Raw genomic sequence first — 59,448 nt, 5'->3', positions numbered from 1 at the left:
TTAATTTTTTAAGGTTGAAATTAACCACTTATATATTTATGGAGGTGGAGGACAATCTTACTCAAATAGGGTATAATTTGTTGGATGTGGAAGTCCCAAATCAGTGGGTTCTTCCCTTTGGCTTCCAAGCTTAGGTTATATAAGGAAGCCTCGGTGAACATTTATCATCATCCCAAATTAAAGTGTTTCTCTTGTATACTCTTGTACACTAAGAGATAAACTAAGGAGTGGTTTGGTTGAGTAGAAGAAATGGAATTGAGAAGAAATATTTAAATTAAAGTAGTAAGGGACTCATACAAATTATTATTTTTTTACATAATTCCACTCTACAATAAAACAACCAAAGGACACTAAGAGAGAATAATTAGTTTCTTCTCAAAGATTCGCTGAGTAATAGTATTCTCCTTCTATAGAAGAGTGTTAGTAGTAGTATTCTCCTTTGATAAAGAGATCTAGATGGAGTGGTAGTAGTATTTTGTAGAAGAGAGAGAGTATTCTACAAAAGAGAGAGAAAGGTGTTGTAATTTCTTCCACCTAATGATATTGTTCCATTGTGATACATGCTAGTACATTGGTATGGTGCCGAAGAATGTTCTTAGTATGCTTTGTGGCTATGATATATATATATAGTTTGATCTACCACATCATAAAATAATTATTCTTGTTACTGGATGTCGAAACTTGGAGCTAAATTCTCACCATTAGCTAGAATCAACGAATAAAGTGCAAAACAAAAGGACAATGAGCCACTCGTCATCACGACAATATATTTTTTTTAACTTAAACACACACTAACAACACCCATCATGACATTATTGAACCCTGAATATTGAGAGTTTTTATTTGACAAAAATCAAGGGATAATAGTGAAGAGTCAAAGTTAAGCCAAGTCAATTAGCCTAGGTCTTTTATCAAACAAGTAGTTGGCACTGGCAAGAACTGAGAAGTCACATAGCAACAGACAAGTTATATTATCTAAGTCAATAGAAATTCAAAGTTCAAAACAAGGACAATTCTGTGAACATGAAAGGAATATCCAATAGAAGACATGCTCTTTACACAAATAATCCCCCAATTAAAAATTGTTAGAGGAAATCAAGATACATTACTAAATTGAAGTTTTTCTTCTACTAACAATTTAATACCAAAATACAAGCTAATAACAGAAAATTACAATAAATTCTTCTTCTCATAATTCTCATTCCCTTTTCACAAATTCCTTCCAGAAAACCCCCAATTGTCAAAGTTAGACCATCCTCCTTCCTCAGTTTTGGTGGCTTTCTTTTATTGTTCATGTCTCATCTCTTCTCCTTGAATCAATTACGAGAGTGGACCTCGAAATCCCAAAATTTCATGTGTTGTAGCATCTATCTGACTCTTAAGTATTTCCTTTTTTCCATTTTTGAGCTCTGATTTGCTTGTCCTCGCATTCGTGCATGGTAGAGATTGCTTGAAAAATGGTTGCATGTTGGAGAGTTATGGGGTGATACGAATGCCTGTTGGATAAAAGTGGGTGAGCATTAACACATTAGAGAAAAGTTGTAGCTTCTAGGGTTTCATTAGAAGGAACTGGGTTGAAGAGGATTTGGGTCATGGGTTGTAGGTCCCTTTTTTTTTTATCTTCTCATATTTCTTTTCTCTTTTTTTTCTCTTTCTCTTATAAAATAGCAAGTGATCCAAACAAAATTGGGTGTTGAAAATTGCCCTTCTTTACTTAGATTTAACTAAATAATACGAATAACCTTAGTTTGCATATTATTGTAGTTAAAGATAAGAAAAGAAACCCCAATTTTCTTCAAGGACTTAGATGGTATAAGGACTCACAAAAAGCAACAAAAATGGAAACTCTAGATGTAGTGAGTGTAATTACCTGAGATGTTAAGGATGTGAATACCCTGTATGCAATGAGTGTGAATACCTAAGATGCTAAGGACGTGAATACCCTATATGCAATAGGTGTGAATACACAAGATGTTGAGGGTGTGAATACCTTATATGCATTGGGTATGACTACCCTATATGCAGTGAGTGTGAATACCTTATATGCAATGGGTGTTAATACCTAACATGCCACGATGTAGGTGTGAATACTCGAAATGTTGTGGGTGTGAATAACCAAAATGTAGTTGGTGTGATTACCCAAGATATTGAGGATATGAATACCATATATGTTGTGGATGTGAATACCCAATATGTTATGTTGTGGGTGTTAATACCTGATATGTTGGTGCAAAAAGGTACTTGACTTTAATGTTGGTTCCAGATAGGTACTAGACAAAAATGCAAGTGCCAGGCAGGTATTGGACTTAAATGTTGGTGCTAGGCAGTCATTGGACTTAAATGACAGTGTTGTGCAACTACTCTATTTTGACAAAAAAAAAACATGTAGGAGATTGATGTGATGTTTGATATATAGAAATGTGAATGAAACATGTGTGGTGCAAGCAAAAGGCTCAAAGGCCCAACAAAATGTAATGACAAGAACAAAATATTTTTCTTGAGAATGAAATGGTGGGACATGATGGCCAAACAAGTGTAAGATGTAGTTTAGATGTGATATTGATGCATTGATGAATGTGAAATATAGTTGAAAAAAGTTCCCTTTTTTGTTCAAAGAGAAAAGCTTTGAATTTTTATTATTTTTCTTGGAGAAAACAAATTTATGCAAACTAACTTTTATTATCATTCCTTCAAGGTCTATCACCAAGGATTCACCATGTTTCCCATGATTTTGAAATTTTCATTATGTCATGTCAGTATCTATTATCATAAAACAACACATTGAACAAGTTACAAGCGAAGGGAGAAATGTGGTAGATGGAAAGTCAAGAAGATAATTGCCTTGGTCAGTGAGTTTGGTTTGCCCCACTCTATAATGAGGAGCATGAATGTAATGGAGAATTGGATAATAACCATGGTTTGAAATAAAAAGGTGACAAAGTCAGAAAAATCAAATCACTACCCCCAATTTGTTTTTAAATGGCTAGGATATGAAAGTGAAATAAGGAATTATGGAATGACTTCCCCAATCTTGTGTTGATGAGTGTGGGGGGGGGGGGGGGGGGATAAAAGACGGGACAAAGATGGAAGGGATTGTCCTATGAATAGAATGAGCTAGATGAGGATGAAAGTGAGGTAATTTTCCAAGGAAATAAACAACAAGGGAATGAATTTAAACTTGAAGGAGCATGATCAAAGGATGAATTAAGAGTGGAATGACATATGAATTAAAAAGGGTGACATCAAGGGATGAAAAAGGAATGAAGGGGTTGCCCTAGTTAGGGAGGATAAATGAATAGTCCCATTTTAGATTTATTTGTGCCCTTTGAATGATTCTTATGAGTGGAGCATGACAGACACTGCTTATTGAAGTGCATAAGATTTTTTCAACATTTGGATGGACAACCCTTGTGAGCATTGATTTTTTTTCTTTTTTCCTTCTTTTGTTTTTGAGCAAGGTTCTTTGGCGTGTCACATGTAATCTTTATTTTTCCTTCTCTCTTGCATTGCTTTTCTTGATCCTTTTTTTTTTATAAGAAAATATCAATTTTCAATTGGGTAATAGGGGAGTTTTTATATATTTTTTTTGGAGAAAGAGAAAAAGGACCATACATCCTTTCAAATCATGATTGCTCATTTTTAGAAATTTAATCTCAAGACACAACCTTGTGAAATGCATGTTGCTATTTCTTTATTTCTTTTGTCCTAACTTTTGCTTAGATTGCCCATATGGGTTTTTAACCTAATAAACTCTTTTTTTTTTTTGCTCAAAAAGTTTATCTTAAACAAACTTTAGACAAATGAATGGATAAAGGTGTTGAAACTTCTCTCATTAGAATTCATTCAAGCTAGTCTAACTTAAGAGTAGAAGATGAAGAAGGAGAAAGAAAACTAAAGAATGATTAGAAAATTCAATAAATATTTTATTAATAATAGATACTTAAAAAAGAAAGCAAGCCCATTTAACAAATGGAGTACCTTAAGGCCTTGGGTAGAGCAATAGGATTTACATAAAGTTTATCAAAACCAAAGGAAACTTGGTGATCGCTCAACTCATAGGTACTAGAGACATTGGCCACTTTTGACAACATCAATAGTTGGACCCCTTCCCAATCTTGGAACTTATTATCTTCATATTTCAATACATTTAAGTTTGTTTGGTCTTGTTTATAATTAAGTTTTGAATAAATTAGAATAGCTTTAAAATAGTTTAAATGTTTGACTTTTCATGTAATTTTAGTTTACTTTGGTGTAAAAATAAATGAAGAAAGAAGATAATTGGTGTGGGACCTAATTCAAGACTAAAGGGGCTAGAACTAAAACTTGGTGTGCGCTAAGCATGAACTGTGAGCTAAGCGAATTGTGTTTGGTCCAATAGTCAATTTTGTATATACTTTTATTTCTTTTATTTGGGTTCAATTAAACTTTAGATTAACAAATTCAATTAAGGTATCATAAAATTATTTAATTTATTAAATATAAAAAATATAAAAGAAATAAATGTTTGTAAAATTGATGATTAAATCAAAGTTGTGAATTTTCTAAAATGTATGAACTAAATAATTGGATCAAAATCACAAATTAATAATTAAATGAGGATCAAAATTGTAATTTATCTATTAAAAAGGTATGTTTTTCGTGCTTCAGAAATAAAACACAACAGAAAAAAATAAAAAAAGACTATCTCAGTCTTGTGAACTGAATTCCAGAACCAAATGAACTCCGGAAGTTTAATTTGATACATTATAAAAACTATGAGTTAAAATAACACTGTGGTGTATTACTTTAAAAAAATTGATACATGTATCATTACTCATTAGTAGTATTCTTTGATTGATATGCAACATCATGCTCATCATTAGGGACCAAATGACCTACAGTACACACATTGTCCACTGAATGAAAGGAATGACCTATACATTAGGTTTTTGTTCCCACATTGTGTCATTGAAGGTAGTTAATGCAAAAATCAGCTAATAGCTATGAGCTATAATAGAGCTTTGATTCAGTTCACACATAAATAATTAATTCCATGGTCTTTTGGGGTGTCAATTAAGGGTCAAAAATACTGTTGCAACTTGTGCATGTTGCGGGTCCATCCAGTCAGTTGAAGGAAATATATCATTCATAGTAGATGCCAGTGGCTGATGATAATGATATATATAGTGAGGGGATCATAGCTAGATTGTGTTATTTTTTCTTTACATTGTTGCAACAGCCAAAAGCCATAATTGATGTTCATCACACGGGATGTGCAAACAAACACATTATGCAGAATAGTATCCAAAGTCGACGCACCCGATAGTCTTGCCTTTTGCTTATTGAGTTTGTTCTCAATCTACCTTGCTTTGTGTCCTAAAACTTGATATGTATATTATAATACTTCGTGGTCACAGACAGATCAGTATAAAATCCAATCATCATACCTTGTTTAGTGGTTAAAATATCATGTATACGAGGGAACCATTTTGATTCACTTGAATGAAATAATGATTGTAATCATTATAACGTATTTGGTACATATACGAAGTATTAGATTTAGGTTACACTTGGTATCCTGTTAAAGAAAAAAATGTTACACTTGATAAAAAATAACTCATAAGTTGTATCTAAGTTAAAAAGTTAAATTTTAGTTAAAAGCTATTAAGTTGGTTTATTGAATTATGATTATTTGATAAAAATTGATTATTAACCCAATAAATAAATATAAATAACAAAAAATGATTTATTTATATTAGTTTTTATGCTAAATGATCATTTTGATCTTGTATCTTACTTTTTTTAGCTTTTTTCTTTATCTTTTGTCATTGTAAAGCTAATGCTAAAATAAATTTGTTTCATCATTCAAAAACCCTAATATAATCTCATTTGTTCTAAATTGAAAATCACAAAGTAAAAAATTGGTTGTTTCCATAGGTTTTGATGGCAGAGGCAACGACAAAGGGGCTAAGGGATAAGCGATGGTAGAGGGTGACATGGTGGAAGTTGAGGGTGTGCTCTAGGTAGAAGTCACGCCGCACCATGTTGGAGATGTAGTGGAACACACAAGGAAGGTGCAATGGTTGCGGTAGGCAGTGATGATGCAACCCTTTTTTGTGATTAATTCCATCCTCCTTGTCGATGGTGACAACCTCTTAATCGTCGTAGAGGTGGTAGAAGTCCAATATGAGCTTAGCGTTGTAGGAGTCTGTGGTGATCTCCATGTGCCACATCACGACCATGTTGCGAAAGAAAGAGAAGAGATTTGAGTAGGAGTTCGTGATAGTGCATGACAAAGGTTCATAGTTGTGCACAATGAAAGGGATGAAAATCTCAATAGTGAATGGGGTGTAAGAGGAGGAGATCGGACAAGAGGAGATGATGGAGAAGGGTTTTATAAGAGTGGGATAAACGTGACAAAATGAATTTTCATTTTGTGGCAACTTTTAGCCGCCGGTATTTGAAAACTATTAACGATGTTAACTTTAAACTAATGGAATGACAATTTTGAATCAATGAAAAAAGACTAAATTGTAATTTTGATTCCCTTTTAATTTTGTATCCATGATTTTGGTCCTTTATTTTTTTTTTCAATTTAGTCCCATCTTTTAAGAAAATATGTAATTTTGGTACAATAGTTAATTTTGTATATATTTTTATTTCCTTTTCTAGGTTCAATTAAACTTTAGATTTAATATATTCATTTAAGGTATCTTCAAAAAATAATTTAATTGATTAAATGTAAAAGAATATAAATGAAATAAATATATACAAAAATGAGGATTGAACCAAAGTTGTGGATTTTCTAAACTGAGTGAACTAAGATAAAAACAAGTGAACCAAAATCACGAATCAGGAATTAAATGAGGACCAAAATTGTAATTTATTATCTATTACAAAAAAATATGTTTTCTATGCTTAGAAATAAAACACAAACAAAAAGAAAACAAAAAAGACTATCCTAGCCTTATGAACTGAGTTCCAGCTGCATCAATAATCAAATGAACTCTAGAAGTTTGATACATTAAAAAAAGTATATGGGTTAAAATAATACTCCTTACTTTCCATTACAATTATTGTCCTCTGTTGTTTTACACATACCCCACAAAATTAATAAATAAATGAAAGAGAATAATGATTTTATAAAATTACCCTTATCATCTTTATTTCATTTTTTTTTATTTTGTAGCTCATATCATTAATATTATAAGGGATATAAGTGAAAAAAGTAATTAATATTACATTAAAATTAAAGTTAAAATGAAAATTATTTTGGGACAAATTTTGTTTTCTTACAAGACTATTACTATGGGATTGAGGGAATATTACTTTGAAAATTTTGATACATGTATCATCAGTATGCATTACTTTATCATCTAGTATTTAATTGTTGTACATTTATCTTAGTTATTTTAATTTTGCTGTATAACATTATCATTTTCAAAATCCAAACAATTTACCACCGTTTTCAAAAATAAATAAATGGAATCAATATTTAAAGTTAAATATTTTGTGATTTATGTTGGTTGGTTTCATGTAGTGCCAATAGATGTTAGATCAGAGACTAGTTAATGAAGATGCAACTATCATCATAGGAGGCATAGTCCTTTTAATATTCCTGGAAAAATAGTACTTGATCTGCAAAAAAAAAAGTTTTGTTAAGGTTCCCCTCCCCAAAGATTCCTCTACCCCATGATAGACCCCCTCTGTCGTCGTTTACCCTTGGACATTACTCGGCCTTCCATCTTTGTCCACTTGCCCGTTAAATCTGAAACCAAACGAGGCGACATCCTTGAAAGATCGATCCTTTGTGAAAGTTTTCTTAAGTTCATACAACTTCCTTGTAAGCCAACTCTTAAAGCCCTGCTACAATGGCAATTTTATCTCCATCAAAATCTCAAAATCAGAATACAAAGTAGGCCTCCTCAACTAAAAGAACAACCTCCACATTAGGATAATATTGTCAAAAGGGATCCCTTCTCTCAAGGTCACCAAAATCATAGACAAGCTCTCTAAGCTATGGAAACCAATCAAACCATGGAAAGTCACTATGTTAGGGTGAGGTTTTTTTGAATTCAATTTTGCATTTGTTGAAGACATGCAAAGCTTTTGGAAAAAAAAGGGTCTGGAACCTCTAACCAAGCCTTCTCAAGCTCCTTCAATGGAGCAAATATTTCAACCCCAATAAGATGAAGATGACACACGCATAGACCTAGATTTGCATCCACTATCTCCCTTAGCAGTATTGGCGGCCCCAAATCTTGTTTGAAGTCGTGGATGGAATGGAGATGCCTACTATGATTGACGACTCAACAAGGAACATATTTTTCGGTCATTCTGCAAGAGTCTTGGTCAATGTTGATCTAGCTAGCATTCTATCAGGTGAAATCCTAGTTGAAAGGGACAAATTCACTTTTTTTCATTTTTGTTGAATAGGAAATGCTCCCTTTGTTGAATAAGGACAATTTTACAGTAATTGTCAAACAATTAGGCATGACAAGGCTCAATGCAAAAAGAAAGAGTCTCCCTCCTTATTTGGGGAAAACAAATAGCAATTGCCCATAGTAAAAAAGAACTCGTCTTCTTCCAATGCGGAAACATCAACCACACATGAGCCCCTGAGCATTAACAACACTAAGCTCACTATCCTACCTTTTTCATCGAATATAGAGGTTGTTGTAACAATAGAGAATAATGGACAAGTGTGTGCAGAGCTAGATGTTTTTCTGGTAGCTCTCCATTATATCTCTTTTTTAGAGTGACTTGGTATTAAAAGTGTTTTATCTGAAGTTCAACTCAAGACTTTTTGGTTGTTGGGTGATGGTTCCTCCATCACCTTTTGGCGGGATAAATGGCTCTCACAACCCATTGTTGAAGTTATAAATTTCTCCCCTTTTTTTTACTCACGTAGGAGCCACGATTGATCTTTTTATTCATAAAAATTCTTGGTTGGTTCCTAATTTAATTAAAGGCATGTTTCCGAAGATAGGCTTGTTTGGAACAACTCCAACAATGGCCATCTATCTCTTGAAGATGCCTACTATCATATTCAGAAGTCTTCTGCCCCTCAATCTAGTTTTAAGGACCTTTGACACTCTCAAATCCCACCATTAACTTCTTTCTTACTCTGGTAGATCATGCATGGATGAAAACCTTTGGTAGAGAGGTTGTTACATTGGCTCTATGTGCAACCTCTATGAGGGCAGTTATGAGTCTTCCAAGCATTTCATTTTTCAATGTCCTTTTACTATTAGAATTTGGAATTGAATCAAGTATTTATTTAATTGTGTCATCAACCTTATCTCCATTAATGAGCTTTTCTCCTTCATTACTACTAGTTGGTCCAAACATATGCAGGACATCACTTTGGCAGTAGCTACTTTTGTGTCTGGGCCTATATGGCACTACAAAAACAACAAGCGCTTCAATAACAAAGTCGTCTCCTTCCACTTAGTTATTGCATTGATAATTGGGAAAACTAGAATTATATGTAATGCTTCTTCAGCTTGTATGAACTCTTCTATACAACAATTTGTCATCAGGAAGCAACTTGGTATTTTGGATCATCATAGACGAGCAAATCACAATTCTTCAATCACTTGAACCCCCTTTGCAAGGATGGGTTAAGTGCAACACTGATGGCTTTGCTAAAGGCTCTCTTGGCTTCGCGAGTTATGGCGGCATCTTTAGGGATCACTCAACTAACTCTCTTGGTTGCTTTTCTCAAAATTTAAATGTAAATAATTCCTTTTTTGTAGAGCTTATGGGTTCCATCTTAGCTATTGTGATAGGTTTTTACAGAGGCTAGTTGAACCTTTGGCTGGAATGTAATTCAACTCTGATAGTTGAGTCCTGCAACAATCCTGACTTAGTTCCATGGTTTCTCAAAAAATAGATGATGTAATTGTATAGATTTAACTAGACAAATGCATTTTGTGATAGGACATATTTATAGGGAGGGAAACACTTTACAGACTTGATTGCATCCAAAGCTCATTTGTATGACAACTTTCATTGGTGGGATTCTATCCCTTATTTTCTGGTCTTAGATTTTAACATGAATAAATATGGTATTACAATCTATAGGTTTAGATAGTTTGCCTTGCCATGGGTTTGGTCTTGCCCTTCCCCCCCCCCCCCTCCCCTCATGTGTTTTATTATCATCTATTTTTTGTTTATTAAATTTTCCTGATTGCCTATTTGCTGTTTTACACCAAAGGTGCCAACATGGTTGGGATGCTCAACATTTTCTTGCCTTAAGTGTTCGTTTTTAAAAAAAACTATCATTGCAATCCTTTAAGCAGAAATAAGGGAAATGCGTGTTATTAAGCTAGCAACGAAGGCATGCAGGTGACGTTAGAATCACGATTTCTATCAACAAGAGTGTTAACATAAAATAATATAGAGGAAAAGATTTCTCATCTTTACTCATATGACAAATCTTGAGCAACAATTTGAAGATGTTCAAAGCTCCACATAAAATTTGTTGATATCTTTCTTGAGCAATTTTTAACATTCAATCAGTGAAGCACCCCTTGAGAAATAACAAGGAACCCAACTACACAAGGAAAATACTTTAGGTTATCAAAGTTCTAATTCATTTAAGATGAGAAAATGTTTTATAAATGCAATGAAGGATAATGTAGAACGCAAAGCAAATGGCCACAATAAAGAAAATGAAGGATACTTGTGTCAACTAGATAAGCCCCAAGTTTGATAGAAAGTAAAATTTAAAGAGTGGTGACAACAGATCCTTGAACTATGGGATCTATGTTGTGTCTCGATTATTCAAAGGACTCAGTTTTATTTGTCATTCAAGGAATTAAACATGACCTCTCGCTACATTTATGTTTCTAGATTATCTTTTAACATATCAAATCTTTATTATAGATACTGATATTACTTGAGCTTAATCATTAAAACCTTCATAAGTCAAAGTTTTCCAAAAAACAAATTAATTAGATAGTGATATTAATTTTGGTGACTTGGTTCTCTCTTGAACCACACTTTGTTAAGGTTATGAGTCAATTAATGCATCTTGTGTATCCACACTTTAAGAGTTGTTGTCATCCTTTAACTTGATTTTTTTACAAACAAGGAAAGGTTTCCTTGGTTGTTATAGGAAGAGGGTTTCCTAGGTTTTGATAATTAGTGTGCTCCCAAGTTTGTAGGGTGAGTGATCCTAGTGGTAGCCTCGGGTGTGTGATCCTTAGTGGGTGATTATAATGAATAGTAAAAAGTGTGTTCAGGATTCGGTTATCAAGATTGGACTCCTTAGTGTAAAAGGGTTGTTGCATTGTTTATTTTTATCTGATAGTGGAGAAATCTCAAGCTCGACTTGAGGATAGGATGTAGGTCATAGTTGATGGTTGAACTTGTATATAGAGGCAACCTTGAGGGTGAGCAAGGTAGGTGACTGCCCATGGCCTCATTTTTAGAGGGGCACCAAATATTTTTTAGGTAGTTTCATAAATATTTATATAATTAAAATTAAATAAATTTTTTATCATATGAAATAAAGCAATCATTGGTCATTAGTCAACTCATTACTAATGAGTGATGTTTCCACACTCTCTCTTTAATTGGTCAAAATTTATTGAAAATTACAAAATTTGATGGGTCCAATATCACATTTAATGATTCTCACTCCTCATTTTGTAGTTTTCAATAAATTTTAACTAGTTAGAGAGAATGTGTGTGTGTGTTTGAAAGAGTATGTTAAAAAGTATTTTCCTGACACTCCTCATTGATAAAATATACATGGATATAACACTAAGACATTTGGCATGGTTGCAACAACACCCAATAAACGAAACTTGGAAATATGCTAACACTCCTCTTTATTTTTGTGTGTATCGAACTTGAATCCAATCTCTTATGGTTATTGTAATAAGACAATTACCATAGAGACTAAATTATCAATTATACTTCTCTTTAATAATAGTGAAAGAAGATCGCCAATAATAATAAAACCAAATTAATAAAATAATGACAAATAAAAATTATAGAATGAAAGATATATGTGTGTTAATCTATTCATACATAATTCCTTCCAGTTGCTTGTGTGGATACTTTGTTTCACTTCTTAGGAATCATGTATTATGTGTCTACTATAGGAACCTATTGCGGCATAAAAATTTAAAGTCAGCCAAAATATGTTTCCATTAGCCTTATCTCGACAAGATCCTAAAATAATGATGAAAATTTATGTCAAGAAAAGGAATCTACTCCTTGGCTATGGATTCCCAAGCTACTTCGGAAAACGCTAGGTGTAGGCGAACGAAGAAGAGAAAGAGAAGATAGGATTTTGCATGAAATGTAATGGTTGAAATGCTATAAAGGTAAGTAGTAAAGGAAAACAATAAAGGAATTGTTGTAAAGGAAAACTTTAAATGAAAGCAATAAATGGTAGAGATTGTAAAGAAAATTGATAAAATAAGTGCATGATAAAATAGGCTTGTGTTTTCGATTGATTGTGTGTTGCTAAAACATTAAATACAAGGCCTATTTATAGGCTACAAACTCAAATCCCCTATTGGACCATATTTTTCTACTTAATAACTTCCTAGAAAGTGGTTTGGGAGTTACACAACTAGGTTTGTGGGTCATTCGGCTAGTTTTACAATGATTCAACTAATTCTGCCAGTTGATTTCGACAACCAACAGTTGATTTCGACTAACATTTCAGCCAACTAATTATGAGGCAAGTCTATCTTCTGGTAACTAATCCTAAAATCTAGGCACATTCTCCTCTTTGCACAAGCCAACTAATAAGTTATTTCAAACGTTGAAGAAGATGGCAACTGCTTCTTATTTTTTACGGAGAACTATCATTGATTATTTTTGACCGCTAGTAGTCATTTGAATATAAAAAAATATGGAAATATCATATCTTTATTAAATTATATCTGATTTAATTCAGTTAATTTTCTTATGCTTTAAGTTAGCCGAAATCTATCATTTAGCTAACATTGTAAGTAGTCGAATTAACCTTATTCATGTTCAACTAACACTAAAGGTAGTTGAATTTCCCACTTGGGACGTAGCTGACTTGATCTTCTACTCATTCAGCTAACCTTAAAATTATCCAAAATTTTTCAATTCGATTAACATTGTAGGTAGTCGTATTAACCTTGTCCTTATTCTGCTAACCTTCTTGTTTGGCTAATATTGGTAGGTCGTCAATTTTGTATTCAACTAAACTAGCCTTCACGTCATCCAGTTAACATAAAAGATAGTTGAATTCCACCTTAGCCAGCAACCATTTTGTTGAATCCTTAATAGTTGAATTTTTCAACACAATTTGAGTGTAACAGGACCTTAGATGAATCTTGTAAAAATTGTAAGTTTGTGTTTGCAAGTATTTAAGTGACTAACAATTCTTGATTTTAATCATATTGTCTTGAAAGGTAACTTATAACATGAAAACATAAACTTCATGTGTCATCTTTTATCCTTGAGATGTCATTTGTTTTATTTCATTGAGAAGCTTTGTAATGACCTTTTTTTGTGTTTATTACATCCACCTTGTTCACCATGTTGTAACAAATTAGCCTTGGACCGTTTAAGCCCACATTTTTTATTCTTGCATAAGAAAATTACCAAGCATTCCCTCCTTACTTATGTATCAAGTGTGTTGCCTAACTCATTTTTCATTTTCTACAAATCATTCATTTTCCTTTGTGGTTCTTTGATTTTCTTTGGCAACTAACCAAAACAATTACTTCCTACTCTTCTAGTATGATGCCAACACACAAAATTTAGTTTCAACACTTCGCTTAAATGCCCATTCATTTTTTACAATACCACTTTTCCTCATTATCCGGCCACACTTGTTCAAAATGATTAAGCTTGTCTCCTTTTTTCTTTTGTCCTTTTTTTATCCCTAAACTCAAACAAGTATAGGAATAGTTGTAATACGATCTATGTCTAGTCAAGTTTCAGACCCATGTTTCATTCCATCTCACCATCCAGGAAGAATTGGCAAGGGCACAACCCAACCTTTCTTACGCTAAATTTGTAGGCTTCCATTTAATTTGATAAATCAATAGATTACAAATCTTAGATCAACCAACAATCTTCCAAAGCTTGTAACCAATAGTCTTAAGATCCCCCACTTTTATCATCCTAGCTTAAAATCTCCTTTAAGTCTCTTATGCATGCATAACCAGTGAAAATTTGTATATGGTCACATCTGATCTTTAGTAACATTTTTTTGCTTAATATTTAGTAAAAATATTGCTAAAAGCTTTTGTCCACATTTAAAAAAATGTCACAAAATATCAATAAATGTCAAGAAAACACATTAATAACATTTATTCATATTTGATGACATTTTTTAAATGTTGCCAAAAGTTTTTAGCAACATTTGTACTAAGTGTTACATAAAAAAATGTTGCTAAAGGTCATATATGTACTAGTGAGTATATGTACTCTTTGGTCATCCTTAGGTTGAGCCTAAAGGCATGAAGTGATTATTTTCATCTTGATTTGTCTTTAGCCTTTTATGTTTATGCGTTTGAGCTTAAAGGGTTGTATATCTCCAATCGTCATTGGGTCAAGTCCAATAACTAATGTAAGCGGGTAAAATCTGATGAACCTAGCATGTGGGACTGACAGCCATTACAGCCAATGCTTCACTTAGATTAATATTCTACAATTATTATATTTTACCATATCTTATCAATTTAATCATATCTTATATTATGGATATGAGTGACTCGGGTGGATTGAGTTTTGTCTATTTTTTCATTCAATCCGATTAAACTTAATTGAGTTGGATTGGATTGAGTTTACGTTTTTTTTTGTCTATTCAGTCTAGTGGTTGGTTATCAGATTGAGCGATTAAAAAATTTGTCACCTCTTTGAAGTCTTTGAAAAGAAATTAAAAAAATCCTCAAACTGAAAAATAGTTAGGACATATTTTTTTTACAGAATAGTAAGGATATTTTAAAAAATCAATATTCATAAATATTGTACTATTTATATGATAAACAAAAAAAACCATAAATATATACGCATAGTATCATTCATTAGACAATGTATTACCTTAAAATAAATAAATAAATAAATAAAATTCCAAAACAATGTGTTACCTTAAAATAAACAATATATTACCTTGAGAATGAGATGTGTTTAGTTTAGAGTTTATATTTGTATTTTAATTGTATATGGTTGGATTAAGTTTTGTTCGGATCTAAAATTTCAAACTCGTCACCCAACCTAATTTTAATGGAATTTATTAAACTAAAAACAATTCAATCCAATAACGTAATCCTACTCACAAAAATCTAATTGAATTAGACGGATTCAGAGGTTGAGTTCAATCCACTTTTATACCTATCTTAATATCTTATATTATCTCTGAGAATCATGGAAGTAAAAATACAATCAGATTTTATTATATAATATTGAATAATAACTATATAAGATTTTATTATATAATATTGAATAATAACTATATAATAAAAGCTAGTATAGAAGAAAGAGAGATTATACACTTACATGCTTTGGATAGACAACCTTGTAGAGAAAACCTATACCTAAAGAATTTCAAACTACCCAATAGTGACCATATTAGACGCCTATTTTGACTTTAAAGACAACCATAAATAAATGATAAAAAAACAAGTGAGGTGAATTATTGCTTGTGACTTTTCCCTGGATATAATTATGTAAGCTTAATGTAATATCAATCTTCATATTTGATCTTCAAATAAGTACCAATGCCCCAATTGTAGACCTCTCATTTCCTTTACAGTCAACGCCAAATATACAACGTTACTCAATCCATTTGTTTGCTTCAGGTTGTTCAACTCTTTATATATATATATATATATATATATATATATATATATATATATATATATATATATATATTCCAAATTGAGATCCTTCGCGTCTAACTTGTTATACAATGCCCTTACTGCATGTGTGGTGTCCAAGCCCACGACAATTCCATAAACCTCTAATTTAACTATACATAATACAGGTGACACAGAATAATCTCCGATATAAGAAAAAAGGAAATTGTTAAGAATTTTTATCTCTTAATACAACTTTACTTTTAAATGATAGAACTTTATGACTACTCCCTTCAATCTCAAATGTAAATTAGTGATTTTATTTTTTTAAAATATAAGCAAATATTAATATCTATGTTTTATTTAATGAAATTTTCTGTAAAATACCCTTCATTTAAGAGTTAACAAGTTTTTAGTCTCTAATACTTTTTGAAATTTAATTTTTAATTCTTAAACTTTGTTTGACTGATTAAGATCTTCAATTTTTTTATTAAGATTTTTAGTTCATAAACATTTATTTAATTGGTTAAGGTTCAAAAAATTTTAGAAATTGTAGCTTTTAGTCTATGAATAAAAGTTTGAACCTATTATTTTTATTTATTTAATGAGATTTTAAGGACTAAACATTGATTTTTTTTTAAAGTTTAGGGATTAAAAATTTTAATGAAAAAAAGTTGAAAAATATTAATTGATCAAACAAAAGTTTAAAAAATAAAAATCTTAATAAAAAAAGTTGAAAAATCTTGAATACTCAAATAAAAGTTGAAGGACTAAAAACTTAATTAATCCTAATAATAAAGTTTAAGACCTTTTTTTAGTTGACATCAAGTTTGAATGAATGATAGTTTAAGAAAAATATTTATTTTTTAATTAAAAATAATATAATTTAATAAGGTTAACTAATTTTTTTAATAAATATGAAGTATATTTTTTTCTCTTATAATCGAGGCGGGAGGGAGAATTATTTATTATATTAGAAAACAAGTTAAATTTCAGTAAAAAAAAAACCAGAAAAGAAGTTAAATAATGATAGGTAATAATAAAGAAGTTTTATCCTAAGCCATGGTTTTAATTAACTATATTATTAATTTTATTTACCAAAATTCTAAAGTTAATCCAAGCCACAATAGCAACCTCAATAGAAAAAAAGGGGGAAAAGTCAAAAATCAAATCTTTCAGGATTATATCACAACATTCAATTTTGTACAACATCAGATTTTAATCAGGTTTTGTGAGGGAAGACAGAGACTATTATGAAGTGGAACGTGCTTATGTGTCGGACAGAGACATTTTTGTCTCATCACATTTCATGATCTGACGAAGAGAATTCACAAATATGACAATGACAATGACATTTTTTTCTGGGACTGAATATGATGGTGACTTAAACCCATAAATAATTAAACTAGTATGCTACTATTTTTAAATCCTCGTACACTAAAATATTACAAATAATAACTTCCAGATCTATTGACTTTTTTAACTGCACCATCTGGACCGCTTTATGTATAATTCATGTTAAAAATAAGTTTAAAAAATGCAGGTTATATACTGAGTTTCTATTATTGTGAAAACAACACAAGTAGAGGTCAAAGCTTATATTTGGCAATGATTAATAATTTTAGAAGAAGAAAAAAAGGGTTTCTATTTTGAAAAGTTTTATTTGAAATTAGGAAAAAAATAAATGGTTATTTTTCTAAAATAAATTCCCTGGGTCAGCTACTAATTACCCAACCTTGACCATGATGGTACATCAGCCTAATAAAGTTCATTAATTAATGCTAGTAAAATCTTCTAAATGACTTCAAATTCAATAATGAAAACCATAGTATTGCATAGTCGCACTCATGTTTTTGAATCTAATGAGAGAAGAAAGACTAGTGGTGTAGATGTTGCTGGTGACGGTCACACTCTTCTTTAGCTTGACACCTTCGTCAACACATAAAAAAGTTTGCTTTGCTTCTTCAATTATTGCTGCTTCCCCCTCCAAAAGTTGCACAACTACTTTTCTCATCTCAACACGATTCCAATCTGAACAGTGCTACATTTTGACAACAACAAATCAACAGCACCAAGTACAACTGTTTTTGAAAAGAAGGAAAAACAAGCAATTTAATTTTGTGTTCATAAGTTTTTTTTTTGTTTTTTTTACAGAAACAAACTCAAGGGATTTCGTTCATAATGAGATCAACTATACATGGAGGAAATTTATGTAAATATTGGAAATTAGGATAGGATGGAGCTACCCTTGCAAGAGCATAAGCAACCCCATTACTTGTCTTCAAACAAAACCTAATTTAAATGTTGAATTGACTGCAAGAAGCTTTTTATATTCAGCAATCATAACGATGAATTGGAATGTCAATTTAACCTTTTTTTTCATAATGAGTTAAGTCATTTTTAGTAAGCTAATGTACTTAAAAAAGATAAGTTATAAAGTTAATGATTCAATTAGTGTAAAATATGACATCGAAATATAAGAATTAATTATTTAATTTTAAAATTATTAACCTGTTATATTTTTATATATATAATAACAATAATCTTTCAACTTAAAAAATCAAGTAAACTACTAAAATTATGCAATTTATGTTGACCTTAAAACTCTTTAAAAAAAAAAGTTGACCCTAAAATATATGTACATCATGTACGTATACCACAGTTTTATAGTTAAGAAAATGTTTTGACACTGTACATGGGGTTATTTAGGATGTGATTATTCTAGTTTAACACGTGATCTCAAGTTTAAACTCTTATTATGTAATTATGTTAAATATTTAAAAGAAATTATCACCTATAATAAATCTATTCAACGAGGGATGCATCCAGAAATCTATAACAGTGAGTATTTTTTTATGTTTTGATATTATTAAAATATTTTGAGTCATTATATTACTGGTGTAAAATATTTTTTCATAATATTAGCTATTAACTTGAGAATCTAACTAATTATCTTTAATGGATTTTTTCTTTCAAATATATTTTTTTTATCCATAAAACTCGAATAGAGATTTAAGATATTCAAACTTAGTTCTACTTAAAAAAAAAATGTTGGTTAGTTATTTATACATATAATTTCTAATAAATAATTATTTAATAATGACTTTTTCAAAAAATATTGACTAATTTTGTACATAAAACTTAAATGATTTTCATTTCAAACAATAAAAAAGAAAACGTGAATCTTAATTTGTTTTAAAAGATTGTTGCTAAAGATTCTACCTATATATTATAACTCATTATTTCTGTTTCAAAGAAAAATCTTTTGGACAAAACAATTAAACAAAAAAAAAACACATAACAATAATCTTATAATCAAAGAAGATAAACAATCTAATCACATATAAAAATAATTAGAAGTTAATTATTAGTTTCATAATAATAATAATAATAATAATAATAATAATAATATCTGATGTTAATAATATATACAAGTCTTTTGATTTGTTATAGTATGATATATTCAGAGAAGAATTTAAGGGAACATATAAGAAGGAGAACATGAAATATGTAATAAAGTTATTAAAATTGAGAGTATACTAGATTTGTGGGAATTTTAAAGACTCAGACTCACAACTTCATATAATAATAAAAAAAATATTTATAAATAATATATCAATTAAACATTTTAAAAACATAATAGAGTAAAATAATAAATTATAAATTTCACAACACTTAAATATTTAGGTTTAGTAATGCATTACTATTATATAATAACTTATAAAGATGATAATAATGATAGAATATTCCCATCAAGGATTTGATGTTGTTGAGGAAGAATGATTTTATGTTGTTAGAGGTGGAGGTTCTTATATTCATGAACAACACACCAAATTAATGGAGATATGTTAATTCCTAAATGCACAAACAACAATCCAAAACCATCCATATTTTAATCTAATTTTTTAAACTTGCTGATTCACTTGTTTTGTAGTAAACTTAAGAATCTATCAAATTTGTATTGAGTTTATAAGAAATAAATGAACTTATAAACTTGTAAGAATTAACAAATAAATTAAGAGTTTGATAGCATGCATTCAACACAATTTTTCACTAACACAATTCTTAAACATGAGCAACAAGAAACCAACCTATGACTCACAATTCTATTAAATTTTATAATTTCACAAAAAGTCAGGAGGGGCCAAGGCCTCCTACACCGACACATACGTCTGGCCCAATATAACTAAAGTAGGAATACTTATTCTCGTAGAAGATACAAGTAGCCCATAAAAAAAATAAAAAAAATAACATGTTAACCCACTATGTATCACCACACAATTACTTGAATGATCAAAAGTAAATTAGTTTCTCAGATCTAAAAAATATAGTGATGGTTATATTAATTTATGGATATGAAATATATATTTAATTATCAAAATTATAGTTATATGTGTATTTCATCAATGAAATCGCTCTTCTTTATTCGTGACATGAATGTAGAGGAACTAATAAACAAAATGTATGAAACTCAGGAATTTCAAAAGAAGTATATACAAGTTTGATATTTTAAGAAATTAAAGAAAGTATAGGATGCTGCCGACAATTACTATTAAGAAGGGAAAGAATAAACGAAAAGTAATATTGGGGACCAAAACGCCACCGCAGCTGCAAGTTCATATGTTCAAACTCTATGAAATCCACACACAATTTCAAATGGAATTATTGTAAAAAAAAGTTATAAAAGAAGAAAGTACTTTCAACATAAAAACGAAGCAGTTAGCTAGGTTAAACTCGACAAATGATGAGGTCGGGAGGAAAACCTAGTCATGTTCAATTAATTAGGTTTAAGTATTTTTTTTTCTTTATGTAATTTAATGTTTTTTTATTTTCATTCTTATAATTTTTTTGTTTTAATTCTTATCAAATGTATTTATTTTATATATTTTTCGTTCTTAAGACATTTTAGATAATATTTTTTTTATTATTGAAAATAATTTTCGTCTTAAAACGTTTTATATAATATTTTAAGGATAAAAAAACATGTTAAAAAAATTATATATATTTCAAATAATTAGTGCATGTTAAAAATGTTTTTAAAGTAATTATTTTATCATTTTCTCAAAATTTTAAAATAATTATACACAGTTAAAACAATTAGTTAAATATGCTATTAACTTATCATTCAATAGATAAATTATAAATTTGTTTTTTAAGAGATACTTAAACTACATGCCTTTTTGAAAAAAAAATTGAGCTCCTCTTTCTTTAAATATTAAAGTGTATTTTAAATGTGATTAAATCACATATTGTCAATTTGTCTCTTTCCAAGGCTCATTATCAAATAGTTCAATTCAAAAAGAGATATAAAGTTGAATCAGGTGATTAAGAAAGAAAGAAAAAAAGTCCTAGAATTTCTTTTGTTAAAAATAACTAACCATAGAACTATATACCGTTCGTATTAAGCTTACAGAAAGGAGTAGTTGGAGCACACCATTTCACTTCCTTGGTGTTCTTCAAAATACTACTGCCAGGGAAAGAGATTTTCATAGTATATATGCAGAAGAGACATAATCTGGTTGAGAGAAAACTAAAGAGACCAATCTTCATCTTGAAAAACATTTGCATTGCGACCCTTCCAAAATTGTCTAGCAGGTAATACCGAACATTTGACCTCTAGAATTCGTGAGGTTTGAAACGCAGCCACTCAGCTTCGTTGATTGTGAAGAAATTGCAGTTGACATCAAAATGGAGCTTCCCCCAGATGACAAAAGCATTAGAGTGTGAATCCAAGTTTTGTCTACTACTCCACCACACCTGCAACACGAAGTAAAGAAGGAAAATGACGCTTAAAGCGAAAAAGTTGGTGTGTAAACATCCTCTATAAGTGAACCAAAGGAAGTGTTTGAGATTTTATAGTAATGGCAGCTTCCAAACCCAAGCCCAGCTTTCCTTCTTGCAGGAATATCACAGTCTAACCACCTATGAAACACCGACATTGACACGGACATAGACACGTGGATACCTGTCAAACACATCAAACTTAACCCAGACACAAGTGTCGGTGTCAGTGTCAGACACCAAACACGACAAAGGACTGAAGTTGTGGTGTTCGTGCTTTATAGCTAACCACTTGAAGGAAGACTTAGCGGAATAAACTTTTGTATAAGATGGTGCCCAAATAAAGGCATTTGAAAAAACCACACGAAGAAGCCATCCCTTAAAGAATCAAAGGCTTTCAGTATAGTAGAGCTTCAAGTGTATGAGCTCCCTGGGAAAAGATTAGAGTTCCTTAAGTATTTATTAGATAATATTCAAACCCACAATTTATCCAGGTTATTTATGAGATCCCATGCATGCTTCCCTAACCCTAACAAAGAAATGTTCTGTTGTCTAGCATTCACCTGCCTTTTTTTTCGGGCTTATATAGTAATGGTTCCCTAACCCAATGAGAGGTATTATAATCCCACACAAAAACACTAACCGTCGTATCAATAGCATCACAAGTACCTTTTGGAAAAAGAAAATTTTGCATGGTATAGTTAAAATGACCCTGCCAACTCTACTAAGCAACTTACTTTTCCAACCCGCAAGCTTAGAAGTAATATGATCCAATTAAATGAAATTAAAATCCCTTTTCTTCACCATGCCAATTAAGATTGGGAAACCAAGATACTTTCCAAGATTAGAAAGTGTGAGGGAAACCCATAATAGAATTGAAATGGTCATTCTCAATATTGGAATCATTCTTGGAGGCATCGGAATGGGATTTTTCCATATTCACTTTCAACCCCGAAGCAACACAAAATTTTCCATCACCATGCGACTCCTTAGGTTGTCATGAGGATAAACAAATATCACTTTTTTTTCTTTTTTTTTTTTTGTTAATCTTGGGTTCTAGAAATGGTTTCACCATATTGTTCCATGAAAAGCAGGCTTGTAAGTTGTAAAACAGACAAAGCAAATATAACAACAATGAATTTAAGAATGTCCACGAAGAAATATCAATAGAAAAGGAAAGGAACAAATGAAATTTTGGCTTATTTTCGACTTACAAGTCATAAGACTCATTTCATTTGTCCTATCGCAGCTTTGAAACTAGTGTCTCGATCACGACTAAAATTATGAGAAATTTTTTGGCTCGACTTTAAAATGTGGTTACTGTTCAAAAGATCATTATTTCTATTTAGTAAAAAAAAATAGCAATAGTTGTTTCTTTCTCAATTATAAGCCAATTCCCTCCCGTTGCTTTATCAAGGAACTTTTTAATTGAAGTTTATTCTAATACGCTTAGTTCAATTTACTATTATTTTATCATTCAAATCAGTTCAATGCTATAATAAGCAGGTAGAAATGACATACCAAAAAAATGGAAGAGAACATTTAATCTCTTTTTCTACACTTACATGAATTACCAAAAAAAAAAAACACAAATGATTATAAAATAACATGGAACGAGAAATCACCAAGAAAATAATAAGTAAAATGTGTATATTAATTTTAGAAAATAATACTCTTTTTCTATGACTTTTTTTGTGAATATAAAGAGTACAAGAAAAAATATTAGAGAAAATGTCGTTAACATTCCTCTTAATTTTAATGAAACTAAAAATGCCAAGTGAAAAAATAATGACTGAAGGGCAGGTAAATGTGGAACATCTGAGAAATTATTACATGATTTCAGAACATTATGTGTTCAGAACCATGTAAAACTTCACGTAAATAATTGAGATTTTTAATTTACAAAAAAGAATTAATAACACCAAATTGAGAGTCACGTGGAGATTGATTGGGACCATGATGATCATAGGCCATGTAATAATATAACTATAATTTGATAGCATATTTTGTTTTACACCAAGAAACAGAAAATGTGGTGTAACAGATACTTTGTAGTATACATAATAGTAACCTTCTGTCAACATGATAATTCCCTTTTCATGAAGGACCATCATGTAAACCATCTCCTCCTAGACTCATTTGAAACTGATCTTAAAACATCAATTCTACTCAAAGATGAAGAGTAAGATGAAATAATCTGCACACTATTATCGGTTGTCTGGATATTGGAGTCTGTAACAGTATAAATGCTATCATTCCTACTTGAAGAAGATACAGAAGATGAGGCTGCAAAAGTGGTAGCAGCAACATCTGGAGTATGACTCTGATTGGTTTGTGGCAGCAATGCTAAATTGTGAGTCTTTATTGACATAGTGAAGATTGAGATGCCAGATGCTTCACCAGGGACTATGACCTCAAATAAATTTTCTGTAAAATCTTAGAATTAAATACCAACGGAAGGGATGGAAAAAAAGTGGCTCCTTGCACTAACAACCTAGAAAATAATGGGAAGGACTATGCTGATTACATTCTGTCTTCCAGTGAGAATGAGTGGCCAAAATATTAATTCTATCAATTTTACTGTAGGAGATTTCTAACTAAACTCAGTCACCTAATCCAACAAAGAAGTTACCAAACCACAGCAAGTCCTAGATTGTAGAAGAAGCTCCTCAGTATCTGAACCGCTGCCTAATACTCTCAATTCTATGTGGACGAGGTCGAGCAGGAACTGTCAAACCAATTTCATTCGATTCAAACTTGCCATTGTTATCAACACTTGCATTGCCATAAATTGGGATAATTCCTTCTTCAGTGACATCTCCTTTACAAACCGGACATTCCCTCACATTTGAATAAGCATATGACAACTTATGAAAGCATGGCCAGCAAAACAAGTGACCACAAGAAGTCAAAACTGGATCTCTTGCCTTGTCCAAGCATATATTACAATGAAACAAATTTGTTGCAAAACCCTCACCCTGATTGGTTTCCACACCCAATGCTTTAGCAACCAAATAGCTAGCTTTCCTTTTACCCATTCTCCCACTTCCCATCATCTCGCCTCCAACATCAACACCACCAAACTCTTGATGCACCCTGTCTTCTTCAGCTTGAAGGTCAGCTACTGTTACCGATTCTCCTGCATAGTTAGTTATCCGAATTGGAGCCTGACTCGGTCGCCACCTCTGACGCTGCCTAGCCCTGAAAACTACTGCTTCTAGGCATCTAATACGCTCTTCTATTTGGCCCAAATGCTCCATCACAAACTTCAATTCTATGCACAGGTTTGTCCCATCAACAACTCATTTCAAATGTATCCATGCCTTAACACAAATAAAACCAGATCAACGTTTCATACATCATACACAGCAAATGAATGATTACCAATACATAAACAAGATCACCACCAGACACATTGCATAGGGCACAATGGAATTGAGGGTCACCATTCACCCACATTTACTCAAGCGAATCAAACATTTCATACCCAAAATCTGTATTGCAACAAACATTATTGATGTTCTTTTAGTTTACAATGGTAATTTTAGAAAGCGTGATGATCAATGTAGATTCATTTTCTCCTTTATCTCATCTTCTTTGTATCTCTATTTTTATTTTTCATCACATCACATTACATCATTTATCACATCTATCACTTTTCTATTTCTCTCTTCCTTCCACTCATATACCCTAAAACGGGAGTCCGTTCTTCTTTTCCCTTCTAGGACTTTCATTTTTATTTTTGTGTTCATTTTATTTTCTTTGTTGGATTTCCATTTGAACCTGAACAAATTTGAATGCGCACAAAAAGTATTTCTAACAGCAAATCAAAGTATCAAATATACACTAAAAAAAAGATTGGTGTATTTAGGAAAGATTCAGATTAAGATTTACTCATCCCAATCTGATTTAATGTCATATGTTATGTTAAAAAGTATAACTTTTTAAATGATACTTATCATCCTTACTTTTTAAGATTAATCTTCATAAGAAAATGTTACCGATAAAATAACATATTTTGCTTAAAAGTATTTATTATTTTTCTTTGTAATTGATTTGTATTTAAAAATTTTCTCACTTTTTTACTATGCAATATTTCTCAATTTTTTCAACTTGAGTTTCTCTCATTTTCAACACTCATTTTACAAATCACATTAATATATTCTTGTAACAATTTCTTGTGCTTTCTCTCTCCAAAAGTTGATTTTTTATCTTATCTTTCAATAACTTCCTTAGCACATATCCTCAACAAAACCATACATTTTTCCATAATTGTTAACCTTACAAATATATCTATAATCAATAAAATGATACAAAAGAGAGTTAACGATGAAATTTTTTATAGATTATCATTTGGTTATTAATTTCTCCAATACTCTTTTAAGATTCTTTCTATTTTTAGAAATTTTTTGAATTTCAAAAGTATTAATTAGTTTTTTTCACCATAATATTGGTGTAGAATATTTACCACATTTAGTAAAATTTCTCCTTTTGACTCTAATTTTCATCCACAAGATTAGAACTCAAGATCTTGGCTCTCATCATTCAGGTTTTTGATTTTTTTTGGAAGACAAAAGCTAAGTATTATATATATATATATATATATATATATATATATATATATAAAAGCTAAGGAAATTATTAATGTTAATGTACACATCCTTGTTTTTTAAAGTATGGGTGTATTAGCAAACATTGATGTATTTTAAAATATTCTTTAGATATAACTTGTTAATGCATTCATTAAAAAAATGAGTGTGTACATTAGCAAATCCTATAAGCATTTGCTAACATACATCCTTGATTTTTAGTATAAGTGCATTAGTAAGTTAAACCATTGTATATTTTAAGATACTTTCTAGTTAAAAGTTGTTAACGCATGCATGCTAAAAAAATAAGAGTATCTATATTAGCAAAGCCCTATATATAAAATGGCAATGCAACACAAGATGTGCAAGCGACTACCTGGTGTCAATACAAACGTATAAAGTCACCAACCAAAGTGGTTATTGGCTATATCCACGACCCTGAGAGTATCATGTGGTTAAGATATATTAATAAGTGAATTCCATTATAAATTTATCCTAACGAACCTATGCATAACAAAATAAATGTGATTCCACTGACCACATCCCCACAAAATTACAATTTATGACCCCCCCTCCGGTCCACACCACTCAAACCAAAATAAATGTGCTTCCACTCAAAAACCTTCAACCAACAAATGCCTACCCCAAAATACGTTCTAGATGGCTGGATACATTGTTGATATTTGTAGTACAACCCCACGTAGCTTCAAAGTTCGAATCCAATTCTAAATCAAACGAGATGTCTCACTATAGTTCAGCCCCCACTAATTCATTGTCTTTCTAACAAGCAAGCTTCAAGTTGGCTACTCCACTATACAAAAGAATATTTAAAGTGTTTCCCATAATTTTTTTTTGCCAAGCCCAAGAATAGAATAGAACTTCCTGTAGAATGGAGTCAAGATCAAACATTTTTGGCCTAAAAATAACACTACAAGAAAATAGGTAAATAGTGACTGAAAAATCAGTCGCTATTATAGACAAATCCGTCGCTATATGAATCAGCAACTAACATTCCTTCTATTCCAAAGTGTCAATGTTGTAGCGCACCAGATCATGACCCATAAATCTTTCTGCCAAACATTATAAGCCCCCCGATGGTGCTGTCGGAAGTGATCAAAAGGCCTCTTAGGTAGTACAGTATAAACACCAATTCATTTGTAACACTGATGCCAAATAGGTATAACTCTCGAACACCAACAAAGAACGTGAGCCAAAGTTTCCTCATGCACATGGTACCACGGACACAAAGAATCCAAAATAGCATGTTGAATCAACCTCTTCTTCAAATCATACTTTGATGGTAGCCTATCCAATAAAATCCTCCACACGAAACGTTGTACTTTTGCTAGTACTGTGAGGTTCCTAATACTGTGAAATGACTCGTCACTTTTCCCACCATAATACAAGTCAAACAGAGCAACCTAAGCAGTATTTACTGTGAAGTTCCCTTCTTATCCTTTCCTTTTTTTCCCTTGATTTTAGGATTTTGTTCATGTTTAGTTAGATCTCTTTTTACTTATGGTATAATTGGTTAATAATAATGTTTAAACCTTGATTGGTTTATCTATTCTATAAACGTTTTCTCTTATTTTTGAGTATCAATTACGATGCATAATGTTTTTAGATGCTTGATCACCTTTCAAATGTTGTGTTGACTGATTTTTATGCTAATAATAATGAGATATAAGTAGTAGGCTTCTTGCGTTTGATAATATAAGGAAGTTAATGGACATCTTTGGGCAATTGCTTCCTGCACCCATTTTTTGCTTATTGCACCCCAAATGTTTTTAATTCCAATATTTCCCTCCTTTATTATGGAATAACCATTGTGGAAGTGTATAGGTATTCTAGAATAGTTATTCTAGAATATGATTTTCATATCTTGGAATAGGTTTTCCAAATTACTAACACTTTTGAAATAACTATTATGTAATATGATTTTTATATTCCAAAATAAATATTCTGGAAGTGTATAGGTAATCGTATTTTGGAATAGGGTGGAAAATTTTCCTACACCCCTCTGCTTCAAACTCAGGCCTCTTTTCTCTCACCCACCAACATCTTATACCACAACGATCACCTCATCATAGTCAACAAGCACCATTGAATCTACTACGAGACCCTCATCTCTTCCCTCACCTCCCAATTACACGAGCTTCATCAAATGCACTGATGACCCAAAATGGTGTCGTCCTAGTAACCCTTCCATCTTTGTCATTGCAGAAAACCTTTGTCCTCCAAGCTATGCTCTTCCAGCGACAATTGCGGGTGGTGCAACCCTTTGAGACTGCACTTCGACCTCACCATGCCCATGCATAGCATCGCATTGACATTGTCCCCATATTTTAGCGTATACACCACCCTCTTTGGTCTCAACGTTGTCGACGTCACACCGCCACTTATGTAAGAGAAAACAACCTTGTTAAAGAAATCCTCAAAGATCTCGGCCGTGCAAGAGGAGTAAAGGAAGAGGAGGTGCTAGGGTGCAAATGCCACAAACAATTTTGTCCGTTCAAATTATTATGGGGTGCAGGAAGCAAAATTAAGAGGTTGTAGGAAGCAAATGCCACAACTTTGTTTATGTGATCTTTGCTTAAATTTCATTAACCTTATGGCCTTACTTAACTATCTATAATATATATATATATATATATATATATATATATATATATATATATATATATATATATATATATATATATATAACTGAATTTAATATTTCTAATTGCATTAGTGAAGAATTAAGTTGTTGACATCAATGTTGTGTGTGTGCGCCCATGTGTTTTAGCATGTTTTAAAATATTTATATTAAGTTGATTTTAATTCATATGAACAAGATAACAAATGATTTTGGATTAATATACAATTTTATATATGTGATCTATGTGAAAAGAACTTTAAATCCAACGGTGAGTTTTAAAAAATATTATTTAGTTAAACATTATAAAATGGTGTAATAGTTGTCAAAGTTACACCAATATAATTTGATATCTCTCTCTCTCTCTCTCTCTCTCTATATATATATATATATATATATATATTAATTTTGATAATTTTAATATTAAGTAGTAATGTTCTAGTTATGATATAATTTTTTTAAAATTAATAATTAAGGATAAAATAAAATAATAAGTTATTATATATGTATATTAGTATACACAATTTTTTAATTTAATTTTATTCAAATTATTGTTATAATAATAATAATAATAATAATTTTATTCTTATAAATTCAGGCCATAATGTACTAAATATTCATTACGAATAATAAATATAAAATATCTATAAAATATGGAATAATAATATAATTATTATTATTAATATTAATAACATTATCTTTTAAAATTTAATAAAAATAATAGATATAGTAACATATGAAAAATAACATGTAATAATATTAAAAATAAAGAGTAATGAATATACTAAATAATTTATTTTTATAAATTCTGGCCATAATATACTAAATACTCATTATTTATAATAAATATAAAATAGCTATAAAGTATGGATATTATTATTATTATTATTATTACTAATGTGGGTTAAACTTAAGTTTATTTACTGTGTTTACAAAAGCATCCCAAGTCTTACTTTTACGTGCAATGCATACATATTTTTGAGAATAATCAAACATGTCACCAATAAGTTTACTATCCAAACTGAATTTGGAAGAACTCAATCAGAAAATCAAACATAGTCTCATTTATACATAAGTTAATTTTAATTTATAGAAAAAATCATTTTTTCTCCTGTAAATTTTTATGGAAAAATTTATCTAAAAAGATTTGTATCCTTAATATATATATATAAAATAAAAATAAGTGTTACTATAATATATTTTAAACAAGTAAGAAGAATTACTGTAATGAAAGAAGAAAAAAAAACAAGAAAATCTTGTGAATTTCAAAGATAACAAATGGTTGAATGTAATTTATTGTTTTTTTTTTAATTGAGAGATGTTAGTAGTGAGTGAGAGAAATTCAAATTTATGATCTCTTCCTCCTTTCTTCAATCTTATAACTTTTTATTGTTTCTTCTTTTAAATGCATGTAAGTTATGGTACTGGTAAATGGTAATTAACTCCTTTTCTTTATACTGTGATAGATGCTAGATTAATGCTCTGGTGGTACTGAAATTGTAGTTTTACACGGCTCTCATTCCTCCACAGGGACTGAATCCATTCACTTTGTACAAAAGAAAATGTCTGATATATAGCTGTCTCGAACTTGCATAAGATATGTTTCTGCAAATAGATAATGCAATTTTGATTAAATATCATTTAAAATGAAAAATCAGAATAATGTTATATATCGCTTTGGATTCATGCATGGTACTCACGTAAGTTCATTTGGCATTGAGCATCAAGTGACACAAGACTGGTTGTGGCTACTTGCAGCCTCCAAGGAAACTTCCTAGTTACCTTTAAAGCATCTTACCCAAACATTCACTTTAGTATTTAGAAGTACATAAAAAGAAAAAAGTGACTCTTAGTGATATATTTATGTTTAAATGTTATTTTTATAATATTTTTATGTTAAAATATCATTTTGACTCGTTATCTTTTCCCATGTTTCTATTTTCATCATTTATATTTTTAAAATCTCATAATGTTAATTGCGAATGGATCCAAAAATATTCATTTCTTTCATTAAATGATGATGTAATATTAATCTTATTATTAATTTTAGTACTTTTCTGATGGTTCATTTTTTTGGAAATTGTTTGTCTAAAACATTTAATAAGTATCAAACAATATAGTCAGATATGGGTATAAATTTTCAATACATATTAAATGTTTTAAATAAGAGAGATATAGAAAGAGAAAAAGTGAAAAAATAACTAATTCAATTCTTCTCTAATATTAACAAACTAATAATTAATATTTATTGATAAAAAAATATCTTAAACAACTAATTTTTGATAGTTTTGAATCCATTACAAAGATACAAATCAAAATAAAACTTTTAAAATACAAAAGAACAAAATAAAAAAAATGTAAAAACTTACAAAATGATATTCAAATCTATTATTTATAACACTTTCCATATATTTTTTTAAAAGAGGGGCATCTTTCTATATCCATCACAATTCATTGATGTTATCTTATATTTCTCTCTTTATCTTTTCGCAACCTTCTCTCTTCTTATTAGAGATTATTATAAAAAGAATACTATCACTTTTAATTCTTTTTTCTTGAATATCTTTTCATGATGTGAACAGATAGATATTTTTCCTTACACTACATTTTGATATTAAAATTAAAGTAGCTACATGAATAAGCGTGTCGGTCACAAAATGTTAATTAAATTAAATAATCCCTATCAGTGTTAATCATTTACTTTTATATAAATTAATATTCATTCAAATAATCTGCCCTATTTGTTATCTCATTGATTTAATAATTTCATCCTCAGAAGTCAGAACAAACGTACCCCACACCGCGATTGTAAATGTAACCTACGGAAAGCGAACCTTATGATTGTAATTGCAGCTGTCTCTTCAGCCACAAAATCATAACCCTTGATTTTTAATTTTGAAATATTTTTGTAATCACTTTACTATTTTGACTCTATAAGTAAAAGGTTTTAGTTTCTCAACAAGCAAAGTTAATGTTTTCTGTCCTTACATTTAAAATTGTTATCAAAATATTGATAAAGCAATTAATAAATATGTACAAGTAAACTCTTACAGGTTACTACAATCCATGAATTTTTCACTAACCCAAAAAAAATCTTAACTATTTTAAACTCTTGTTTCGTTCATGATTTTACAAAAGTTATTTAATTAATGTCAATAAGAAAATAAGGTAAAAAAATGAAGGTAATTTTTTTAATTAAAGAAAAGACTTAATTGAATCTTTTCAAAAATAAAAAAGTAAGTAATTAGTATTAATTAACAATTACCAAAAAAAAAACAATTACAATCTCGTTAATCTAAAGATTTACATTTACTCAAAAACGCATCTATTGTTAATTAGTTTAAAACGTGTATTTAAACTAGTATTATTTAACAATTAGATTAAAACCTGTCAAATTTATCTCACTTCAAATAAAGGCTCCACACAAATACTTTTTATTTTTCACTTCAGAAGGGTGAAATTCAACATCGAACATGTTTATTTATAATACTTCAAATAAAAAAAAATAAAAACTTGATCAATCATATGGAATGATGATATACTTATAGTGGTGTGCAGTAGCTTATAAACACCATCGATAATTCAGATTAGATCCCATGCTGCTTGCTGAGAGAGAAGCTATTTCAAAATAATGAAACCTTGACAGATTAACCAAATGGATCCCACATAATGAACCATGGAAAGCACAACAACAAAATCCATATGGTACAGTTCCTGACACTATTGATCTTCCCCTTGTGCCGTGTGGCAAGAATGCAGACAAATTAGTTTTACATGTTGGAAAAAATCAAATAACAAGAATTAGGCACCACAATCATTCTCCTTTTGGCAATAAGAAAAATTAACATAAAACCTACACCCACATATAGCGAAAGAAGCATTCCCCCTCTTGCAAACCACAACCCCTTCATGTCCCCATCAAACATCAAAAACATAATTTGAGTAAGTTGGCAAAAAAAACTACCAAAACAAACAAATTCTCTAGTCTACACTTTCAATTTCTTATTCAACTAAGTTTCAAAGTCCTACCTAACTCCTAACTAAACCAACAAGACAAAATCCAAGTTTGTTCATGAAATAGTTAAATTACAAAAGAGTATTTATATTAATTATTGAAACCAAACCAAATTAAACCTAATGAAACTAATGCTACATGTCATGTTTATACAATCTTTTATTCACCTACCAAGGTAAAAAATAAACTTATTATCTAAACAAATGGTTAAAGAAAAGTATGATTACTATTGTCATCACCATTATTGTCACCATTATTATTATTTATTATTTATGTGGCTCTTTACATAGCAAACATCTCCCGCGGCGGGGAAATTCTCGGCCCCGCCCTCACCGCCGTGGCTCATCGCTCCGTCGGTCTCCAAGAAGTGAACCCTCCTTCTCATGTCATCCAATTGCCTTTCCATGAACAAAAGTCTCTCTTTCAGCGTCCAATTCTGTTCTTCAAGGTGCGCAATATGGGTGTCCTGTTCAGAAACCCTTTTGTCCAAGTTATTATGTTCTTCACCGGAATTAGGGTACACCATCTCGAACCTGCCGGCGCCGGAATCCAAGTTTCCGGGCCGGAGCCGGATAAGGCCCTTCATGGAGCCGTAGCCGTTGAAGCCCCACTGCTCCTTTGCCGACTTCTCGTCGAACGTCGCTGGAGACAGAGACGCCGCCGGAAAAATCGCCGCCTCTGGAGTCGGCGGCGACACCATGCCGCCGCAGTTCTTCGCCCTGATTATGAACGACGTCGTGTTGCGCGGCGCGAACGGCGGCGTGAGTCGACTGCTGCCACCGCCCCGGCCGAAAATTCGCTTCGGGTGGTGAATCCGGCGACCTTTCCCGCCGGAACGTAACGCCGGCGGACCCGACCCGGTTCGGTGGCAGTCTTTCCTTTTGTTCCCAGTGACCCGACCCGGATGTGGATTGAACGTCTCCCGGCGAGAGAACACCGCCGCGTTCTCCGGCGGGTACGGCGGCAGGGGATGCGTCCAAACGGCGTAGTTTTGGTTGTTTTGAAAGATCTGAGAGTGAGGCATCATTTCGTGCATGAAAAAAAGAAAGACTCTGAAAAAATTTCACAAGAAAATGAGACACAGAAAATATCAAAATAAAGAAAAGTTTTTTAAAAAAAAAAGCTAAAAAATAATAAATAAATAACCTGAAAGGGTTTCGTTTTTTTTTCTTTTGTAGTTTTTGGGGATTAATTTTCGTTGGCGCGGAGTGAGTGGAAAACGGTGTCTGAGAATTCGTGACCGAAAGAGAAAAACTAATTGCTCATTACATCAGCTATCTTCTGATGATGAAGAGGTAGAGAGAGAGGATCAACGGTTGGATTTGGATTTTGTTTAAATGGACGGTGGAGATTTGATTGGGTTGTTCAGATAAGAAGAATCGGGTTCTTAAGGGTTTGGGAAAAGTAGAATCACAGTTAAGAGTGTGTGATTATCACTTTTTTCTTAAATTTTCTATAATGCCACTGCTATGTGTAAGTGTCAATTGAAATTGACTTCTTTATTGTCCTTTTCTCGACTGTCCCTATGTTGTTTATATAATTGTGTTAATATTTAATTTTGTGATTCAATTTTAAAATTATGTGATTTTTAAGGAGCAATATAAGAACAGTTGAGAAAGGAACACAGGAAAGTCAGTTTGTGTTAATTGATGCTGCAATTTGAAAATTGTAGAACACTGATATAGCCCACCGAAGTACCCCATTTATTTATTTACTTTTTTTGCATATACATGGGGAAAAGATGAAGTGTCTTGTGCCTGTTGTTTACTTCTACAAACCCACGTTTTCTATAAACTTGTGATTAATTTTTGTTTTCTTTGCTTCTCTTGTTATGTTCAAAATCTATGTAAAAGGCAGAAAAAAAATTCCCTTTGTGTTTAAAAGAGCTGCTTAACTATACATTGAATTAAGACATGATAACTATTTCCTTTTATGTTTTTATATAAAAATAGATTGATTTATAAGGTAGTTAAAATTTGAATAATAATTTAAACACTTTATCTTTTTAAAATACTTCATCAATGTTTCTTTTTATTTATTTATCTATATCTTTCTATCACATTATATCATTATTATATTATTTATGATATCTATATGTTCATTCCTTTTTTTTTTCCACTAGCATAATTTCACTAGGAGTTTTTTTATGGATAATTTCACTAGGTGTTAAATAGCATTTATGGTATCTAATTTTTTTTTTGTTAAAAATTATATGATAGATCAATTTAGATCGATCTAATCTATATACTATTCAATATATTTTAATTGGAAACATCATGTTAGATTGAAAACCTCATTTCACATATATTATTTTTATGAAATTTTATATTAATCTAAAATTATTTGATGTCTCATTTATATGCATTAAAATAAACATAATATATTTGTTTAAAATACATTAAATAAGAATAATTTGATTATCTTCTTATTATTGTTTAATCTTTATAAAATTTGACCAAAAAAAAACAATCAACATAATTTATAGCATTATTAAATATTATGCACTTTTTGCATTGTAGCATTTGGTCACATTAAGTCACTATGCAAAGTGCATCATATGTATCAACAAAATATTTGTATAGACACACTTTATAATAAATAATTAAGGTTATTTGTGTTTTAGGAGTGTTAGGAATATATTTTTTAACACAATTCTTTAAGTATGTTCTCTTCAATTGGTCAAAATTTATTAAAAACTACAAATTCAGGAGAGAAAAAAATTAAATATGATGAGAGACCCACAAAATCTTGTAATTTTCAATAAATTTTAATGAATAAAATAGAGAGTGTTCAAAAGATTATGTTCCTAACATTTCTCGTTTATTTTTGGTGTCCTTAAATTTTTTGTGAGTTTAATTTTTAGTTACTAAACAAAAATTTAAGCATTTTTTGTCCCTTATACTTCTATTCTATTTTTTGAAAAAGGAAAATTTTTATAAGAGCCAGACCCAATATACCGATAAGGCTTAAACCAAAAATACATTTTTCTTTTATTAACCGTTTTAATCTAGTATCTAGTGTCAAGTAACAACATTGACGAATAATGTGACAGTCACATAGGAAACCTAGTGATGTGTCATGTTATCAAGGAATTTGAGGGGGTAATTATGTGTAATTTTTTGATAAATTGTATTTTTAATCCTCATTTGTTCGTAATAGTCAATTATGTCAGAATAGTTAATGAAGGATTGAAAATACAATTAAAAAAACATGAGTGTCCCATCAAACTCTTTGATTATACGACAAATCTCTATGCAGTCAACTTAGTTATTATAACATCAACAATCATTTTTACTTTACAATATAGGTTAAAATTGTTGATTGAGAAAAGTATAAGAGCCAAAAAATTGTTTAAACACTAGTTGTGAAATTTGCAAAAAATATAGCAGCTAAAGCATAATTAACCCACATAACTATTCTAAATAATGAAAATAATAATTATTTATAAGGTTAAAATAATAATAAAGATAATTGTTAAAAAAATATATTTTTACCATACTATGTATTATTGATACTAACATAAAAAATGCATATTTATATACACTATAAATTATCAATACTAATATAAAAATTTGAAACAGGAAAAAAATGAGAAAGATGATGGAACTCAATAAACCAAGAGGGGGAGAATTGGTTTCAAAATAAAATATACCTTTTGAAAAACAAAGTTACACTAAAAACTTTTGTATGGATCGTATTATAAAATATATATGAATCGAAAACAAAATATACCTTTTAAAAAATAGTTATGCAAAAAAACTTTTGTATGGATCATATCACAAAACATATATGAATCAAACATAATCAATCATTTCTTTCACGATTATAAAACTTTAATCATTATGAAAAACTTGATTAATACTCAAATGACTTGATTTATACTTGAATGAGTTGATTAATACTTTGAATGAGAGAAAAAGATTAGAACAAGAGAATAAAGACAGAGTCTTTTATTGTACTTCACTCCCTATTTTTAGAGAAACTAATCGGGTTATTTAATTCACAACCTAAATTAGATTTCCACTATGTATCAAGAATCCTTACAAGCAATTACAACCAATCTAAAATTTTCATCCCAGCAAAAGAGATTAAGGCACCCAACACTTGGGTACTTTATGAATATAAGCTTAGGGACACCCTATTGTTAGCCCACACTAGAAAACTCTATTCTAGCATGTTGTAAGCAATTCCCGCAAAACTTTGTAAAAACCATACACAAGAAAACCCAAGTAAGAGAAATACAACCTGATCAATTTTTCTACAAAACCCTTGCTGGACTGAAAAGGTAATCTTCTTCCACTCAAAAGACACAACTCACTTTAAAAAAAAGATCTTCATAACCAAACGATTAAGAAGTTGTGAGTTACTATATAATTTTTTTCTTCTCTTCTCTTATTCACAAATAACAACATGAAATCTTGCTCATTCTGAGACTAAAATGTTATTTTTTAGATGTATTGAGTATTCTCTACTGATTCTTGATGTGTAAATATGAACACAAGCTGATTATTTAAATTATTTTTAAAAATTAAAAAATATTTAAAATAAAACAAATAGTATTAATCCAACAGACAATCCTAATTCAACACGAAATAATTGTTGAATATTCAAATAATTATTGCATGGTTAAAATAATAATAGAAGTAATTATTATAAAAATTAATTAATAATTTTACAATATATATTTATAATATTGATAAAAAGATCATATTTAGGATATTATCATAAAACTAATAATTAACATACAAAAATAAAAGTTAAGCAAATATTTTGCATAAATTCACAAAATATACGTGTAAATATGAAAATTTTAAAAATATTCCAGAAATAAAAAAATTGTTTTTGTCCATACAGTGCACACGTATTCATTCTAGCTTTTAGTTATAATTCAATGGTTAGATAGTTAAAATTTACATTTTATACAAAATTACTAATAATGTAATAGTTGATGCTTTTTACAATAAAGGTATTAAATGAACAATACCAACTATATAATTTGTTTTTTTAAAAGTAACTACTATATAATTTGCACTCACATAGGTATCTTGTATAAAAACAAATCAAGTATTTTTTAGCGAGCTTAGCATTTAAAACAAATTTAATGAATTTTGAAAAGATTTTGTAACTTAATATATACGCACACGTCATTTCATTATTACCGGTACAAAATTTCTAACCAGATAACACTTTCAACATTATCACACTGAATTTGTTTTTTTATTCGTCATAATTAAATTCAAATAATAAAAAGTTTAAAATAATTCATATATTTTATTCCATTGAGTTCAACCCTTTGTCATCATCACACACATAAACAAAAGGAAGAAAGATAGAAAGAATGAGTCATCAAAAAATGGATAGTTAAAAGGCATTTAAACTCTATATTATAAATTATAAAACCTAGCACAATTTACAGAATAGAGAGCCTACCTGTTCTGATACAACTTTTAAACTGTAATCCATACTAAAGCATGTACAAAATCGCAAGTGTGTATATATATATATATATATATATATATGATGAATAAACTAAACATCTTATTATCTTTCATTATCATCCAATTTGTGTGGGCACATCATTTAAAGAATATATGAAACTCTTATAATAATGCAACCACACGTGGTTGAAACGTTTGATAATAAAGATAACAGATGAAAATGAAACTTCAGTGTCACTCTTTGTGGTTGGAGGAGCGTTCACTTCTTTGTCCACCAAGAATACGAGAAATCTGCAAACCTCTGCTGAAAGCTTGGTTGAAAAGCATTCTGGTTTGAAACTCTGAAACAAATGGGAACCATGCCAAGAAAGCAACTGGTGTGAAGAGAAGCAAGCCCATTATTACTTCATATCCGCGAGCAAGTGCTCGAACAGACCCCCAAAACCCAGTTTTTTCAATGAGAGGCTTGCAAGCTTGTGCAATCTTTTTAGAGGAAAAACAATAAGACAAAGAAAATGAAATGAGTAAATGCTCAAACTGGATTATGAGAAGAAATATTGAGGTGTCACTTTTTTATATTTTGATCATGAAATTGTGACAAAAGAGATACCATGAAAAGAATTTCATGTTTGTAGAGGATGTGAGCAAATCTATTTAAAATTAGAAGGTATTTTGAACAGTCTTTCGTAAAAACCATTGTTTTTCTTAAAAGTGATTTTTATGATTGCAAACAAACATAAATTAGCTTTTGCTTTTTTTAAAAAATCTCTACAAAATAATTACTAGATTATTTTACATCAGAATTACTTCTTTTTTTTAATCTGTAGGCCAAAAATAGTTAGGAACTTGACAACTTGATAGGGAAAATTAGTTAGCATGTAAACACTTTTTAGAGACCAATTTGTTCAGATGTGTACTCTTAGCCTTAGGGACCAAAGCAACACAAAGTGCTACTTTCAGGGATCAAATATGTTGAATTGAAAATGTGAGTAAAGAGAGAAAAAAATATTTACTGACCAGCAGCATTCCCCAGCCTGTTGGCATGACTGCAAGAATGCAGACTATTATGTCCTTAATTGTCATATTGGCCAGTAGTATTAGGATTATGAAGATGGCAAGGAATGTTAAGAAAATAGAACCCTCAATCAACCGAAATAGAAGCTGGTAGTCTGCACTGAGGCGGCGCCTGCCAACAGATACACCCTGCAAAAATCCAATAGAAAGGGATGCATGAGGGGTGTAACAGAAAAGGAGTGTGGAGATCATGACTCTTCATCTGTTGCTTGTACATCAGCAATATTTTGTTAACCATTATGCAGTAAGAAAAGATGCACATAAATATGTCTAGTCATGATTAAAAACAAGAATGACCTCACAAGTTAAAAGAAAAGATGGCATATTATGTGGATATGAGCTTTTAATACTCTATTTTTTCAAAAAATAATATTTAACTAAACCAAACACAAGGTCACAATAGTAAAAGTTTCTCAATTTATTTTTGTAATGCAGTTAAAACTTCTATATAGGTGAATCTTGGTTTTATTTTACTTTTTATTTATTTGTTATTTTTTCAAGTAATGCTGAAAACTCATTAATGGTGTTCAAAGCAAAACATCTTTTCACCTATTACATGTGCAGGCAATCAACACTCAGGAGCATTCCCTGAACAAACAATACACCAAATATTAATGATACAGAATATAATAATGTGAATTCTCACCTTCATTAAACCCAATATTACAAAGATTATCAGCCATGAAAGACCATAAACCTGTAAGCCAATAGTAACTAAAATTAAATCGATATCGTAGTTGCTAAGGTCACAAGCAATTAAGCAGTCAAAAGAGTACTCCTATGGAACCATGTGAGAAAAACACTTACCAAAACACTTTGAGTCTTCTCATCAGTGACTGAAAGGTGATATACCAGGCCATATTGATAAATGAAAAAGCGGAGGGCTAATATTATCTCAGTAGCGATACCGCGCTTGCCAGAGTGCCGGAGATGCTCATGTTCCTTTTCCCACCAGGATTCCCAACTTTTTTGAGGAGATACACCAATGCCTCCACGGTTGCTTATCCATTTTTGCCAATCTGTGTAGTCATCAACTATCTTCTGCCACTCAAAACCTGATGGATTGAAAAGGAATGGAGCAAAAAGCCATGTCCCTACCATGAACCACATGGTTACGGTAATTAAAATATAGGCAACCACTCCTCTGTATCCATGGCCAAATATATGGTAGACCACAAGCAGAATCATCAATTCAATCCCTTTAACAAAATGGCTGCGAGAATAGAGCCTATAGTTATCAGCAAATTTGGCATGAAACACCACAAAACCACGACCAGTGCCTTTGTACTCTGCACCTCCATGAAGCAATGTCCTTCCATAATAGTGTGTTTTTGTTCCAAGAGAAAATGTGAAAAATACAGGAGCCAACTGTAGTTGCATTAGTACAAATTCACTTAAAGCCTCACGAAATCCCCTCTCCAAGCCAATTTCCATCAACATAGGCAAGGCTAACAAAAATCCAATCTGCACAACTGACTGAGAAGCAAGAGCTACTTGAAGAGCTTTGTTGTCTCGTATAGCTCTTTGTTTGTTCAAACTTTCTTCAACTCCACTAAGGGCAAGATAGAGGCGTCCATAAAGGAATACATAAACTGTGAGGACAGTTATCTGTCAAAAACAAAGTCAGTATTTGTGACAGATCATATTTATATATGCCACAAGAAGTAAGGTAGGTTCCGAGTATACCAAGGTACTGAAATAGAAGCCAATGGTAGTGTAATAACAAGATAGCATTCGGAAGAAATCAAAACGGTGTCCAAGCCTGTATATGTCTCTACTCATTGTCTGCTCACCATTCCCAGCAGCGATTTTTGCTTCAAACATTGATATCTGGTTAAGACCCACATCCCTTCCTTTACCAACTTGTATGTACTCATGATGAGTGACATTGCCTTCACGTAATGTAGAATTGTAACCTGCAGATCATAAATAAGCTTTTACTATTCAATACCTCCATGAAAGAAATAGAAACAAGTTACATACAGGAAGAGAAACTAAAATACATGCCTGCAAATATATCCTCACTCAAGTTGATGACTTTAGAAGCCTTGCTTACACCCCCTCTTGTCAGGTGGAAAAGTCTATCAAACACATCCGGATGGCCATAATGGAACCGCACTCTGAATGAAAGGCACAAAAACATTACTAAGATCATCAAACAATAATTGACATAGCCAGTGGAGACATGAAACTAAACATTTCTACTGGACAACATCTGAATTGTGACTAGCAACTTGACTGACCTTAACATAAAGAAAGAAAGAATATATCAGAAAATAAAAGTAGGGAATATAACTAATACTTATATTCTAGCTACTTTTGGTATGGGTTTGAATATTTATATAAACAAATTCCTTTTGCTAAAAGTTTTTTTTTTCTTTTACTAAAATCCATTTTCACTTTCAAACAGGATAAACTCCTCATTTATCCTATTTCTGTCTCTGACTCTCTCTTTGTCACTCTTTATATAGGGGACATATATAGGGAGAAAAGTTCCCATTTTAAAAATGTGAAAATTATAAATCTAGGCCATACAATCATACATGGATGGTTAAGATTGATAATTTATCACTTCATCCTATATGAGCTGCTAGTTTAGTTGGGTACTAATATTGAGGTTGTTTATAAATCCATCCTTGCAACCAGAAGTCACTCTAAAATATAAATTTGAGCAATTTAGAAACCATTTGACCATTAGTACCTGAATTTACGTCATATGGATTTTGCAATCATCTATGGCTAATAATATCTTTCTTTCCTTTGATCCAAAATTTAATAAACAAAACTTGAAACCAAGTTCGGGTATCACTAATATTTCAGGCTCAGAAATTTATAACTACTTAGTATCAGATATAGAGCTCTCTGAGAAGTTCATAAGTGCAATATTCTACTTACATATAAATCAAGATATTATTTTAACATAACCTAGCTGTAGAGAAATACCCAAAAAAGAAGTAAGCTACAGTTTTATTTGGTTTCAAAGTACCTAAGAATATTAGAATTCTTATGCCTTTAGGAGCCTAATTATCTCCATAGTGTAACTGTTGTTGGCTTGAACTAGTTGACTAATTGTCCTACATTAGAATTTAACCTAGACTAATAATATCAATATACATTAGGTTAGTATTCTGCGATAGATCTCATCACAAACCTCCAATAAATACTGAAACCAAAGAGCAAAAACACTTACTTCAAGGGATAAGCCAACAATCTTTGTCCAATTGTCACAAAACTATGCTCTTGATTGGACATAAACCATGCAAGGGATGAAACACTGCAAGAAACAAAAGGTAGATAAAGATAAACAGCAAGCACTAATAGATTTCAGTTTATATAAAAAATGATACCAAGTAAATTGATATTGATACAATAGATCATACCTGCCAGTAAATATATGCTCTCTGAGTCCAAGTATTGTCGGCATTCTTGGACCATCATGTTGTTTGAGGAATTCTTGTAGCAAATTCCTCATTTTGAAAGCTTCTTCCATATAATTATCCTGTTACACATATATTTAGCAATCTGAATTTTTTTAAAAGCTAGCTTTCCCTACTTTCATATATAAAAATAATGCAGAAGACCTGATTCATATCAATTGTTTGCAAGCCTTCCCCACGTGTGAAAATGATGGCATGGTTTTGATTTTCTGGCTTCCCCTCACCCAATATTGCAGGTCCTGGAAGCTTTATCTTGTAAATTACCTACACCAAAACAACCAATAAACAAATTGATAACTGTTGCAAGTTGCAACTGTAAAGAATATATCATAGTGCAGGATATATTTGAGAAGAATCAATCCATCTAGAATTTGTTTCATTACTTTACACAATATCTAATTACAAAAATAGAGGAAAAATCATTTTTTCCATTCCAACAGGAAAGATGCCTCAAGATGTGCCTGATTCTTTTGTCATAGAAATTGTCTGTCACTCGTGTGTCTATATGAATTTTGGTTTTTTACTTGGTATTGAGCTTTCAAAACTAGGCTTTACAATATAATAATGTGCAGGACATTCATCAAATTTCAATCTATTGACTTTTGTTAATTCCAGGAATGGTCTATGAACAGTACCTGGTCTAAACTCTGAACTGTTTCAGAGGAATCATTTGATTTTGATGGTAATGCAGCTTTTACTAGAGCTGAATAATAAACCTTGTCTGTTTTTCGGGATGAATCTTTGATATGCTCTTCAACCTCATCAATGTAAGCAACTCGAAGAGATGGGTACCTGCAATTATAACATTAGTACTGAATGTTATAGGACAGTGTTTGCATAAGCTATAACAAAGTGAGGAGGTTGATTTGAGAGACATACTTAATCATAAGCTTTAAAATTTCTTTTGCCCTAGAATCACCAGATCGCTTATGAATACTATATTGTTGACATGAAACTACGTAAGTGAACTTCATGTCAGCTAATGATTGGCATTGTGTCCACAGTGACCGCTCACCAGTTGTACTTTCCATGCTCTCTAGTTCTGCAGCCTTGTAACCTTTCATTAATTCTGTGAAGTGAAATGACAATATTAAGCTCAGCCAATAATAGATAAGGTAATGATCTCTCTTTCTCTCTTTCAATGAATTTTCCGCAATATACCTTCATCCTTTGCCATATCAAGAAAAGCCTGTAGCTCCAATGCTTGTCGGATATACATCATTCCTCGGACTTCACTTGGCGAGAATAAGGTGAAAAGGCATAGAGGAAATTCATAATTATAAAATGAAAAATAGAACCTTAAATCATGCATCTGACATGTAGAAAGGTTGGTGGAGGGAGAGGAAGTCATTTGTACCAGTTTTGGTCAATGTCTGGCCTCTGTATGATGCCCATAAACGAAGATCTTCTTCATTCTCTACTCTGAGTTTTTCTTCACTTTTATTATCAAAACGTTGAACAAAATTTTTCCATTCATCTGCAGTGATGTGAGGAAAAAAGTGCATCATTAGCAAGGATGGACCAAGCTTTTGGTAATGGGGTTATGTCCCCACCAAATTTTATATATTTGGTCATGGTTTCAGTACAATAAACTTTTACTACATTTCAACCACCAAGGACTCTTGCATGGTGGCATGCTACAGTTATAGCAACCATTTTTGTGCTCTATCTTGATACAACAACGTAAGCTTTTACGTCAAGCAGTTCTTTGACAAATATCTAGAGGAAATGAGGAAACCTGGAAATATCTTTTGCAAGTAAAAGAGGATAGAGACTCCGTCTTCATTTTGCTTTTCCAGATTATTTAGGGAGAAAAGAACAGCTTCATCAAAGTATGGTGTCAAGACACTACAAAATCAAGATATATAATGCCATTAATATAATTTATATAGAGATTATATGTAAGACATTTTTGTTGTAAGTCAAAATGCTCCGTAATCCCTATTCTATATATCATAATCATACAGAACATATGTATGTCACTATCACTATATAATATTTGTTGTCCTTTTGACAAAACTTAAGATAATTGAGTGTAATTTACTCAATAATAAATCACAAAATGATGCTCTAGTATGCAACATAAGTTGAAGATGAAATGAGCTTACGAGAAGGACAACATATTCCGAACTTTGGGAGCAGGTGGCATATCCATAAACAATGAATTAGAGAAGAAAGATATACGCCTCCTAGCATCCAAGTTGGACGGAACATCCATAGCTGACTCCTTGACAGTAAGCAGTAACTGAAGCCTTTTTATCTGTCAAAAACAACAAACCAATAAAATGAATAAACCATATCATCATAAGCAATAAGTAGACTGACAAACTTGTATTAGAATTACACAGACCTCCAAAATATGGGTAAAATGAGGTTGAGAGAAAACATATAATTATTATGTTCCTCAATAATAACATTTTTTTTATTGTGAAACTTACTTTCTCTGCCCAAGCATCAATATCTGTTTTGACAGGAAATTGAAGTTTGCCAAAAAACTTATATTGTTTTTCAAGGGGTGTGAACCTTTCATCTTTTCCATAAGACCCACCATGGCTTGAATCTAGCAAACTACAAGAGAATGATAATGAATCCAAAATTTATCAAATTAGCAAGGGATACAAAAATTTCAAATGATTTACCCCTCAATGTCTCCATCCATTATGTCTCTGGTCACAATCTCTAGCATGTCAAGCAAGAAAATCACAATTGAATCCTTGTCCTCCTCTTTGTTCTCCAACTGAATAAATAACAAAAAAAATGGTTAAAATTCACACTTGATCAAACAGAAAATGTAACATTACTGGTTACAAAATAATTACCAAACGTTCAATCAGTTTAACAAATCGTTCATATAGACTGGGGACAGCACTCAAATTCAATTCATTCAGCACAGCTTTGTTTTCTATGTGCTCATCAACTCTTTGAAAAATATTCTGTATAACCCTGCATTGGTGAAACCATAATGTAACAATGCCGGTGTATCAAACTTTCTCAATATTCTCTTTTGATGCATATTTCATATAATAAGAAACTTACATCGTCTCACGTTCTCCAAGAACCAAGAAGTTAATAATACTTTTAAAAGAAGCATAGCATTCCTCAACTGCAGATTTCATGTACTTGTCTCTTAACAATCTTTTCTCCAGTTCTTGTCCTTTTCCTAAACTGTCTTGGGCCATGGACACTGCTATTGGGATCTGTGCACCCAAAAGAGAGTTACAAATGAATTTAAAAAGGATAAGATTATTCTCACACAAACACACAGAAAAGTTGAACAAAAGTAGATGAACCTTGCTAGCAAGTAAGAAAGGTGGCCACTGGATGAGGTTCAAAGAACGGTCGGCCGAATATGGTACAAGCATGAGATCCATCTCCCTAAACGTTTCATTTTAGTCAGACTTATTTGCAACAAAAATTAAAGACCTCACATAGAAACATGAAAATCTCAAGATTGTAATAATTCAAAGTTCATCATGAACAAAGAATTAAGAAGATATTGAGAAATGTTCAGTCATAGGCTCATAGCACTACCTGTTATCAATTAGGTCCTCCTCCCTCAGACTAGTGATTATTTTGTTCCATAACTGTGCAAACCTTGCAGATTCCTTCTCTTTATTAGAAGCAACCTGAAACAACCGGCTCTCCAAGAATCAAAAATAAAAAAATTTATTGATAAAAGAAAACTACTCACAGAAAGAAAGCAAATACAAGACAGGTAGATCAGGAATGGTATCCACAAAGAAAACATTAAGCTCAAAAGTGTCATATTTGATGAGGAAGCACCCTTAAAAAATAATCCAAAACTGAATAGCGAAAAGTATGATTAAAACTGCAAGCCAGTCTCGTAAAAGGTGTATATGGAAAAATTTGCCATGTTAAATTCTAGAACCAAACCAATTGGACTAGATAGCAGGAAAAGCAGCACCAATCTTAGCTACCCTACCATTGTCTTTACACTAAACCACTATAATGGACACAATTCGTTAGGAATATGCGTTCTCCAAAGCTACCAAGCAACTTACTTGTAGGTTGCTCAGAAGTATGTTTTAATTTAGCTTGCAGGTTAATGATACTTGAGATTTGAATTTTGTGTGGAAAAATGTCACACACACTGACTGCTTTATTGCTTTCTAATAAACATATATATAGAGTACAAAAGGAAGGGGGGGCAGCTGTTTACACTGACACAATTCAGCTGTCCCCTCAATAAAGCTAAACCACACAGCTACAATACACAAACCTTTAACAATGATGAGTGTTGAGATAATAGTTATCATGAGGAAAAGTTTCAAAACCTGATCAAATCTCCGAGAAAAAGTGGCCTTTAATCCCCTCTTTTTTTTCTTCTCAGTCTGTTCTGTGGGAATCAAGCAAGCATTAAAAGCACCCGGAATTGATTCAAACCGAGACCTCAGTAATTCCAATGTTCGAATCTGAAATTAAAATGAAAAAAATGAATCAAGTATTTCAAGATTCATAAATCAGCAGTTAATGCAGCAGAAAAAACCTGCATGGCTTTTCTTAACCATAGTTTCAAGGATATAGTAAAAATAACATAAAGAAAACAAGATCAATTCAAATTTGAACAATAAACCCTGGATCATTTCATAACTTTCAATGATATAGTTACTTAGTTAAGATCCAATGCAAGGTATGGAACTCGAGTTCAACATTGGAAGTATGGTATTCTAGCATGAGGTTTATAAGGTATTGGACTCTAACTATAGCGGATAGCTTTGGTGGTATGGTTCTCCTAAGGTTCTTATCAATTGATATCTGACTTTTTTCTCTTATCAATTTCAACTGCAAATGAGCAGCAGGAGTAGCAATGTTGGCATTGCAGTGTTTGCTTTGGACTAGTCAAAGGACTAGTGCACAGCCAACCTGTGTGGGTGTTAGGGATGCAGACTGTGGTGGGATACTGGGATATTAGGATCCAATTGCAAGGTATGGGACTTGGGACTTGAGTCCTACATTGGAAGTATGAGATTCTAGTGTGGGGTTTATAAGGCTTTGGGCTCTCCTACTGCAATGACTGGCATTTGTGCTGTGTTTCTACTAAGGCTCTTACCATACTTTATTAGATTTTCAACTATGAAATTCTATTGAGTTTGAAATTCCTTATGCCACCATCCATATATGCAAATTTATAGGTTTTATCCATAAAATTTAGTTATTCATACACCATGTAACCATTGGCTGCTCGTAAGTCGGCAGTCAAGCCAGAATTATCATCAAGGAGGGGCAATATCCAGATGAAATTGGGAAGCTTAGAAAAGTTAGATATGCAACAGCTATAAATATAAACATAAGTAGTTATCTCACAAAACTTGTGTGATAACTGATATCACATAAATCCTTCCATCACATAGCATATTTCAAGTCTAATTGTGAATTTACACATTACGTGAGTCACATACAATCATGTATTATGAAAAATTCTCTTTTGTAAGTATATAAGAAAAATATTTTAGCAAGATAAAAAATTAAACTTGATAATTTGTTATGAATTAGGTAGTTATGACAGTTATTGTATTTGTAGTTAGTGGAAGGGTTAGTCAATTAGAGGGGATTAGAGAGGTAAACAATCAGGAGGAAGATGTAAGGGAAGAGGCATTCTATTTAGTATCATTTGAGAATTGAGGTTTCCTCTTTGTTAAGGGGAAATTCTTTGTGAAGGGGAAAACTTTGGATGAAAGTCATCTCTCCTATATTTTGTTCTTCTGTAATCAAGAAATAAAATTTTTCTTTTCTAACAAGAAAAGGAATGCTTAATACACACACACACGCAATAGACAAACCTCTCCCAAACGTCGAAATGCACCATATATGCCTCCTACTATTGTAGAGAAGATAGCATACCAAATCTGTGTATCCATAAAGTAGACCTGCAAAAGGCACCTAATTGACTATTAAACTCATAGAATATAGAAAATAATATACTTGGTGAGACATGTGACAGAAAGATACACGTACAAGTATGATAGGGGACCATATTGCAATCACTACACCAATATTGTTTCTGGCTGCATGTAGTAGAAGATGACATTAAGAACAATCCTATTATATGAACTACATTCATCTTCATTTATTTCCAGTCTTACCATGAGGGAAGAACTCATGCCATCTGTAAACTGATACATGAGCATTCATGATGGCTTTTGTTGGAGCCACAAGAGGCTTAATCTGCAGTGTAAAGCAAATGAACCTAATGAATTTAACAAACACGTGAATATAAGATGCTATATAAAAACTCTGCACCATTGCAGATGTAGATACAGTCCTAAACTTGTAGTGTTGATATGTACCCAATGAAATTGAGTGAAAATGAACCAGTTAGTGGATGGAACTCGGATAAAAATAAAGAAAATAGGATCAAAAGGGAATATAAATTGATAAGAAATATATTTTCAAATAATCAGTCAATATAAACCTCCTCCATGCAGGAATAAATGGAACTTACTGAGAAAAGGGAAAGTAACAAGTTAGAAGAAAATAGGATCCAAAAGTAACTATGAAATGATAAGAATTCTATATATCAATGGCCAATCAAAAATGATGTATTTCTATATACATTATAATTATTCTAAGAAGTAAGAACCAATAAAAATAATATATTTCTGGATTGATCTTTACCTCCAGGTAGTAGCTGAATGCTAGTTTAGATAGAATTAGCATAACCCAGAAAGAAGTGTACCTAGAAAATTAAGACAGATACTTTAATCAATCAGAGCTGACCAGTGGAAATGAACATAGATGAGGATTGTAGAAATTAACTTCATTCTCTTACTTCAACAATGAAATTGGACCCTCCTGCATTCCTCTTCCAACGAAGAGCCGAGGCTGCAAATTGTGGAAAAGAAAATTAAGAGAGAAATAAGAAATACCAGAAAAATTAAAGAAAAATAAGACTAAATTTATTTTCTTTTTTTTATAAACCAGTGTCTCCCTATCATCTTCATGAAAAACTAGACAGGACAAATAATATTTGTCAGAAGTATTTCTTAAGGAAGATAAAAAAGCCATTGGTTTATGAGAAGATACACGTATCATTACAAAATATATGAGAATAAATACACAAACCAGATATGCATCTTTTTACCTGAGACCACCACATCATGAGCTTCACAACACCATTGTTAGACCTCTCAAGAAACTGGCGAATGAATGGGAACACAAATAACAGTGCAGAGAGTATATTTGGAGATAAGTAGATGAAGACAGCCAAAATGAACAAAGAAGGGGAACCTGTACCATTGCCAAACCAATTCTTTATGGTTTGTGCAAAGCCAGATGGATTTTTCCAACTGTAAGCATAAGTGACTGGTAAAATTATGACCCAAGCTGCAGCTAAAATTGCCTTAAATATATACCGCAGCTGGACATGAAGCGACATGACTTTCCTTGCTTTCCAACTAAGGAATATGTCCAGAATGGCTGGAAAAGTATACAAGACAGCATAATCAAGTTGCAACTTCATAAAGTAGAACACGTTGTTTGATAATTGAACATAAAGATAAAAAGGCATTGGGAATTTTGTAAGGTACAAACACATAATCAAGTCCCAACAAAAATTCTCAGTAACTTTTTGAAATGAAACATCAATAAAAAAAAACATAAGAAATTCAACATCTTGTGAAGCTTTTGAATAAGCATTCCATTATCTAGTGTGATCTTGCTTCTATACGTCTATAATACTTGGAAGAATAGTTTCTGAATTCTATTGCTCAATTTCTGAATACTTTTGAGTTTGGCTGCTAGGAAATGAATCACAAGGCACAGAGAATGAATTACTATCCAATGTTAATTAAATGAAATAATCAGCATCATTCAGCCTGCTTGGCTTCATTTTCATAATCTTGACAGAAGAAATTTCCTGAAATAAATTTTTAACATTTTTCTGCTAAATTGAAAAGAAAAATGTATAGTGGAAAGAAAGACATATTTTGATGCCACAAAATTGAGTTATATAGTCCTTTCTCTCCATCTTTGCTTCATAAATTTAAGACAGAAAAATGATATGGAAACAAGACCTGCAGCCTCTAGAAAACTACATGTTTTTAACTACCTTGTGCAAGCTTCAATATTGCAGCAGTTATGAAGATGCTGAGAACTTGCTTGAAAACATCACCCCTAAATATTGAGCTTAATTCGCCAGAACCATTCCAAGCAATGATTATCATTGCCTTAATTGAAAAGCATGATCAACACACGTCATTAGCTTGAGTAAAGGTTGTATATCAAAAACCAAATCTGAAATGATTACCTGTAAACAGAGTATATAAAAGCTCCACATTCTATCAAAACTTCTAAATATATGCCAAAATGTGCGTATTTCAACAAAATTAGTTTTCCCACTCCACCGGTCTGAAGCAGGACCTCTGTTTTCCTGTTTTCCAAAATCAAGCACAAGTAATTAGGATAAGATCATGGACAGAGGTTGGCTCATTCATGTTTCATGTTTGAGGAAACATGTGGATTGTTCAAAAGAAACTCTTAGAGGAAGAACTTAGTTGCATTCATCTCTAATAAATACCAAGTTCCTATATATACAGTCCTAAATACAAGTGCCAGATTGAAACTCTGTAAATGACAGGAGCAAAATGGTAAAAAAAGATGTTTATGGCAGTTTAATATAAATGCACTAATTAATATTAGAATTACAGTTTAATATAAATGTTTATAGTATCACTGAACGCCAGGAGCGACCTAGAGAATCTTAATCAGATTTCATCAGGATATACATGCACTCTCCAATTAAGTTTCTTCTTAATGAGAATAGACTGTTTCTTTGGAGTTCCAGCAAAGCATGAAGCCTAAAATGGTTCTTGTTACACAACCCTATGTGTAACTCTAATCACACACCAGACATGATATGCCATACCTCGTCTTTGTTAACTTGACGTTCCTGCTGAGGGAAAGGAACAGAGAAGAAATCAGAGTCAACACGCATAGGCCAACCTAGCCGAAAACAATCAACTGACCTACAATTTTGGAACGACAATTTAAAAAAAAAAACTTCGTACCCCATTGCCCAGAGGCTCTTCGCTATGCGAATATAACAAAAAAAATTATTGTGCAGGAAAACAACCAAATCAAAAAGAAGCATAATACCAAAAATATTCATTTAAATCATCATAGTTTCTCCAGTGAGAATGCTTTGCTTTTCCCATATTACTTCTCTTAGCTTCCTGCAATACAGAAAAAATCCAAGGAAACAGATAAAAGAAGGTTATCAAATGTTCAAAGTAAATTAAAAAAATTCTTCAGCTCATAAAAAATAAGCTCACCTTGGCTATTACATCATATATTGGTTTCACTACTTTCATAAGAAAAGCCTCATTATCACCACCATAGGCAGGCTTTACAGGTTCACCAGTCAGTGGACTAACATTCCCAGCTAACATCCCATACAACTCAAATGCCATCTAGGCAAATGAAGAAAAATGATGCTTAGGATTTGTTCAAAATTATTTTGACATTCAAATCAATTAACATAAAAAAGTAGGATTTTACATCATATAATGGAAGATGCATTAAAATTTGGAACTACCAAAGCACATGCAAGTATGTGTTGGAAAGCTGCCTTAAATGCAGTCGCCCCTAATCCGCCTTAGTTTCAACCTCTTTGGGAGCCTTAATTGCAACCTCAAGAGTGGTGGTTAAGTCACACACCGACTAGAGGTATGGCTTAAATAAAGCTTGGACAGTCCTCATCTTACAAGCTAGTTTTGTGGGGTTGAGTTTGGCCCAAAACCCAATTTCTAAGAGTATGCAATATACGTGGAAACTAAATAAAAATATCTTAGGTATAGTATGTCAAAATGAAGAGTTTAAGTAGATAATTTTAGTGGAAATGACTGTACCACCAATGAGGGAAGGGTCTAATTCTCTCTTTAGACAGAAGAAAATCTTTTCTATTTTCAATATCTTTTATTTAATTTTAAATATTACTTACATGATGGTAGATATAACAAAGGCATTCTGGCATAAATCTCAAATTTGCAGCTTCTCCCCATATAAGAAGATATAGACCCATATATAATAATTTTCGCTGTTGCATTTCCTGCTGAATGGTTGGCAACCTAGCAATCATTTAAAAAAACATAAAACTTCAAAAGAGTATATTACAGAGTCCAAAAGTAGCCGTTTATGCATAGCAAGTAAATGAGTTAATTCCATCTTGTACCAAAAGAAGGAAAGAAAAAAAATATATATAAAAAAAATAGCCTACTCGACTCCAAGATATGCTAGTTAACTACCAAAACAACAAAAATGTAGGGGTATACTTAAGCAAAGCTAGAGCCAAGCCAATCCCAATTTTCATTGGCTTAGCTCCAATAATTATATATCCATATACAAGTAAACTTTAATTGTATTATAAATACAAATTTACAATACTATCATGTATCCAGGATTAAATGAACCTTTTATATATACGTTTACGTATATAACCTGCTTAAAAGATACAGAACTAAGCTTGCTTGGTTTCATTTAGGGCACTCAGCTAGCATAGGTCAACAGTTGACCTTGCTAAGTTAGGCTCAAAAGTAGATTGACCTCTACAGACAGCTCACTAGGTACATATAAGACCTTAAATTTCAATTTGACACTCAAATAAACTAGCATTTGAAGTAACTACTAGATTAGGATATGCAAATCTCACCAAAGGCTACTTTTGCGACCCAAATACTTGCACCATTTTTTGTAGTTTCTAAATAGTTTCTTCATCACTTCATTTAAAGCACGATCGTCCAACTAAACAGGGAAACGTACGATGTGTAAGAAACAAGAAAAAAAACAGTATGTCTAAATTAGAAAATAAAGGTCCAAGCCATAGCAATACATAAAAAGAAAACCTTGGGTTGTTGATCAGGCTTTGGAACTTGTCGTATATGTACATTCGCAAGCAAAAGAATCAAGTGCTCTCTTTGATTTTCCACATTGTCTTTCTGCACATGAGTACAAGGAAGATAAGCTTTGAATGAAGTATAAAAAACTAAACACCAAAAAGTAGACACAACAGTTCAGTCACTACCTGGAAACCAAACATCAGCTGAAGCCAGTCCAGAATGTCTTCATTTACTTTGTTGCCATGTTCCTTTGGCCAAGGCAAACCCCTGGTATTACGGAGTGCAGAAACAGAAGCTTGAATCTATAAAAGCAAATAAGTACAAGCAACCTAATCAACACATTCAACGAAATTCTAGCAGAGGTTATTCATAAGCTAAAAGTAGTAATAAGTTGTTGCCAGACATGAAAAAAGATGAGAAAATTATTAACCATACATTGTTACATCATAACTTCTGCCTGTGTTTGTAACACAGGTAATGCCTAAACCACTGAAAGACTTGATTTTTCTAGGAAATATCAGTTTTTGATTCAGTGATTCTACAGCCCTTAGTCTTTTTTGATTTCATTTGCTTAAACAGGAGTTTCCAAGTTCTATTAAAGGGTGTTACCTCTTGGAATCTTGTGTATCAAGCATTAACTCAAATGAAAAGGGGATTAAAACATAAATAAAGAGAACAAACCTCATGATATCTCATTATAGCCTCTTTTCCACTATTGGGATCAAGTGGCAAAATATTATAAGGGGCATATAATTGCTTCTGTTCCTCAACCTTAATATGAGCTTCCATAATCTGCAATTAAAATATAGTAATTTATACATTATTCTCTTTATATGTAAACTCTATTCAGCGACCAATAGACATAGTAATGTTACCTCATCAGATACTGGAATATCTTCTATTCGATTAACTGCCTTCAATACCTCAAATAAAACAGCAGCAGTTTGATATGCTTTTGTGAGCTGTGCACTGAGGAAGCATAAGAAGTTAATTTCAGTATTCTCCTTTTGCAATTAAAAAGAGACTATACTAGCAGAAATTAGTACAATTCACATATAATTGAGTAACATAAGAGAGAAATATTCAAGTCAGCGACCAAATTGTTGATTCAATTAAATTGTAAACTCACCGGTCCTTATCAGCAGCCTTATCTAATGCTTGAATATACTTTTCATAGTACTGCCTATAAAAAGCTTGCATTTCACGAGCATCACTCTTTTTCCTTCCCTCTTGTGTTGTGACATTTTCCTATTGAGAATGGAAAATTATTTCCATACCTTCAAATTTGCAAAGAAATGTATCCCAAAAATGCTACTCTAAAATAGGAAGAGTGTTTGTTCTTTGGTTTTTCGCTGGTCCATTAATATACTAAATTAGAAGTCATTAAACAAGCTTTTTCAACTCTCATAATTGTGGCATTTACTAGTGAAGGTAGGGGAATGATCTTAAACGGATTGAAAATATTAAGCAAGGAAAATTACTGCAGAAATTCTTAACAAATGAAATCAGAAGTCACCTTCTCTAGACGCTGAAGAAGAGCGGTTTTGAATTGGCGAACACCACGCCCACTTGATTGCGGATCTAGTCTGTGAGCTAGTTCAAAGGCATAAAACCGACCTAATGACAATAAAGACATGAGCTTTAGATAAAAAACATTCATATCAAAGTTCAGAAAGTATCTCATTGTTGTGCCATTCTATGAGGCTAACATAATATCCAAATAGAATAATAAAAAAAAGAGTGACAAGGTAAAAATAACAAAAAGAAATTGCAACAGAGTAGTTTCGGATACAAAGGAAGTAAACACACAGTAATTTTTTTTGGTTACAAACACCCAATAATTTAATAGAAGTGACAAATTAAGAGCTATATAAAGAGCATTTACCAGATGACTTAACCAATATAAAGGAAAGAAGCAATGAAGTTCAGATATCAAGTAGTTTTGATTCTTTGAGTTGTTAAAGAACCAGAAATTACCAATCATTAACATTTGGTACAAGTTCTATTCGGAAATAATAGTATATAGTAGATACAGCTGAGTCATTGCTGACTCGGCATAAGAGTTAGTTAGTTTTCTCTCATTCTCTCTCACCTACATGATTTTCTACAGGAAAAAAAAAACATTTGGTACCAGTAATAAATTTTAAAGAATTAAGAAAAACACAACGAACTCTAGTATTTTACAAATAAAATTAAGCATTCATGATTCATGCAAAGACTGGTCTGGAACATAACAGGAAACTCCCCACCCCCTAAACTATAAATTTTTCAATGATCTTTAGTACTTGACCATTTTTACCCTTGGGATTGAGAACATTTCCAATCAAACCAAGAATCTGATTAGTCAATTCATCAATGAGAGCTTAGAACAATATTTGTTTTCCTTTGTCAATGATTATTAGCAACATGTTGAATCTTCTAAAATCATAGTTTCTAAAGAATATAGGACTTCGAATTTTGCAAATCCTTATAAAACCTAAATTTATTCTGCAGTTATCTAACCAAACTTGTGAAATAACATACACCATACAAAGTACACACGCACAAAACAGCAACTTACAGAGATAACCAACTCTTTTATTGCTAGCCTCTACTTCATTAGCGACACGGAGGATTGGAGCTATCTCAACAAGTGATGAAGGAACCACTTCACTGTCCAAGATCGGGTCAGCTCCTAAATTCCCAGCAGTCTGAGTCCGCAGTATCCGCCTTTGTGGTGGCTGATCAGACCCCCTTCGATAAGACATCTTGATACCTCAATTTATCAATCTGTATCACTTCTAGCTGTTATCACTCCTGTAAGAAACAAAAAGGTGAAACATTAAATTAAATAGCAAATACCTTCAGGAAAAAAAAAATAGATGACAATTATAGGAAATGATGGCAAATCAGAAAACTGACCCTTCACAATTCAGTTATAATAATCACTTTTCAATAATTGGAAACGAAAACACATTAAGCTTGGTTATTTGGCACAGTCAGAGATAAAAAAAAAATTATTTCATCTCTACCCCTTGTCTCTCACTATCCCTTTGTGTGTGAGATATTAAGATCGAAGGGAGCATAAGATGCAAGGTTGAATGTGATTATACTATTCTTATGATCCATCATAAAGAGAAAATTTTATTCCATATGCAGTGAAAAGTTGAATATCCATGAAACCCCATATAAACTGCATCCAAATGAATTGCAGAAAGGAAATCAGTAAGCAAAGAAAATTCCCCAAAAGCACTGGTTCTATGATCAGTAATAAACACAAGTAAAACCAACTTTCCAAAATCAAAACTTGAAAGAAAAACCAAAATCCCAATTGCAAGAAAGCGCCTATAAACACACCTCAAAAGGCCATGGATGAAACTCTGACACTGATGCAGTGATATCCTCGTTTCTGCAAGGCACACCAATCAAGCAAGAAAAATTCTTCAGTTTTCCCACTATCTCTGAGCAACCCAACATGCAGAACAGCAAAAAGGATCAACTTTTACATGAAAATCATGTTGTGGACAACTAAGCATGTGGGAGAGAGTGTGAATAGGAACATCAAATTTACCTCTTAATTATTAAGGATAATATTTAAAATAGAAAAAACAAAAGGGAGTCTCTGCAATCAGCACAAGTCCAAGTGACAATAAAATAAAATAAAAGAAAGCTCTTTTACAAGAAAGAGAAAGGAAAAAAAAAACACAGTTAAGAAGCTTACATGGTTGTTAGATAGTGTGAGAGACAGAGAAAGTGAAAAAGAAGTAGTAGTAGTAGTAGTTGGGAATGAACATGGATGAGTGAGTGTAACCAAACAATTCACAAAATAAGTGAAGAAAGAGAGCAATGGTAACTGGGGATGATGGGATGATGCATCATGTATGCATATGATGGTTGTTTAAAGTCAATGGTCTTTAGCGGGTAAAGTTCCTCCAATCAGAGAAAGACACGTCACCACTTGAGGTTCTGCGTAGTTTCACCTTCCTTAAATAAACATTTTCCTTAAAACAAGGAAACGAAAATGAAAAGGTGACAAAAAAGTGTCGGGTAAGCTTCTGTTAGTTGCATTTTAGAAAGAAATTTCAGTTTAATTTCAATGCAAAGTGAATTAATCAGATGATTTAGCCTGTTTTTGGTTTCACGTGAAAAAATTAATTCTAAATTTATAATTAATTTTAGATAAATTTTGACGTATTTGATTTTATGTTAAATAAGAATTTAAAATTAATTCTGAGTTAAACGTAACTTTAAATAATTTTTGTGTTGAATCTAAAATTTTATAATAAAAATATCTAAACATAAATTATATAACTTCAAAATCAATTTTAATCAAAAATCAATTTTACTAAATTAATTTTATCAGCATTGATTCCAATACGTACTAATTTTTATGATATTATTGGTAAAATAACTGATTTATCATATGTAATATAAAAAAATTACACTATCATTATATATAGTTATATACTACTATTTATTAAAAAAATATGGTTTTATGTTCTTATGTTTTAATGAAGAGGACAATATATTTAATAAGGCAGAATTTATGGTTGTGAAAGTTGTTCAATTTTTGTTATCAATATTCAGCATAAAAAGAGAGGGAAAGGTTAACCACTTAATCATTATCTTGGTGAAAGCATAGAATATCAGAATTATTCTCAGATTTGAATTTAATCTGATTTTATCATAGTAGTCAAGATATAACTTGTTGTCCCTTTGGCCATCCCATCTTTTATAAATCTGTAATATGGATTCTCTTATGCTTCTTTTTCTTATCTTTATTTTTTGTATTTTTATGCAGCTTCATGTGCTATATACCTTAAACTCACCTCAAAATCTTAGTGGTTTGGCACATCCTTTAAAAGTATATAATAGTTTAACACTTTAACTTATATAAGTACTAGTAGTATTAGGTCTTTAGTCCTGAGCACGGTAGACACCATAAAAAATAAATTTGCCTGACAAATAATACTAAATGTTAAATATGAAATATAAAAAATTGGAAATACCTTTCTTTCTTATATGTGATGTATTTCAACCTTTATCTCTAGCTGATATCGTGATGTTTGGTGCTGATGTACATTTTTAGAAGTTAAAAATTATAATGTTTTGTTAGTCTAAAGACACTTTAGGAAACAGGAACTAGAATTAATAAAATAGAATGGTCGCGTAAGATTTCTTACGAAAAAATTACTATTGATTTTATAGTTTAAAAAAGTTCTTAAAAAATACAAGATTTGTATTGATTTTATAGTTTAAAAAAGTTCTAAGAGATAAAAATAATTATATAATAACTAAAATTAATAAAATATAATCTTCAGATAAGACTACTTGAAAACAGATAAAGTTACTATTGCTTTTATAATTTAAAAAGGTCGGGGATAAAAATTAATTTTATAATAATTACAATTTAATAAAATATAATAATTAAATAAGATTTTCCAAAAAAAAATAAGATTACTGTTAATTTAATATATAGTTTAAAAAGGAAAAGGAAAAAAAAGTTAAACAGATTATATAATAACTGAAATTAAGTAAAATGTAATTTTTAGATCAAATTTCTTTAAAAAAGAAATCTATGTTTTTACAGGCAAATTGGATGCCACCAATCTCACCTGATGTTGCTCATCCAATGTGAGTCTACAAATCAAATAACAAGACAAATCTAAAATCATGTTTACAGATTCCTGATGCTATAATCTATAATCATATAAAAGAAAGATTGTCTTAACAAAAAAAGTTAACATATGTTTTCAATGCTTAATAAATATTTATATTTGTGTTTGTTTTTTAATTTTTTTTTGGTATTAAATTTCTAATAAAATAATAATTTTATTTTTAGATTTAGATTTTTTTAATTTC

General features: G+C 31.4%; 3 protein-coding genes across 3 annotated transcripts; all 3 read right to left on the bottom strand.

Moving 5' to 3' along the window:
* Nucleotides 1-23,527: 23,527 nt before the first annotated feature.
* LOC114387798 (E3 ubiquitin-protein ligase RMA3-like) lies at nt 23,528-25,206 on the bottom strand. The gene has a single exon (XM_028348002.1). It carries the CDS (start codon nt 24,821-24,823, stop codon nt 24,233-24,235), a length of 591 nt encoding a protein of 196 aa, XP_028203803.1. The 5' UTR covers nt 24,824-25,206; the 3' UTR covers nt 23,528-24,232.
* A 7,599-nt stretch (nt 25,207-32,805) lies between these two features.
* Nucleotides 32,806-34,212, bottom strand: LOC114387176. Its single transcript, XM_028347315.1, has 2 exons — nt 33,952-34,212; nt 32,806-33,857 (listed from the first exon to the last, which is right to left on the bottom strand). The coding sequence occupies exon 2, from the start codon at nt 33,839-33,841 to the stop codon at nt 33,065-33,067; it is 777 nt and encodes a 258-aa protein (XP_028203116.1). The 5' UTR covers nt 33,842-33,857; nt 33,952-34,212; the 3' UTR covers nt 32,806-33,064.
* A 3,947-nt stretch (nt 34,213-38,159) lies between these two features.
* LOC114387919 (callose synthase 2-like) lies at nt 38,160-57,457 on the bottom strand. The gene is made up of 44 exons (XM_028348184.1): nt 57,308-57,457; nt 56,944-56,995; nt 56,168-56,403; nt 55,124-55,224; nt 54,737-54,855; nt 54,483-54,576; nt 54,289-54,399; nt 53,793-53,909; nt 53,614-53,706; nt 53,421-53,512; nt 52,713-52,839; nt 52,045-52,182; nt 51,869-51,945; nt 51,639-51,738; nt 51,021-51,143; nt 50,823-50,940; nt 49,857-50,191; nt 49,545-49,597; nt 49,391-49,451; nt 48,859-48,940; nt 48,731-48,780; nt 48,556-48,642; nt 47,050-47,187; nt 46,286-46,380; nt 46,045-46,129; nt 45,791-45,951; nt 45,574-45,697; nt 45,394-45,491; nt 45,193-45,322; nt 44,863-45,014; nt 44,493-44,602; nt 44,112-44,231; nt 43,916-43,984; nt 43,634-43,823; nt 43,390-43,546; nt 42,899-43,018; nt 42,698-42,816; nt 42,508-42,591; nt 41,325-41,437; nt 41,004-41,233; nt 40,125-40,925; nt 39,964-40,014; nt 39,261-39,446; nt 38,160-38,726 (listed from the first exon to the last, which is right to left on the bottom strand). Exons 3-44 carry the CDS (start codon nt 56,352-56,354, stop codon nt 38,478-38,480), a joined length of 5,847 nt encoding a protein of 1,948 aa, XP_028203985.1. The 5' UTR covers nt 56,355-56,403; nt 56,944-56,995; nt 57,308-57,457; the 3' UTR covers nt 38,160-38,477.
* Nucleotides 57,458-59,448: the final 1,991 nt, after the last annotated feature.

Source organism: Glycine soja, chromosome 15 (genome assembly GCF_004193775.1).
Source record: "Glycine soja cultivar W05 chromosome 15, ASM419377v2, whole genome shotgun sequence".
In the NCBI taxonomy this organism is placed as follows: Eukaryota; Viridiplantae; Streptophyta; class Magnoliopsida; order Fabales; family Fabaceae; genus Glycine; species Glycine soja.
The sequence above is the reverse complement of the archived record's forward strand: the minus strand, read 5'-3'. Positions and strand labels throughout refer to the sequence as shown.

Excerpts from the sequence above, each read along its gene's own strand:
- LOC114387176 (XM_028347315.1), bottom strand. The coding sequence starts at position 33,841 with ATGCACGAAATGATGCCTCACTCTCAGATCTTTCAAAACAACCAAAAC.
- LOC114387919 (XM_028348184.1), bottom strand. The coding sequence starts at position 56,354 with ATGTCTTATCGAAGGGGGTCTGATCAGCCACCACAAAGGCGGATACTG. Across the intron at positions 50,192-50,822 it reads AATATTGAAGCTTGCACAAG|CCATTCTGGACATATTCCTT; the intron begins GTAGTTAAAAAC and ends ATACTTTTCCAG. Across the intron at positions 45,698-45,790 it reads CTTGGAGAACGTGAGACGAT|GGTTATACAGAATATTTTTC; the intron begins GTAAGTTTCTTA and ends TCACCAATGCAG.
- LOC114387798 (XM_028348002.1), bottom strand. The coding sequence starts at position 24,823 with ATGGAGCATTTGGGCCAAATAGAAGAGCGTATTAGATGCCTAGAAGCA.